This window comes from Magnolia sinica, chromosome 8 (genome assembly GCF_029962835.1).
Source record: "Magnolia sinica isolate HGM2019 chromosome 8, MsV1, whole genome shotgun sequence".
NCBI classification, from domain to species: domain Eukaryota; kingdom Viridiplantae; phylum Streptophyta; class Magnoliopsida; order Magnoliales; family Magnoliaceae; genus Magnolia; species Magnolia sinica.
In genome coordinates, this window is record NC_080580.1 from 8,015,426 (window position 1) to 8,087,514 (window position 72,089).

General features: G+C 40.0%; 6 protein-coding genes across 23 annotated transcripts; 2 read left to right on the top strand and 4 right to left on the bottom strand.

The window, feature by feature from the left end:
- Positions 1-3,079: 3,079 nt before the first annotated feature.
- LOC131252762 (putative receptor protein kinase ZmPK1) lies at positions 3,080-5,948 on the bottom strand. Its single transcript, XM_058253443.1, has one exon. It carries the CDS (start codon positions 5,711-5,713, stop codon positions 3,224-3,226), a length of 2,490 nt encoding a protein of 829 aa, XP_058109426.1. The 5' UTR covers positions 5,714-5,948; the 3' UTR covers positions 3,080-3,223.
- An 8,311-nt stretch (positions 5,949-14,259) lies between these two features.
- LOC131252764 (putative receptor protein kinase ZmPK1) lies at positions 14,260-17,999 on the bottom strand. The gene has a single exon (XM_058253444.1). The coding sequence runs from the start codon at positions 17,917-17,919 to the stop codon at positions 15,433-15,435; it is 2,487 nt and encodes an 828-aa protein (XP_058109427.1). The 5' UTR covers positions 17,920-17,999; the 3' UTR covers positions 14,260-15,432.
- A 9,128-nt stretch (positions 18,000-27,127) lies between these two features.
- On the bottom strand, positions 27,128-44,827 carry LOC131252765 (serine/threonine-protein kinase ATG1c-like). 3 transcript variants are annotated; one of them, XM_058253447.1, is made up of 13 exons: positions 44,338-44,825; positions 41,993-42,110; positions 41,259-41,317; positions 35,908-35,972; positions 35,070-35,163; positions 34,887-34,967; positions 34,640-34,748; positions 33,334-33,406; positions 32,875-33,236; positions 32,414-32,775; positions 28,485-28,779; positions 27,959-28,029; positions 27,128-27,623 (listed from the first exon to the last, which is right to left on the bottom strand). In XM_058253447.1, the coding sequence occupies exons 1-13, from the start codon at positions 44,581-44,583 to the stop codon at positions 27,387-27,389; spliced, it is 2,172 nt and encodes a 723-aa protein (XP_058109430.1). In that variant the 5' UTR covers positions 44,584-44,825; the 3' UTR covers positions 27,128-27,386. The 3 variants fall into 3 exon arrangements, with proteins under 3 accessions (XP_058109430.1, XP_058109429.1, XP_058109428.1); XM_058253446.1 differs by having other exon boundaries at positions 32,875-33,239; XM_058253445.1 differs by having other exon boundaries at positions 32,414-33,239; positions 44,338-44,827.
- A 14,997-nt stretch (positions 44,828-59,824) lies between these two features.
- On the top strand, positions 59,825-62,402 carry LOC131252767 (calvin cycle protein CP12-3, chloroplastic-like). Its single transcript, XM_058253454.1, has 2 exons — positions 59,825-60,373; positions 61,069-62,402. Exon 1 carries the CDS (start codon positions 59,941-59,943, stop codon positions 60,343-60,345), a length of 405 nt encoding a protein of 134 aa, XP_058109437.1. The 5' UTR covers positions 59,825-59,940; the 3' UTR covers positions 60,346-60,373; positions 61,069-62,402.
- A 1-nt stretch (position 62,403) lies between these two features.
- Positions 62,404-64,335, top strand: LOC131252766 (receptor-like protein 4). Of its 16 annotated transcripts, none has more exons than XR_009174676.1 (5): positions 62,404-62,567; positions 63,065-63,116; positions 63,252-63,366; positions 63,550-63,722; positions 63,818-64,335. XR_009174676.1 is itself a non-coding variant. In XM_058253449.1 (5 exons), exons 1-5 carry the CDS (start codon positions 62,462-62,464, stop codon positions 63,994-63,996), a joined length of 558 nt encoding a protein of 185 aa, XP_058109432.1. In that variant the 5' UTR covers positions 62,404-62,461; the 3' UTR covers positions 63,997-64,335. The 16 variants fall into 16 exon arrangements, 4 of the variants coding, with proteins under 4 accessions (XP_058109432.1, XP_058109433.1, XP_058109434.1 ...); XR_009174684.1 differs by having other exon boundaries at positions 63,323-63,366; positions 63,541-63,722; XR_009174680.1 differs by having other exon boundaries at positions 63,323-63,366.
- Positions 64,336-66,452: 2,117 nt separating this feature from the next.
- LOC131252768 (pentatricopeptide repeat-containing protein At4g19220, mitochondrial-like) lies at positions 66,453-69,950 on the bottom strand. The gene has a single exon (XM_058253455.1). It carries the CDS (start codon positions 69,672-69,674, stop codon positions 66,810-66,812), a length of 2,865 nt encoding a protein of 954 aa, XP_058109438.1. The 5' UTR covers positions 69,675-69,950; the 3' UTR covers positions 66,453-66,809.
- Between the last annotated feature and the right edge of the window lie 2,139 nt (positions 69,951-72,089).

Here is a 72,089-nt window from a genome sequence, read left to right on the forward strand (position 1 = left end):
AACATTGATCAACAATATGATGGGCCATATCTTGCGATCCAACGATTAGATTTAAGTGAAATGTAATCTAAACATCTGAAGTTATATTTACTCTTTAATCTGGACCGACCAGATTGTCCAAAATCAGTCTAGATCTAGACAAAGTAATCATGCCCATTTAAAGAGTGTTTTAGATGGTTCTAATTCGTTTCAGGTCATATTGAGTCGATTTTTGTTCTCTATCCTAATTAGCATGTTCCAAACATATCTGACCGTTCAGATCAACCTTAGGGTGGCCTGACCATAGAATTTAATCAATCTCATCATTATAACTTATTCTTGCAATTACACGTCATTATACTTGGGCTATCATTTTTTCACATTTTTTCACGAGTGAACCTTTTAGTGAATAAACTATTAGAGGTTCAATTAGTAGATATCCCTAGTAATTTAATAAAAAAATCTTAATTTTTTTCACAGAAAAATATCAATTTCTTTTTAAAACTCTTTTTTTTTTTAACTCTTACTTTTTTCGAAACTTTTTACTAAATCTCATTTTTGTTATCAAACTTTTCTCTTTTTTTTTTTCAAAATACAAAGTCTGAATTTTTATTTTCAAAATCTCAATTTTTTCCCAAAATCTATTTTTTGGTCAAACTTAACAATTTATTCAAACTTCTCAAATTTTTCAAGATGTCAACTTTATTTTTTTTTCAAAAGCACCATTTTCTTTTCAACTTTTCAATTTTCTTTTTCAAAATGATAATTTTTTTGTCAAAATCTTAGTGCTTTTTTAAATCACTTTATTTTCAAATGTCAATTTTCTTGAACATTTTCAATTTTTTTTCTTCAAATGCATAATTTTTTTGAACTTCCCAATTTTCCTTTTCAAAATGTAGTTTTTTGTCAAGATCTCAATTTTTCAATCTCATTTTTTATCTTCAAAATTTCAATTCCTTCGACCTTCTCCATTTTCTTTTTAAAAATATTTTTTCCCAATTTCTCAATTTTTTTTTTTTTGAAACAGTGTCAAATTCTTTATCAAAATCGTCAAAATTTTCACAATTTTTTTTATCTTTTCAATTTTACTTTTCAAAATATCATTTTTTTTCTATATTTATTTTTTCTCCAAATTATCAAATTTATTCAATTTTCTTTTTTTTTTTTCAAAATCTAGATTTTTATTAAATCACAGTTTTTTTTTTTCTAAATCTCAATTTTTTTTCTCAAACAGTGTTAATTGTTTTGTTTTTTAATTTCCCAATGATTTTTTTCCAAATCATAATTTTTTCCAAACCTCTCAATTTTCTTTTTCAAAATGTCAATTATATATCAAAATATCGATAATTTTTAATTATAATTTTTTTTCAAACTTCAATTCCCAAAATACAAAGGATGTATGGTGGGATTTTGTGTGATATTGCAAAGCATTTAAATATTAGTTTTAAAGCAAAAAAAATAAAATTTAATAGTAGTTTACACTCATATAAAAAACAAAATAAAAATAATCATTCCATTCAATCAATTGATTCAAAAATAATCTTAGATACAAATGAATACAATTAAAGCACTGAAATTCTATTAAAAAACACTTCTTAGACTACAATAAAATAATTTACCACCATATTCTACAATTTAAATTAACAAAAATAAAGAACAGCGGCAAAAGTCAATTTACGACGGACCGTAAACCGTCGCAAAAGTAATAATCCGTCGGTAAATGTTTTTGGGCGGCACCGCGGACTGTTGCAAAATTTTAACTTGAGACGGGCCAAATTCGTCGCAAATCTCATTTTTGCGAAGGTTTTTGGTCCGTCGCTAAATCTCGCTACTTCACGGAACCGTAAAAAAATTGCGCGACGGACGTTTTCAATTAGAGACGGACTATATCCGTCGTTAAACCGTGCCTTTTTTGCAACGGACCAAATCCATTGCAAAATCGCAATTTTGGCATAGTGATACCCATGTGATAAAATTTCTCATGGAAAGATGGATTTTTACAACAAAATTCCACAATGAAATTCTCTTAGAAAGAAAATTGCTCCAAATTTTTTTAGTTAATTTTACTAAGGTTTTTAATCATTAAAGTTCTATTTCACCAATTAAAACTGCTAAAACCATTAAATGAAATCCTGATTGAATCAGATCTAACCATAATGATGCATGAAAAATTGACACAATCATGATCCAAACCGTTCGTTATGTCCAGATCACCTCTCCTTGATATGCGGTTGCTCCTATTGTGATTGGGACTAAACCACTCGAGGGAAAATCAATGATAGATGGTTAAATGAAAAAAGAGGCCAACTGTCCGAAATCAATGAACAAATGTTTGTTAATCGAAGGTTAGGATTGTCCAATCAATGCCTCTGAAAATCTTTCAGATTAAAGGTCACGGGGACCAATCTTGAGACTTTCTTCAGTTGAATGTAAATTTCTCTACTTAACTGTCCATTTTCTGGGCTACATATCAAAAGTTCCTATATAGTACAGAATTTCGGAGTACTGTCCATACACAGTGAGAGCAACCAATGGACGGTCTAGATCACCGAACAATAGGCCCCAATTGTCATAATCAAAAACCTACAGGTTGTGTATCATATAGCTCAATATATGGAAACACATCATTTCGGGGAATGATTTTCCAGGGAAATTATTTCCTAAATATCAATTTCTGAAAATGGTGCCTAGATCTGTTTATTTCTTTTTCTTTTCTTTCTTAATTATTAAAATAAATAAATAAAATAAAATAAAAATTCCACATTCGATCATATACCTATGGACCTCTTAAAGAGTACAGCAGCCAGTTTTCGAGTAAAGGAAGACTTACAGTACACCCCACCTAACAAATGGTTCAGATCATTACAAGTTTGCCTATTTTGCAGGTGTCCAAGAAGGCATGTCCATAAAAAAATGATTTTCCACCTGAAAAACAGCTTTTGCTCAATTACTGGAAATGCTTTTTTATATGAGGAGAAGGTTGTCAAGAATGGTATCATCCATACACAGTATCAAAATGTTTTCTGACTACATTGCAAATACAAAATCATTTCAAATGATTTTGGCAAAAACATAATCCTTCAACAGAGTATACGAAGAAGATTAGCTATGAGATGTGTCTGTAAATTTCGTTGATCCAGAGCAGAAATACAGAATTTCCAAGAACAAATGCAGATTACCTTCTATAGAAGTATTTGTTTACAAAATATAGGTACCAAGGATTCTCAAAGAAGAGATGTTTGGATTACACAGAAACATAAGAATCAAATACAGTTTTTGCAGAATAGAAATTTTCCATAGTTTGAGGAAACGAGCCATCCGTGCTTCGCTCCTCATCTTGACATTCATGGAGAGCTCGGACAATCATATCCATGGTGGGCCTTTTGCTCCGCTCTTCCTCCACACATGAAAGGCCTATCTCCACCATCACCGCCGCTTGCTTCCAATCAAACTTCCCATCCAATCTTGAATCCACCAAATTCCCAACCCATGATTCTTCTCCACTCTCCATCTTCTCCTTCGCCATCCGGGCATAGCTCTTCAGTCCCACCTCTTCTTCTGCATCTGTCATCCAATTCAAAAACCGACTCCCCTTCACAATCTCTAGAAGCACAATCCCATAACTATAAACATCGACCTTCGCTGTGATGGGAAGATTCAAAGTCCACTCAGGCGCCATGTAGCCCTTTGTTCCTCGGACCCGAGAGAAGTTAGAACCCGGCCCGCCTCTCTGAGATAGTTTCGCTAATCCAAAATCTGCAATCTTGGGCTCGAAATCGCAACCCAATAGTATGTTTTCAGGCTTCACATCACAGTGGATGACCCACTCAAGACACTGGTGGTGAAGATAAGCCAGACCCTTTGCCGTCCCTACCGCGATCTTGAACCGTTCGTTCCATCCAAGTAATCTAGCAGGCTCCTTGCTGCTTCCATCGGAGAACAAGTACTTATCCAATGATCCGTTCTCCACATACTCAGAGACCAGGAGCCTGTGTGCTTTCTCCGAACAGTATCCCCACATTCTCACCAGATTCATGTGGTTGATTCGTCCGATTGTGCTCACCTCAGCCCAAAACTCCTCTTCGCATTGAAATACATCTCGCAATTTCTTCACCGCCACTGCCCTCTTATCAGCCAAAACTCCTTTGTAAACAGACCCAGAGCCTCCTCTGCCGAGCTCATCCTTGAATTGGTCAGTTGCCTTCTTCAATTCCACATAAGTAAATCTCTTAAACTGATTTGAAATCCTTCGGTAGCCTTCCTCCACCAGCATCTGCATCCCATGCTCCTTGAAAATATACCACCAACCTGCTGCAATAAAGAGAATCTCAATCCCACCTACAGACAGAGCAAACCAGAGGAAAAGACGATATTCAGTGCCTGTGCTCTCCTTATAAACATCAGAGGATCCCACGAAAACTTCAGATTCATTCAAACTGCAAACAAGCTCCAATCCTTTGAATTGCGACGAATTTTCAGTTTCTAGACTTTTTGGTAATTTTAGATATATGGTGCCATAGAGATTCGGAGAATTACGCCCATTGAAAAGTGCGCTTTTGGCCCAGCAGCGTCCATCACCTTCTAATCTATACTGGAAAGCCTCACAAGAGCAATCGTCTAAGCAAATCTTCTTGCAAGATTCTAGCGATATTCCTGTACTGTAATTAAGATCGAACCCGAAGAAGTCTGTTTGTGGAAGCTCTACAAATTTCACCATCTGGGTATTGCAGATTTTGCTGAATTTGGGCTTGCAACCTTTGCTCCAATCTCCCAAATCGTTCATTTCATATCCCTGCAGGCACGTGCATTTCGGCATCGGTGTATAGACACAAACACCATATCTGCCACACAGACCATGTATATTGCACTGCTGTGGGAGAGCCACCCATGAAATCAGCCACAACCCGGTTGACTCATTCAAGCTATAGAGTCTGAGATTACCATCATAATCCAATGTCAATCTCCTTCTAATCCCAACACCCAGATCGGAAGCATAAAGTTTCAGCTGATCGCTCGATGAAAACTCACCCTTATTGTCAAGAACAGCCGATCTACTACTGTTGAAGGTTGATCGACCATTGCCCCACGCATCGAAATCAGGATTAGGCCAATATAATCTAGAAATATCGGGCCCATCATACATCAATCTCAGGACATTTTCGCTGTCGAAAAAGAGAATGAAATAACCCGAAGAAAGCTCTCCTTTCCTTATCGCAGAAACGAGTCTCTTGCCTTTGGTTAGTGTTTGTGAAGGCAGAAGAGTGTTAGTGGGAGAGTCGAAGCTCTGCCATAAAATCCTCCCATTTGGATCTTTCAACACGAGGTTTCCACTGTTCAAAAGCTCGGCTCTATCAACGTTGGTGGAGATGGTATTAGCATTCCAAACGGTCGAACCGTCGACATCGGTCAGGACCATGTTACCATCCCAGTGCACAGAGAACCTCGATCCATGGCCGTTCACGAGACGGCCGCCCCAGTTTGCCGTCCACACGATAGTTTTGTTCGCCGAATTTGAAAACCAGATTGAGAAAGAGTAGGCATTTGTGCCGACCTTGTAGAAACCACATGTGAATGATTTGTCTGGGGAGAATAGGAGGTCTGATTCATCTTCTACTGAGAGTGAGGATCCTTTCTTTAAAGAGCTATATTGAGGTGTTGGAGATGCATAAGGAGAGTCGAATGAGATGAGAAGGTAGATAAGAAGAAGGATTGGAGTGGAATGAGATTTTCTCATGATTGCAAAGAGAATTCTAGTTTGTAATTTCTTTCCTTCTACTCACATTTCTTTATAGAGGTTCCCTCAGCTAACACGCCTGTGGGAAGCAGACTACACGCCATTAAATGTGCAAGTGTGGCACATGGATGCAAGATCCAAGCCATCCATCAAGTGGGTCCTGCTGTCTACATATCATGACCAAAATTCAGGCTGGTCCATTCATCAGGAGTACTGACACCTTTTCCTTTGGTGTACCCCATTTGAATGTTAGATCTCCCTCTCTTTTTTTTTTTACTTGGGTCCTTAACATGAACTGGCGCAACTGACGGACGGAGTGGATGTCGCACAGACTTCAAGGTGGGCCCAAGCTTCTTTTAGTCGCTTGGGCTCCCTAGTAGGAAATTAGCATCCCCTCCTTGTCGTGGTGTTTGGGTCAGTCGTTGAAAGTCAGCCCGTGGAGAGGACGCATGGAGGCTTGACTTGGCTGGTACCCTGGAACCAGCCATGTGGTCCACCTCAATCAATGTATGCGTTGGTATATCTATGCCATCCAACCGTTGTGCCAACTCAATTTATAATAGATAAAAATCCTCAAGTGGACCACACCATAGGAAACAGTGGTGAATTGATGTAGAACGGGTCGCAGACACTTTCATGGCAAAGATGGATCAGAGAAGGCTTGATTGGGGTGAAAATAATCCAGACCATCGGGATTTTAAATCATATATATCTCACAAATTAGAATGAGTGTTTTGACATATCATATATGATTTTGGAGTAGGAGAACCTTCTTAAGCCAACCAGCCCAATATGCCAGGTTGCCCAACCAGCCCGATATGCCAGGTTGCCCGATATTCCATTAAATCGACGGTTAAAAGTCTTTGAGTTGTATAAGTCATGTCGAACATAAAAAAAAGGCTTAGAAAAGTCTGAAAAAATGGATGGACCGCATAGATAAAACACACACATCATGGTGGACCCCATAAAGCCCCCAATAGGGCCGGGCAAGACCCATTCTCATTGCTGTTGAGAACGAGGCGGGTTGATCACTAGCACACTGCACACGTTTTGGGTTACGCTAGATATTTTTATTTCAGTTGCGCTGCTAGGAGGGATATCCCAAGTGTCTCCACTTACCAGTATTTGATTGGGCCACTTGTTGCTGTCATAAATTGGTCATGTTGGGTCATGCTTCACTAATACAAACCATTCATCTGTCCTCAATGAGAAATCATGACGCTTATCTAATGGAACAATGTTGATTACCTGCGATCTCGGATCCAATAAAATGGTGCGTCCCTGAACCTGGGCCTACCTCAATGTATGTGTCATATATCCTACTGTCGATCTTTTTTTCCGGCTCATTTTAGGGAATAGTTCTGAAAATGAATGAGATAAAATTTTATGGCAAAAACTATTGTCATCGAACATCATTAAAAACTTTTCAAGGTCCACCGTAATGTTCATTTGACATCCAACCTGTTTATAAGTTCATCCATACTTGGATGAAGTGAAAACGAAAATAGCAGCTTGATACAAAACCTTATATGCCCCCAAGAAGTTTTTAATGGTGGGAATTCATTCCCTACCATGTGGTCCACTTGAGATTTGTATTTGATTCATTTTTGTACCACACCCTAAAATAAGCTTGCAAAACTGATGGACATCGTGGATATAAAACACATGCATCTAAGACGGCCATGGCCGGGTCGCACCCACCTAGCTGGATCCAGAGTGGCACCTAATGGATCGTTGATAGTGTAGTGAGGAGCTCACCAGGCTACAGTGTAGTGTGGGGAAGGGAAGTGGATTGGCTGGTGTACCACACACCAGCTATATAGCTGATGTAGATACGTGTCGTGCAAAGACGAGCGCCGATGCTCGTCGAGCTCCGAGTTGTACTAACGGTTCAAAGGAGATCAAAGTTACATGGGCCCCACAATAATGTATTTATTATATCCACACCGTTCATCTATTTTTTGAGATCATTTTAGAGAATTAAACAAAAAAATTGAATCATATTCAAAGTTCAAATGGACCGCACCAAAAATAGCAGCGAGGATAATGATTTTCACCGTTAAAAAAATTCGTAAGGTCCACCATAATGTTTATTTTCCATCCAATCTGTTGATAAGGTCAAAAATACATGGATGAAGAGGAAAAATAAATTTCATATTGATCTGAAACTTCTATTACCCCAAAAGGGTTTCAATGGTAGACATTCAATCCCCTACTATATTTTTTCAGTGTGGTCCATTTCATTTTTAAATCTGTCTTATTTTTTAGTTCAAGCTTAAGACTAGATCGCCAAATGGATGGACGGTTTGGATATAACACATACCTCATAATAAGACCCACAGGACTTGCTGACGTGGATATCCCAGCTATATAGCTGATGTGTGGTACACCAGTCGATCCACTTCCGCGGGGAAGCGGATTGCGTAGTAACTCAGTGCGTGTTGAGTAAACTCCGTGGGATTATTGTGATTTATGTATTTTATCCACTTCTTTCATTAATTTTATCCTATAATTCTAAGACATATATAAGCCCAAAAGTGAAGCATATCTAAATCTCAAATGGACCACACCAAGGGAAACAGTGTGAATTGAACATTTACTGCTGAAAAATTCTTGAGGGCCACGTAAGTTTTTGATCAAGCTTATAGTTGTGTTTTCCCTTCATTCATGTTTTCATCTATGTTTTTTATGGCCAATAAACATCACTGTAGGGACTAGCAAGGTTTCAACGGTGGAAATCATTATTCTCACAGCTTCATGTGGCATGGTCTACTTGAGCTTTGGATATGATTCAATTTTAATATCAACCACTTAAATGAGTTGGAAACGTGGATGGACGGCGTGGATAAATCACATGCATTCACAGTGGGCCCAATAGAATTTACTCAGTACGCTAAGAGCCTACTGAGTAACTAAATCCACAATCCGATTCCCTACGGGTGGATGCTACATGGGACAAGTGTTGTATGTATTTTATCCACACCATTTGTTATTTTATTTTATTTTATGGCTCGTTTTAGGACACGGATATCCCAAACTCAAGTAAAACACGTAACAGGTAATGATATAATAATAGAGATAATGAATCCACTGGAACCTTCTTAGGTCCCACCATAATGTTTATTTGATAAGTCTACGTAGACTAGATATATAAAAAAAAAAAAAAAAAACAAATATCTGACCGAGACTTCAAGAGAAGAATATTACCGTGGAATTTTATGGCAAATGCCCATTTCTTTCCATGAGAAAAGAACCCACGTTGGACGCGGATTGCGAACCCCCCCCCCGGGGGTAATCGGTCTGGGCAGGTCTCTGTGGGGCCCACTGTGATGGAAGTGTTTTATCCATGCAGTTCATCGCTTTTATCAGACTATTTTAAATTATAATTCTAAAAATAAGATACGTCCACCACTCCATTGGACCACACCAAAGGAAGCTGCAGTAATAATGACACCCACCGTTGAAACCTTTCTAAGGGCCACTGTGATGTTTTTTTACCATCCAACCTATTAATAAGTTCATGTAGACGGCAAATATAAGCTTGATCCGAAACTTCTCCAGCTCCCAAGAACTTTTTAATGGTGGACATTCAATCCCCACTTCGTGGTCCATTGGAAGTGTGGACCTGCATTATTTTTGGAATAATAACTTAAAATAATCTTGTTAAAGAGATGCACAGCGTCCAACCCACGTTAGCGTTGGCAATTACATCATGATGGTCCCCATAGAGCCCTGTCCAGACGGATTACTATGCGGACAGGGGTAGGACGCAATCCGTGTCCAACCCACGTTAACGTTGGTAACAAAAAAGTGAATTACAATCTCAAGCTGCCAGATGAGACAGGCTACTTCGTGGTGCTTTGCGGACCCACTAATATATGTGTTTTATCTGTACCGTTCATCTATTTTTCCATATCATTTTAGCCCATAATGGTCAAAATGAGGCAAAACCAAATCTTAGGTGGACCATATGCCATGGGGAATAGTGGTGATTGAACCTCCACTGTTAAACTTCTTAGGGTCAAAAAAGGCATGGATGAAGCTGACATTTTGTGACCTAATCAACATGTTAGATGGAAAACAAACATTAAAGTTAGCCTCTTTTTTTCTTTTTTTCTTTTTTTTTTGTTAGCTTGTTAGTGCACCACTGGCAATTCACACTTCACTGTTAGCCAGCCCTCAGGAAATCGATGCCAAGACCTCAGTGTTGAAATGAGATATCTTTCATTTAGGGCGTGTTTGATTTTCCAATTCGCAGGAAATGCCTCGTGAATGGTAATAAATATTTCCCTCCTTAATTGCCGCACTCTTCCCTGTAATTGATTTGACGGCTTACTTTTTTGCTGTAAAAATTGCAAATATCGTGAAATATTTGTGGGTCCCACCATGATGCATATCATATATCTACACCGTTCATCCATTATGTCAAATGAATTTATGATATAAGCCCAAAAATGAGGCATATCCAAAGCTCAAGTGGACCATGCCATAGAAAAATGTGAATTAAATACTTACCATTAAAAACTTCCTAGGGCCATTGTTTCTTTTGGTATGGGCCAGTTGAGTGTTGGATCTAACTCATTTTTCTTCTTATATCTCAAAATGTTGTGATAAAATGGATGGACGGAACAGATATATCATATACATTAATATGGGGTCCTAAAATGATCACTACTACTTTTGAACTGGTTTCCAAGAAATAAAATTCCTGTGAATATTCAAACAGGTGAAACGGTAATAATCACCCATTTCCAAGGTATTTACCATTTCCAAGTGAAATGATAAAAATCAAATAGGCCGTTAGTTCAAATGTGTTTGTTTTTTCAATTACATATTACATATGTAAATACTAGTAAATAGTCAATAATTATTTGTGAAGGTTGTTTGTATAAAAGGAAAATCCCTCAGTAATTTCACCTCGAAAATAACACAATGAATAGTAACATTGAAAAGGACTTTGGCACTGTCAAAATTCATGGGCCCAAGTAGTGATGTATATATGTGATCTATACGGGCCATCCATTTTACCGTTTCATTACAGGGATGAGCCAAAAAATGAGGTAGGTTGGAATCCCAAGTGAACCACATCACACGAACCAAGGGAGTCAATGATGTCCATCATTTAAAATTGAAAATATCATCCAACTCGTTCAATGATCGCACTAACATATAAGAAGGGTATACACAAATATCAAGTTGATCTAAAACTTTTGTAGCCCCAAGAAGTTCTCAACATTAGGCGTTCAATTCCCACCATTTCATATGGTGTGGTCCACCTGAGCTTTAGATCTGCCTCAGTTTTGGGCTCATGCCGTAAAATGACTTGTTAGAATAGATGTGCCGCGTGGATATGATACAAACATAGAGGTGGCCACCGCTATTTTTATATGTGAAAACTGTACGAATTCGGTGCTCAGAAATAGGAAGCTTTCAAACAAGCTAGCTGTCAATGTCAACTTCGAAATTGATGCTGGCCTATATGCCTGTAATTATATGTGTAAATAAAAAAACAAACACCCTAAAGTTGGCCTTAGGAAGTTTTTAACGGTGGGAGTTTAATCACCACTGTTTTCCTATAATGTGGTTCACCGGAGATTTGGATCTGCCTGTATTTTGGTTAATGCCTCGGAATAATGATCCAAAATGAATGGACGGGAGGACAGAATAAGTACATCATTGTGGGGTTCACGGAGCGTTGTATAGTAAAAGGGAGTGCGGATTGGACACTGACAAGGTCAGTAGCCAAATCGACACAGAAGTGACGTCACCAAGCTTTGTGGACCCACCATGATGCATTTGTTGTATCCATACCGTCCAACCATTTTTAGAGATGGTTTTATGGCATTACAAAGAGAATGAGATACATGTAAATTTCAAGTGGACCCACCACAGAAAACCGTGGGAGCTGTCACACCCACCGTTGAAACATTTATAGGGCCCACAGTGATGTGTTTTTGAGATTCATCCTATTCATAAGTTAACATAGAGATAGATTGAAGTGAAAACAAAAATATCAGCTTCATCAGAAACTACTTTAGCCCCTAAGAAGTTTTGAACGGTAGATGTCACTGTCCCCTCTATTTTACATGGTGGGGTCCACTTGAACTTTAGATCTATCTCATTTTCTTTGTAATGCCATAAAAAGATCTCTAAAAATAGTTGTACGGTATGGATACAACACATGCATCATGGTGGGGTTCATAAAGCTTGGTGGCGCCACTTCAGTAGCGATTTAGCTATTGACCTTGTCAGCATCCAATCCACGCTCAGTAAAAGGCATTGTCAGTCTGCAATCCACGGCCCATTTCTTCCCAGATAACGTCGACGCACACAACCTTGCGTGTGTAAGGATCCTTACTCTTACTCGGGTGGTAGAACACCCGATCACGGGTTCGAGTATCCATAAGTAGTGAAATTCCACTAGCGTGAGTGTACGGGGTGTGTGTGCGTGTTTATAAAAATAAAATAAAATAAATAAAATAAAATAAAAAACCTCCACCCCACGAATAACCGTAAAACGGTAGAAACATTTACATGCAGAACCTGTGTTAGGGTGATGTATAAATCAGGTCCATTCATATGCAGGCCATTATCACGGATGATTTTTGTCTTTAAAAAAAATTTACTTTACCAGACAATCCTATGCATCCCATGTATAATCATTTAATCAACGGTGGAAAAACATAAACCATTTATGTCAAGTATGCAGTGGAATAAACTGTACACAAAATAAAGGAGCTCTGCTAAGCACACTTGAGTGTATTATAAAACTTATATGCATGCCACACATGCCAACATGGTACATAGTTCTGACTTATGAGATCTAATCCGTCCAACAGGTTGGTCAGACCTCCAGCATGTTTTTTCAAAATTAGATTTGGTCCACTCAATATGTGGACCTCAGTAATGGTAACAGATGGAGGTTAGAAAACTTCTGCCAAGCTTTTCAAATCGTTCGTTTTTTTTAGGCCTACCTGACCAGTGGACCAATCTTCATGGGATATGACATCCATATATTTGGTATCTTTCTGATAGATGGAATGGATCTGGGACCTATTGTGACATTCTGCCACATGCTTGGCGTGTACATCAGCTTTACTGCACGCGTGTGAGCGCATAGCAAAGCTGGAGGATTGTTTCATGGGTCTTACTTTTAAAATTTAAGACATTCGGTACATGGGTGGACTCCATCCAAACATAACCATGCCAAGGTGTCCTTTTTGGCGCACAAGAAGTTTTTAATGGTCAATCACCATTGTTTCCAGTGTAGTCCACCTAAGATTTGGATCTACATCATTTTTTTTATTTTTATTGGATGTGCTTCCTTCTATTGGAAGAGATTACGTATTTGTGATCTCACATAGATTTGGAGATTTTTGAATGGTTGTCCATATAATAATTTATAGGTCTTATTTTTCGGCCATCCCTCATCTTTGGAAGTGAACAATGCAAGACAAACCATTAAATGAAAGGCTATATGGGTCCACCATGATGCCTACGTGAAATCTACTCTGTCTATCAAATGACTCGGCTCATGTTAGGATTTAGAAATTTTTCAAAGTTTGCGAGCCACCGGTGTCCAGCAATACAGATCAGTCGTTGGAAAGCTCTTATCATAAACTTTCAGCAGAAAAAAAATTAAAAAGAAATTTTAAAAAAAAATGCGGGCTATTGGGTTTTTTTTTTTTGTTTTTTTTCAGCAACTGGATTCTGTTCAATCACAGGGGATTAAACCCCATCTTGTTTGAACGAAGGGTCTGTTGAGGCCCTGTCTAAAGGTTTCTTGAGTGGGCCCTTTGACACTTTTGTTTATCAGATGATCCCAATGTTGTCCATGGGCCATGAGTGCGGTCTAGCGGGCCAGGGCCTACTATATTTTTTGTATTGGGCATGTTTATTTTTTGTTCTGACCAGGCATGGACTATTTCATTGGGGTTCAAGCCAAAGTGCCTGCTTGTCGAGTGGGTCTTACTCTTGGACCCGTTTCAGCTCATGTGAAGGGCTATTAAGGTCTGTTTGCTGGTCTTGTTCGGGAGCCCATATCCATATTTTTGTCGTGCCTAATTTGAGGCTCATTTAAGGTTCAAATATAAACCTCCTCTTTGGGTTTGCTTTTGGTCATTAACTTTGAAATATGGTCTGTTTATTTAGCTTCAGTGCACGTTCAATCTAAATTGTTCATTAGGTGGACGAGTAAACATCTGAACCTTCTATCATGTGGACCTTAAGTATCTGAACTAAACCATCCAATTTATAGACCCTAATGTGATTCGACTGTCTATTTAAATCAGGTTAAATGTTCTATATGGGTTGTCCATCTTATTAATGTTAAGAGTCAGGCCTAGAATGCTCATTTATGATGTTTAGATCATATAGAGTCTTGATTTAGTTCAATTGTGGGCCCATCATCCATGCTCCTAAAGCTGACATGAATCATTGGTTTAAAAGTAAAGAGGAGAGAAAAATAATAGTAAACAGGACTTTTGACTGTTGATCCGATAGCATCTCGTAAATCCGGCGTGGGCAACCCATCATAGAATGGTTGGTTGGCTTAAGTAGGTCTTACCCCAAAATCATATAATATGTCGAAAAACTCATCCCAGTTTGTGAGATACAACTAATTTAAAGTTCTGACGGTCCAGATAATTTCCTGCCTCCAATTAGGCCTTCTCTCGTCCATCTTTGCCAAGAATGTGTCTGCGACCCACCCTACATCAGTTGCTACAACAGCTGGGTGGTGTGGGATGATGATGAGAAGCCCAAGGTGCAGCTTCCGTCATGGACAACCACAGTTGCCCCTTGTGGCAGATCGTCTGAATTTCATACTATCACTCTCTCATCATCGGATTGCATTTGCTATCAGAGCCCATGGGTTGGGGCTCGCAAGCTCTTATCAGTGTCAGTCCCTCCTGCAGTTGGGTTTCAGTTGTGTGTCCTATTGAAGGGCATGTTTGGGCGTCCAGAAAGCGCCACCTGCTCAAATTCCTTCTCTGGGTTACCATCGGTAAGGGCAATCCATGGCCTCATCTCCCAGCTGTTCTGTTTCTGAATCAGAGTCACTCGGTCTGATTCAGAGTGGTATGGGTTGTTAGCGAAGGGGGTGTCTGTATGCTGCTACAATTGTCTCCTTGCTCTTCCAAATTGGTTGTTCAACAATACAGTGGTTTTGGCGATCTGCTACGAGCTGATTGCATTATGATGTAGCTGGTATCTCATCAAGATAGCAAGGTTCTTGCTACTGTCGGAGGATGCAGGTTATAGAGCTGAGTGCGAATTCTTTTCCGGGCTACATTGTCTCCAGCTGTGTTTTGATGTTCTACAGATAACTATCCTTTCTAGGCTTGTTTTGTGATGTTTATATGCATGGAAAGGAATTTGGTTTTTAGGGCTTCATTGACAAGTCTCTGTTTTTTTCTTAGCATAAATCCCGTGCAATGGGCTAGGCCTCACCCTCCCCTTTGATGGTGTTGATTTTTCCCTGGCAATAAAATTACATGTGGTGTACTTCCACCTTTTTCAAAAAAAAAAAAGAAAAAGCAGAGAGAGAGAGCATGATGCTTGATATACAAGCATTCAGAAATTGTGCTAGTGGCATACATTAATTCAAGTAAAACTGACTACCTTCTATAGAAGGCTTGAAGAAATGCTGATTACCTGTATAGAAGTATTTGTTTACGAAATTTAGGAACAGAAGGATTCTCAGAGAAGAGAAGTTTGGATTACACAGAAACATAAGAATCAAATTCAATTCTTGCAGAATAGAAATTTTCCTTAGTCTGCAGCAACGAGACATCAGCGCTCCCCTCCTCATCTTCACATGCAAGGAGAGCATGGACAATCATATCCATGGTTGGCCTTTTGCTTCGCTCTTCCTCCACACACAAAAGGCCCATCTCCACCATCACCACCGCTTGCTTCCAATCGAACTTCCCATCCAATCTTGAATCCACCAAATCCCCAACCCATGATTCTTCTCCACTCTCCATCTTCTCCTTCGCCATCCTGGCATAGCTCTTCAGTCCCACCTCTTCTTCTACATCTGTCATCCAATTCAAAAACCGACTCCCCTTCACAATCTCTAGAAGCACAATCCCATAGCTATAAACATCAACCTTCGCTGTAATGGGAAGATTCAAAGTCCACTCAGGTGCCATGTAGCCCTTTGTTCCTCTGACGTGAGAGAAATTAGAACCCAGTCTCCCTCTTTCAGACAGCTTCGCCAATCCAAAATCCGCAATCTTGGGCTCGAAATCTCTTCCCAATAGTATGTTTTCAGGCTTCACATCACAGTGGATAACCCACTCAAGACACTGGTGGTGAAGATAGGCCAGACCCTTCGCCGTCCCTACCGCGATCTTGAACCGTTCGTTCCATCCAAGTAATCTAGCAGGCCCCTTGCTACTTCCATCAGAGAACAAGTACTTGTCCAGTGATCCGTTCTCCACATACTCAGAGACCAAGAGCCTGTGTGCATTCTCCGAACAGTATCCCCACATTCTCACCAGATTCATGTGGTTGATTCGTCCGATCGTGCTAACCTCAGCCCAAAACTCCTCTTCGCATTGAAATACATCTCGCAGTTTCTTCACCGCCACTGCACGCTTATCAGCTAAAACTCCTTTGTAAACAGAGACAGAGCCTCCTCTGCCAAGCTCGTCTTTGAATTGGTGGGTCGCCTGCTTCAATTCCGTATATGTAAATCTCCTGAACTGATTTGAAATCATTCGGTATCCTTCATCCACCAGCGTCCGCATCCCATGATCCTTGAAAAGATACCACCAACCAGCTGCAACAAAGAGAATCTCAATGCCACCTACAGACACAGCAAACCAGATGAAATGACGATATTCAGTGCCTGTGCTCTCCTTATAAATACTAGAGGATCCCATTACAATTTCAGCTTCATTCGAACCACAAACAAGCTCCAATCCTTTGAATTGTGAGGAATTTTCAGTTTCTAGACTTTTTGGTACTTTTAGATATATGGTGCCTATGAGATTCGGAGAAGTACGTCCATTGAAGAGTGCGCTTTTGGCCCAGCAATCTCCATCGCCATCTAATCTATACTGGAAAGCCTCACAAGAGCAATCGTCTAAGCAAATCTTCATGCAAGATTCTAGCGATATTCCTTCACTGTAAGTATGATCGAACCCAAAGAAGTCTGTTTGTGGAAGCTCTACAAATTTCACCATTTGGGTATTGCAGATTTTGCTGAATTTGGGCTTGCAACCTTTGCTCCAATCTCCCGGATCGCTTATTTCATATCCTGGCAGGCACGTGCATTTCGGCATCGGTGTATAAACACAAACACCATATCTGCCACACAGGCCATGTATATCACACTGCTGTGGAAGAGCCACCCACGAAATCAGCCACAACCCGGTCGACTCATTCAAGCTATAGAGTCTGAGATTACCATCATAATCCAATGTCAATCTCCTTCTAATCCCGACACCCAGATCGGAAGCATCAAGTTTCAGCTGATCGCTTGATGAAAACTGGCCAATTTCGTCAAGAACCGCCAATCTACTACTGTTGAAGGTTGATCGACCATTGCCCCATGCATCACGACCAGGATCAGGCCAATAGACTCTAGAAATGTCAGGCCCATCATACATCAATCTCAGAACATTATCGCTGTCGAAAAAGAGATTGAAATAACCCATAGAAAGGTCTCCTTTCCCTCTTTCAGAGATGAGTCTCTTGCCTTTGGTAAGCATTTGTGAAGGCAGAAGAGTGTTAGTGGCAGAGTCGAAGCTCTGCCATAAAATCCTCCCATTTGGATCTTTCAACACGAGATTTCCGCTGTTCAAAAGCTCAGCTCTATCAACGTCGTTGGAGGTGGTATTTGCATTCCAAACGGTAGAATCGTCAATGTCGGTCAGGACCATGTTTCCATCCAAATGCACTGAGAATCTCGATCCACGGCCGTTAACGGGTCGACCCCAGTTTGCTGTCCAAACGATGGTTTTGTTCGCGGAATTGGAAAACCAGATTGAGAAAGAGTAGGCATTTGTGCCGACCTTGTAGAATCCACATGTGAATGATTTGTCTGGGGAGATTAGGAGGTCTGATTCATCTTCTACTGAGAGAGAGGATCCTTTCTTTAAAGAGTTATATTGGGGTGTTTGAGATGCATAAGGAGAGTGGAATGAGATGAGAAGGTAGAGAAGAAGAAGGATTGGATTGGAATGAGATTTTCTCATGCTTGGAAAGAGAATTCTAGCTTGCAATGGCTTTCCTTCCACTCACATCTCTGTTATAGAGCTTATCTCAGCTAACCCGCCTGTAGGAAGCTGACCATCTACATGGGATTACACAAGAAGCAGATTGCGTAGTGAGTAACTCTGTGAGGTACACCGTGATTTATTTATCTAATCTGCTCCGTCCATCCATTTTACCAGATAATTTTAGTATATGATCCCAAAAATGAAGTATATAGAATATTCAAATGGACCACACCACAGGAAATAGTTGAATTGAACGTATACCGTTGAAAAATTATTGGGGCCACATAAGTTTTGGATCAACCTTATATTTGTGTTTTCCCTTCATCCATCTATTTAGAATCTTATGAAAACGTTGGATGACAAATAAACATCACTGTGAGGCCCAGAAAGGTCTCAACGGTGAAAATCATTATCCCCACTGTAATGATCCACTTGATCTTTGATATGCTTCAATTTTGGTCTCAACCCCTTAAATGAGATGGAAAAATGAATGAACAACGTAGATGAACCCCCTACATTCAAGGTGGCCCAACTGAGTTTACTTAGTAAGATAATAGCCTACTGAGTAACTCAGTACACGATCCGAGTTCCATTACATGTGCAAGTGTGGCACATGGATGCAAGATCTAAGCCATCCATCATATGAGCCCCTCTTTCTAAATATCATGAGCAAAATTCCGAGTGTGGCCCATTTGAACGTTAGATCTCACTGATTTTTTGACTCAGGTCCTTACGTGAACTGGTACAACTGATGAGCGGAGTGGATGTCACATAGACGTCAAGGTGGCCTCACATAGCTTTTCTTGTTTGCATGTGCTCTAGGAAATTCGCGAGCGCTGGATTCCCACATACACCATGATCTACCTTATTTTTGGCCGGCGTGGATTAAACACCTGCATTATGGTGGGTCCGCATATCACCGACATTAGTCAACTGGCTGGTGGCGGCGTCACTAGCCAAAGCGTGCAGAAGGAATATTGGTTATTAAACACCCATCGTTGAAAACTTATTGAGCACCGTTCGAATGTTTATTTACAATCCAACCCGTTGATAAGGCCACAAATATATGGATGACGGGACCAGATAAATAACAGATTTATCAAAATTCATTGTTGCTCACAAGTACTTTTTAATGGTCACTTACCACTGTTTCATGTGGTGTGGTCGACCTGATTTCTTGAGTTTACGGCCTAAAAGGAAATCTAAAAACGGATTGACGGCGTAGATTTAAGGCACATACATTACGGTGGACTCCAGAGTCAGGGTTCCACCCACCTCTGTACATCCCAGTATCCACTGTATCCGCGACCGAAATTCGCATCCCGCCCTCGTCATGTATACGTATAGCCGTATAGGCCAGCAGTCGATTGTTGAAGATCAGCCCCGTTGAGAGAACTTGTCTGGGAGTGGCACCACGGAACCAGCGATGCGGGTGGTGTTGTAGCTTAATCGCAGGCTATTCGGAAAAACACGTGTTACCGGGACGCCCGGACGGTTATTCATCCGGGCGGGGCTCTGTGGGGGCCAAAGTGGTGTAAGTATGTTATCCACGCCGTTAATCGCTTTTATTAGACCATTTTAACTCATGATCCAAAGAACGAGGCAGGTCCACAGCTCTAGTGGACCACACCAAAGGAAGCTGTAGTGATAATGACACTCACTAAGTTCTGTGGCCCACCATGGTGTATGTATTGTATCCACACTGTCCATCCATTTGGAGAGATCATTTTAGAACATGAACCAAAGAATTAGTCAGATCCAAAGTTCAAGCAGGCCCCAACATAACAAACGGTGGGGACAGTGATGATCACCGTTGAAATCTTTTTAGGGCTCATCCTGATGTTTATTTGAGATCTAACCTGTTCATGAGTTAACGCAGACATGGAAGAAGGTAAAAAACAAATATCAGCTCGATGGAAAACTTCTATGGTCCTCAAGAAGTTTTTAATGGTAAGCATTCAATCTCCTCATTCTTTGGCTTATTCCTTAAAATAATATTTTAAAACGGATGGAACGTATGAAAACAAAAAATACATCGCGGCAAGCCCACATAACTTGGTGACGTCACTTCAGTAGCTAATCCACGCCCGCGACAGATAAAGGTTATGCTGCGTACGTGTGATCCAACGGTGAGTTACCACTGACATAGATATTTATTTAGTTCTGACTCATGTTTTAACTCTTGCCCTGCAAACAAGGGGATGTTTGTACTTCAGTAGCTGATCCACGCCCGCGACAGATAAAGGTAATGCTGCGTCGTATGGTCCAAAGGTGAGTTACCACTGTATTTATTTAGATCTGACTCATTTTTGAGCTCTTGCCCCTGTAAACAAGGGCATGTTTGGCCGGGCAGAGATCATCTATAGCATCCAGAACCTGAGCAAAAGTAGAGACGCCATGATGTCGTCGGTGAATGGTGGATTGGTTTCTCCTAACATGAGCTCTACCGAGGTTGGCACTCGGGCATGGTAGGCTTGTCTGATGTCGCAGATCTGCCCTTGAATTTTTATGAGCTCTGCCTCCCAAGGGCCCTTGTTTTCAGCCACTGCTTTAGGGCGCGGGTCGGAGTCGAGCGTGGCTGCCCTTGAAGTGTGGGAAAGGCTTGTCCCGGGATATATCAAACCCATGGATCTTAAACCAATCCACTCACATCACCACCGTTACCTTAAAATTGATCCCATCCCTCCTAATCCCCGTTTAATCATCCCTTGGGCGTGTTTGGTTGGACAGATTGGAAGGTAAAATCCCGGGATATGCTGGGCGTGCCAAACAGTGAACTTGTCCTGGGATATAGCAATCTTGTGATCTTAAACCAATCCACTGACACCACCATCATTACCTTAAAATCCATCCCTTCCCTCCTAATCTCATGGGATCCGTCTGGCCAAACAGGCCCTAATATTCCAAAAACAGATGTATGGCCAGGATAAAACACATAAGTGATTGTGGGGTCCACATAGCACCGTCTGACCTTGCAGGATCCATATCAGCGTTTGAAATTGGATTGCAGACTGGGTTACTCAGTATACTCTTATCATACTATAAGTAAATTCTATTGAGCCCATTGGGAATGTATGTGGTTTATCCACGCTGTCCATCCGTTTTTACAGCTCTTTTTTAAAGAGTTGAGACTAAAATTGAAGCATATACAAAGCTAAGAGGACCATAAGGCATGAAACACTAATGGTTTCTACTGTTGAAGCATTGCTAGGCTCCACAGTGATGTTTATTTGTCATCCAACCTGTTCATAAGATCAAAAAAACATGGATGAATGGAAAACACAAATATAAGCTTTATCCAAAACTTCCGTGGCCCTCAAGAATTTTTCAACGGTAGAATTTGAATTCACAATGTTTTCCGTGGTATGGTCCATTTGAGCTTTGGATATGTTTCATTTTTTGGCTCAATTTCTAAAATTATCTGGTAAAATAGATGGAAGGTATGGATAAAATATATAAATCACAGTGGCCCCCACAGAGTTTACTCAGTAGGCTTACTCACTATGCAATCTGCTTCCCCATTTATTCTCAGACATATGCTAACGCAGACATCCTTGCGTATGTTTATTTAAGATCCGGACTGTTCATACGTTAACCCAGACATGAAAGAAGGAAAAACACAAATACCAGGTTGATCGAAAACTTGTGGCCCTTATAACTTTTTATTGGTGGCTGTCAATGTCCCCACTGTTTTCTGTGGTGGGGTCCACTCGAGCTTTGGATCTGACTCATTCTTTGGAGCATGCTCTAACATGATCTCTCCAAGTGGATGAACAGTGTAGATACAAAACATACACCATGTGGGGGCCATGTAACTTGGTGACGTCACTTCAGTAGGGACTCTCGCTGCTCAACCTGTCAGTAGCTAATCCCCGTCCATTACTTTTATTACAAGATCCTATGCATCCAATCTATAATCATTTAAGCAAAGGAGAAAATTAAACTAATGTACATGCCACACATGGGTGTCTGAACCAATCCATCCAACAGGTTGGTCGACCTACTCTGTTGCTATTCAATTTGGTTATGAGACCACACTATAACGAATGATCTGGATTTCAGTTATGTATATGGGAGTATGCATGTGACGAGCATGCTAGAGTCTTCTTCGACTCAAATTAAACGGAACACCTTATGATCCCGAGCATCATTGAATTTGAACTAGACCTATGAAGATTAGTCTAACTACTTAGCCACCTATTGATAAAAATATCTCGTAATTTGTGAGAGAGAATCAGTCCTTTACATGAATTCTTTTTTTCTTTAAAGATAAAGGACTTTGAAAGTCATAGCTTAATCATATTCACCCACAAGAATAACATAAGGAAAATAAAATACGTAATTAAAGTCTGAATGTTGGTTTTATTAATCTAAAGTAAATGCAGTATAATCGACAAAAGAAAAAAAGAAAAAGAAATAGGAAGTAGAATAGATTACTAACGGCAATTCGAGTGAAATGGCTATAGGCTAGATAGTCTTTTGGACATGGGCAATCATAAGACAATCACGGTTTGGTCGGTAGGATGTAACTAACGAATCGCTAAATGAAGATTTAAGAATATATATTTGGAGGATTCATTGATGGGGTCATGGATATATATTTGCCATTTAACTTGTGCTTAAGGTCACACAAACTTGGATGAAGGGTTAAAAACAAAAAAAAAAAAAAACAAAATAAAACAAATATCAGCTTTATCCGAGCCTTATGTGGTACAAAGATGTTTTCAACAGTAGCCATCAATTCCTAATGTTTAGTCTACTTGAGCTTTGAAATCTATCATGTTTTTGGGCTCATATCCTCTAATGATCTTAAAAAACATATGGCCATCGTGGGACTACCCAAATTTCACACATCCAAAAATTCAGTTGCTTAGTGGTGCAGCACATTTCTGCTAGGAAAAAAAACTGTAAGTGTTGACATGTGGAACTTACGTGGCCCCCATCATGATGTATGAGTCGGATCCCAAACATCCATCCAATTTTCCACATTATTTTAGGTTATGAAAGAAAAGGAGAGAGAGAGAGAGAGAGAGAGAGAGAGATCCGATGCTCAAATGGGCCATACTACGGGAAAAGTAGGAATTGGACACCTCTCGTAGAAATTTTTTTGAGGCCACATAAGACTGATAAAGCTAATATTTGTGTTTTCCTTTCATCCAGGTTTGTGACCTTATGATGAGGTTATATGGCAAATAAACCTCACAGTAGAGGTTAGGAAGGTTTCAACAGTAGTTGTTCAATTTCTGCTACTTTCTATGGTGTGGTCCACTTAAGCTATGGATGTGCCTCATTTTTTGGCTCATGCTCTAAAATGACCTGAAAAAGTTGATGGACTATGTGGATCTAAAACATAAATCATGGTGAGTATAAAAGAGTTTCACACGTTAAAAGTTGGGTTATGAATTGAGCCAATCTATTTAAGAGTGAAAATCTCTCCGACAACAAGTCAATTTTAGGTCAAAATTTTTTATTTTTTAAAGAATCGGCAAAGCACAAAAATGAAGTATATGGAATGTTCAAATGGACTACACCACACGAAATAGTTGAATTAAATGTATACAGTTGAAAATTTATTGGGGGCCACAGAAGTTTTGGATCAAGCTTGTATTTGTATTTTCCCTTCATCCATGTATTTATAATCTTATGAAAACGTTGGATGACAAATAAACATCACTGTAGGGCCTAGAAAGGTTTCAACTTTTGAAATCATTATCCCCACTGTTTCCTATGGTATGATTCACTTGATCTTTGGATATGCTTCAATTTTGGTGTCAATCCCTTAAATGAAATGGAAAAACGGATGGACGGTGTAGATGAGCCATGTACATTCAAGGTGGGCCCAACTGAGTTTCCTTAGTACAATAAGAGCGTACTGAGTAACTCAATACCAATCCGATTTCCATTACATGTACAAGTGTGGCACATGGATGCAAGATCCAAGCCATCCATCATATGAGCCCCTCTTTCTAAATATCATGAGTAAAATTCAGAGTGTGGCCCATTTGAATGTTAGATCTCACTGATTTTTAGATTCAGGTGCTTACAGGAACTGGCACAACTGATGGACGGAGTGGATGTCACACGGACGTCAAGGTGGCCTCGCATAGCTTTTCTTATTTGCATGTGCTCTAGGAAATTCGCGAGCGCTGGATTCCCGCATACACCATGATCTACCTTATTTTTGGCCGGCGTGGATTAAACACCAACATTATGGTGGGGTCCACATATCACCAACACTAGCCACCTGGCTGGTGACGGCCTCACTAGCCAAACTGCGGACGTTTAACCCATGGGTTTAAATGAGATTAAGTGGGAGTGGGTTTTAAGATCCTATGGATGGTTGAGATGTCCTGTTTGATTTGGGCTGAGAAGCCCCTTCTTGAATCAGCACCGTCCAAGGGTTTTTACTGTTCTACTTTGGATTTCGTGTGGCTAGTGGTCAGTGATATATAGACCCCCATCATAATGTATGTGTTTTATCCATGCCATCCATCCATTTTGAAATATAATTTTAGCGCTTAATCCCAAGAATGAGGTAGATATAAATCTCAAGTGGACCACACCATGGGAAATCAGTAGTGATTGAATTACACTATTAAAAACCTCCTAAGGCCAACTGTGCAGTCCACTTGAGATTTGGATCAAACTCATTTTTGGGCTCATACCATAAAATGACATGGAAGAATGGGTGAACGGCATGGATAAAATACATACATCATGGTGGGGCCTACAGAGCACGGACCGATAGTGGCAGGATGATTACCTAATCCGCTTCCCAAACATGAAGTGGGATGCCTCTAAGCTGAGGGATAAGACAACTATCCCTGCCAAATATCATTACATTTTGATAATTCCATCCCTCTTAAACCAAACACCCCCTTGCTTCCATGCCTACCGTACATATTTTATAAGCTCATTTGAGAGCATGATTCCTGAAATAAGCATACAGAGGAAATATTGGTTATTAAATACCCATCATTGGGTCCTTACTCTTATCCGGGTGGTAGACTCCCAGGAGTTTCAACACCGGGTCAAGGGTTCGAGTACTCACCTGTGGTGAAATCCCCCGGCGTGCGTGTGTGGGGTGTGTGTGCGTGTGTTAAAAAAAAAAAAAAAAAAAACCATCATTAAAAACTTATTGAGCACCATTCGAATGTTTATTTACAATCCAACCCCTTGATAAGGTCACAAATATCTGGATGAAGGGACCAGATAAATAACAGATTTATCAAAATCCACTGTTGCTCACAAGAACTTTTTAGGTCACAAATATCTGGATGAAGGGACCAGATAAATAACAGATTTATTAAAATCCATTGTTGCTCACAAGAACTTTTTAATGGTCACTTACCACTGTTTCATGTGGTGTGGTCCACCCGAGACGTAGATCTTCTTATTATTTTGAATTCATGGCCTAAAAGAAATCTAAAAACGGATTGGCGGCCTAGATGTAAGGCACATACATCACGGTGGACTCCATAGTCAGGGTTCCACCCACCTCTGTAATGATAGAACGCCCAGTATTAAAAAATTCTCCAATCTCAAATGGACCACACAACAGGAAACAGTGGTGATTGAACGCCCACTATTAAAAAATTCTTGGGGGCACAAAAGTTTTGGATCAAGTTGAAATTTGTGTTTTTGCCTTCATCCAGATCTTTTTGACCTAATCAACAGGTTGAGGTTGAATGGAAAATAAACATTGCAATGGACACTAGAAAGTTTTTAATGGTGGGTGTTCAATCACCACTGTTTTCTGTGGTGTGGTCCACTTGAAATTTGGATCTGCCTCAATTTTGGGCTTATACACTAAAATTAGCTGGAAAAATAGATGGACGGCATGGATAAAACACAAACATCATAGTGGGGGCCACAGCACCAACCAGTAACGAGACCTTGGCAGTGGGAGCCTAGGTCACTACCGAATCTGAGTCCCCGCAATACTCTTGGCAGCACCCCCAGAAATTGTACAGCACAGCATACATAATACATGTGAGTATGTGACTCAAATTAGACCGTTGGAGTCGTGGGCCCCACTTTTGATGGGTCTCAAATCAGGAAAGATGCAAAGCCCATATCAAACCCTTGAAAAGGTCAAGTCTGCGGGCGGCTCAACGGGAACCGACAAGGTTAAAAACCAAAATTCAATGCATTTAATGTTTTGAACGCACCCAAATAACAACGGCCATTGTTAGATAAGACTCCACTTATTAAATAAGACTAGTTGTGGTTGATCCACAGTGGGGCCCACTAGATGGACAGATCTTCTTGACTGTACAACTGCCACGTGGCCTTGAGAGGATGGTTCAGATCCAACGGTGATCTTGGTGACTTCACACGGTGCCACATTGGCTGGACACATTGACCGTTGCCACATTGTCCGGATACATCTGTTGCCGTTCTCTTTCTTATTTTCTTTGGGTAATGAGAATTTCTCGACTGTAATGATAGAACACTCTTTCTTATTTTCATTGGCATATTTCCTAATGAGAATTTCTCAGCTGTAATGATAGAACCATTCTCTTTCTTATTTTCTTTGGCATATTTTCTAATGAGAATTTCTCGGGTGTAATGATAGAACCGTTGGTGGAACTTCGTGAATTCTAACATTCAGAATCAACCAAAGCTGATGAACTATAAATGATCCTAGAAAGTGAACTGGCTGGTTCAACAATTATTTCAACTGGCGATCAGAGCCATTGATCTACTGATCCATCACGTGGATGAGTCGTAGCCTAAAATCACAGGGATATGGACATCCATCGGATGGTTATAAATTGTGCTGAAAAAGAATGAATGCTCCAATTTCAGTGGGTAATTGCACCAATCAACCAGGATCATCTAATCAAATCGCACTAATCAGTGCAATTCTCATCCATTGAATGTAGACCATTGCTCATTCCTTGCTTGACTTTTCCTAACCTTCCATTTGCAGGCCACTAATGCGGTAGCTGACGTAGATAGTTGGGACTCCTGGGCCATAATCTCGTGATGGCCTACCAGATCAACAGTTCCGATTGCACGACAAGTGCACCATGTGGTCGCATGACCCACAAGCCTCTAGTAATCAGCTGCTTGAACACAAGCTCAAAACTATATCAGACAAGCACACTTGCAAATAAAACAATGAAAATAAGACCATGTAGAGCCTCCAAACCATCAAATCAAATGGGGCAGCGACAGATTAATCGGCCAACGGTTGCAAAGTTCTCACTATAAATTATTAAATCATCACCTATCTTCCCATTAACCCAACAGAACATCCACAAGGCAGCACACTGAAACTGCACAAGTTCATTTTGGAAGTTACCCTGAATTACAGAGTGAAAACCCTAAACCATTCCAAATGCAAGCAATTCAATAATCGGGACCCAAAGAATCACTGTACAAAATAAATGGATTTACATATTGAACATGGCCCGCCAGTGTTGGACAAAGCCAGTTCAAGGGCTCTGTTGATCCTCACACTTGAGAAGGGCTAGCCTCTGAGATGCTGAGTGGCTTTGCCTGTTGTTCAGGAAATCAATGTACGAGCGGAGCCTATACCTATCGGAATTTGTGAGGGAGAAAGGAGGATTGAGGATGAGGGACGGTGCTTCTACCACGAGGAAGAACAGCAAACGCACCGCCTTAGAGTACAGGGTTACCGCATTGTCCATATCACCCATCAGCTCATCAACCTGTGCATTAATTAGAGATGGATTCTCAGTAGGAACACTCGACTTGTTCCACATCTGATTGGGGCTTATGTTTGGAACTGTTCACAGAATATATCACGCAAATCTGACCATGGGCCATCCCTAATCACATCAGCATGTGGCTGTCAGTTTGCAACATCGTGAAAATGAGAACTGCATGCTGATGCAGCAAGTGCATAGGGCCCACAGTCAAGGTTAGAACAGCATGGTTTCCAAATTGACCCCATGTTAGAAATGTGAGCAGCTTGGGAAATTTCAAATTTGTATAGGTAGTGACGTTAAAAAGAAGAAAAACTAGTGGAATAAAAAATACTTACGGCAGCATGTCTACCAAACGCTAAAGCGGATTGATATATAGACTCTATTGCATCAGGCATCTCTACATTTCCTGAGATAGAGACAGCTTGATTGTGTTAATACATCATGGAAAACCAAAGTGCTAGAGGAGATGTACAACGTTTGATTTAGCAATTCACTCAAACAAATAAACTGAACATGTACAGCCCATCTTTTCTTGATCCAAACCATTCAAATGGTGCATCACATGATACCCCAAAGCTGCACCCACCAGATGACTCAAACATTCCTATAGCTCCCTCCTTGGAAGGCAACCAATTGGATGGTTTGGGTCGTCTGATTGGGAAAGTATAAGCATGGTAGACCATGATGGAGCCCACCAAATGAATGAGTTGGATTAGCGAATGTTGGGACTCAGGTATATCATTGTTGGGTCAGACAAGATTTTTTCTTTTGATCAAGCATCATATAACACCTCGATCCATTAGCATTGTTAGGATAACAGAACCCTTTTTGTCTGTTTTCTATTGAATTAGGAAACCATACCATCGGTCAGCCCCAAGTCCCTAGCAAGTTCCTCAGCATGCGCAACTTCAACAAGAAACTCCCTTTCGATCTGAGAGCAAATAGCAGCTGTCCCTTCAGAGCCACCGCTATTATGAAATTCTTGGGCATCCGGGTTATGCTTCTTGTTGCTGCTTCCTCGGACAGCAATCTCTTGAGAGGGACTTTCTTCCATAGCTGAGGCAGCCTGTGTATGGCAAATATGGAGTGCTTGCTTCCAGATTGCTAGGATTACTAGCTGAATTGAGAAAGCTTCCAATCGCTTTTCTGATTCAGTCTTTTGCATAAAAAATTCAAGACAATGTAATTATGTAAGTAACATGAATGAAATCATCTCAATGTGCATTTATGGTATTTACTCCAAAAAATCTCGAAAACAGTAGAAGGAACTGGTGATATGAATCCAACAATAAATGCTAAGGAAATACTTGACAAAAAAAAAAAAAAGGATGAAAGAAATACCCATGAGAACTAAAAATTCTGATCAAGTTTATACGTGATTAGCCAGTAGCCACATTTATATTCTTCAACTAATGACTACATGTACTTTGAGGGGGGGGAAGGTAAAATATGAAATACATGGATTATCTTTTTCAATAAAAAAGCAATTTGCAAATAGAAACAAGTAGATGTATCACGGCAACGGGCCAGTACAAAGAGCCAGTCTCAGCACAACTTGACCTATAGAATCAAGACTACATGTGGCAGGAAACTACTAAAAAAAACTGCTCTCAACTGCCAAGAAAAAGAAACCTTCACCGACTATTAAGCAAAAAGGGAAATTTGGGATTACTAGGTAAGAAAGCTATGAAGAAAAGGAAATGAAATTAGCATAACATCAAAATTGCACAAATCAAGGGACAAACAGTTTAAAAACTCATTGATGTAACTCAGTCGGGCTCAGGCATCAGCCAATCCACTCTGTATTGGCCAGATTCCCAGCTGGATTGCCCCATAGCTCACTTAAATTAGATTTTTTATTTTTATTTTTTTAACTCAATGACTCAACTGAGTGACATGTAAAAGTTGACCAACTACCGATGAAGAATGAACGATCTGAACTGCTATTATGGTCTCCACAGATTCTCTCCATAGTATTGTATTTTAATAAAAACAACCATCTACATAATAATCTCTTGCTGGTAGTGATCTAGGAGCCAGAGGAAGCCACAGAAGCAGCCAGTTTGGGCCGGTGTCTGCTATCCATCTCTGAGTGCCCATAAGCAGCAGATGCTCGTGTTTGTTGTCCCTTGCATGCGGCGAGGCCCACAGGAGTACTCCAGCCTGTTCTGTTCTGCTGGGAAGCCTGGTTTGTTCCTGTTTGTATTTCTTTGTCCGGGTTGCCTGGCGGTGAGTGTACAGTTTCTGTTTTGCACAGTTCTCTTGCTCGGCGTGGCCCAGCTCTTTTGCCGGGTCTTCCTCATGAGTGTAAATAAGAGTTTAGGCTGCTTTATTCAATAGGTGGGGCCATTTCTTTTTGTGGCACCCACCTGAAGATTTGTAAAGCCTTTATTCAAGGGGACCCACTGTCGCCTTTCCTTTAATCAAAGGCCAAGAAGAAGGTATTTTAAGCGGTATCAGAATAAAGGGCATGTACACTCCGACATCACATATTCAATTTGCGGATGACATGTTGCTATTCGGTGAAGCGAATCAGGAGAAGGTGTGCAATTTGCGTACAACGATCTGATGATTTGAGGCAGTCTCCAGTCTGAGAGTTGATATGGCTAAAACGAAGATGTATGGGGTGAACATGGAACAGAAAGACATTACGAATTACGTTGATTTTTTTAACTGTTCTATAGGCAGCTTCCCGACCTCTTTCGTTGGTCTCCCGTTGTGCATTGGAAAGCCTCCAAAATCTCTTTGGGACAAAGTCATAGTCAGGTTCGAGAAAATACCTTGCTAGATGGAAATGCAGATACTTATCACTCGGGGGGCGTATCACTCTAATCAAGTTGGCTTTATCAAATCTTCCATTATACTTCATGTCTTTATTCAAATGTCCGGCTTTAGTTCTGGCTATCCTAGAAAAATCTAGACACGATTTTCTATGGCAAGGGAAAGAGGAGAAAAAGAAATTCCACTTGGTAGAATGGAAGGAGGTGTGCAAGCATATTCAAGGAGGTGCTGGGATTAAAGATCTCAAGACAATGAACTGAGCCCTTTTAGGAAAGTGGATGTGGAGATTAGGGACTGAAAGTGGGAGTCTCTAGAACAAGTTAATCAAAAGCAAGTATGGAAGGTTGGTGGACCAAAGACTCTTCATCTTATAGGGTCTCAGCCCTCTGGAGGGGTGTTCTATCCATGAAAAAGGAGGTCCTCAAAGGTATTGGCTTCGATATTGGTAATGGAGAAAACGTTCGATTCTGGGAAGATACATGGGTGGGAGAAGCAGCTTTGAAAGAGGACTTCCCAAACATTTTTTGCATCGCCCCAAACCAAGCCATATCAATAGCTAATTGCTATTCATTACTCGGTGGGAATTTGGTATGGAACCTGGAATGCAAAAGAAATTTACAGGATTGGGAGATCGCAAAGTATGTGGCCCTCCTTGATCGAATCTCCAAAAGTAAGCCAGATCATTTGAGATAAGACAGGTTAGTATGGAGGGCTAACAAATCCAGTATGTTCTCGATTAAGTCACTATACAAAAGTCTAGACGGTAATCCCTCCCCCAAAGAAGAACCTATGACAAACTAGATTTGGAGCTACTCGGTCCCTCTTAAGATAGTGGTTTTTGGATGGCTGGTCGGAAAGAAAAAGATCCTCACGGTCGACAACTTGAGGAAAAGGGGGATGACTCTAGCTAATGTGTGTCTATGTTGCATGGCGGACGAAGAGACGGTCGATCATTTATTTGTCCATTGCTCCTATATAAACCAGATCTGGCCAGAAATCTCAAGTCCTTTCGGAATCAAATGGTCTATTCCTAACACAACAGGTCGGTTGTTAAAGGCGTGGCATGATGTCAGCCTAGGCAAGCAAAGGACACCGATTTGGAGAATAGCTCTCCTGGCTGTTTGGTGGTCTATATGGGAAGAAAGAAACAGAAGATGTTTCAGAAATGACACCTACTCGGTGGAGCTCTTAGTGCGTAGAGCAAAATAGTTGATAATTGAGTGGGCTGCTAATGCAGAAAATCTAATGGGTTGTAACCTTTTTTTCCTTGGAGCTTAGGTGGTTCGCTTCGCCAGCGGCCCGCTCTTCCTTTTTTCCTTCAATATATATTTTATGATCCTTCAAACAAAAAAAAAAAAAAAACAACAAAGTTACCGATGGTGTGCTCCCACCTTTCTCCACACACACACACACACACACACACAAAAAAAAACCATCTCCACAAACTCATAAATGATTGAAGAGAATTTGAAGACAAATGAAGCCTGATGTACTTTCCTGATCAGTATCTTGATTAATAATCAAACAAGCAATCATGTTTCCAGTCACTTCAGTGAGCTTCATGACTTGGAAGTCTTATGAAGAAAATTAACCATGATGATTTAGGGTGTGTTTGAATGTTTGCTGCAATTCATTCATTCATTAGCGTTTTAACTCATGATAACAACCAAACCCCTAATAGCAATTCCATGCATTTCTAGTCAGACATGAAATAGTAGCTGCAATTTGGGAGCAAGTCCCTCACTATGAATGGAGCAGAGCTAGCACTTTGATCTTTTACTGTTTATGGAATTGAATAATTCCAATTCGATTCAACTAAACATCCACATGCAGCCTTAATGTTCTTCAAGATTTATTTATTTTTGAATGATTCATCAAGTTCCACACATGCACACACATGAAGGCCATCCTGCCTTTGTGTTTTTTACATCAATATTAAAGTTTTTAAATGTGAGAACAATGCAATAAAGACATCGGTTCAACTGCAAAGGTTTGAATCAGCATATTACCTTCTCATTCACTAACTCGGTAATGGCAGACGCACACTGCTGCAATGATCTTATCCTTGTCATGCCATCAGTTGATGGCTGCTCAAAAGCATCTCCCATATCTGTTGACCCTTGTGAAGTCCCAGATGGTGCAGAGCTATGACTTCCCAAACTTCCAAAGCCAGAGGTGTTCTTTGCAGCTGCACCAGCTATTGGCATTGGTCTACTTAACATATTGTTATTTATGGATGTCATTGGCGAACCTTCCGATTTGCAAGGTGAGTGGCGCAGACGGGACGCACTTGCTGATGAAGAGGATGCCTCCACAGAAGGCCCAGAGACAATGACATAATCCTGATCAATTAACTCCAATGAATCCACAACTGTAGAATTCATAAAATAAGGAAAAATTAACAACAGATGCATAGAATTTGTAAAAGCATAAAACAGATATAGAGAATCCACCAGGACAAGCTTGATACCTTTGGAAGAAACCTTCATTGGTGCCTTTGCAACCTCTTTTAGATATCCATCTGAAGGTCGTCGGAAACCATGCCTGGAGATGGTCTTGTCCGGTTTATGTGTAAAGCTATTTCTGGAAGTAATATCCATGTTATTGGATGTGTTAGAAGTTCCCTTTCTATAACCATCTTTATCGACAGAAAATCCACAAGTGGGCTTCATAGGGTTCCTCTTCGAAGGCATGGATGGGCTTCCATCAGGCCCACTGGAATCATCATCTAAAAGGAAAGGCAGGCAATCCTCTTGAGAACTCTCTTCTGTCTGCCTTGCAAGATTGCACTCACCCAGAGGAAAGCAGTCTCTTGCCCTTGATGTTGTCCTGCTGCTGCAGCACATAAAAAGGATTTTCGACATGCTAGTAATAAACTATAGTGAGAAAGGAGATAGAGGGAAAAAGTGGCTGGATTTGAGATTTTCACCTCAACGATTGGTCTACAGGGTCTTGAGAAAGAAATCGGTGGTTGAAAAACTCTTCAAATGTCAACCGTTCCACTGGAAAAAAAAAAAAAATGAAATTGTTAGGAAGAATAATTCCATGAGTTGAAAATTGTCAATAGGCATACCAGGAATCAAGGTATTCCGTATCAGTAACGGTGGTTGTAACGGTCACCACCATTACCGATACGGGTTTCGGCCGATACGGGAGTGTAACAACCGTTACAACCCCCATAACGGTTGGAAATTTTCTTTTGCCCAAAAAAATTCTAAAATAATATCTAGAAAATCCAGAATAATATAAATGTTCCAAATATGTATTCATTTTTTGTTTTAAACATGTTCATGTTTGTTTATGTTAGTGTAACGGTGAACTTTTTGGTGAGAGTGTTGTATTGGGCTGTCTAGTGATTTGTGAACATGATTATATGTCTCTAATATTAACACATCACAATCAAACACTAGAACTAGAAATCATAAAAAAGGCATAAATACTACTTTTTCAATATTTTGAAAAAAAATTGGCTCTAAGAGCTTTTATTCGCTCAAATCACTTCAATCTAGGTTTTAATCTTAAAAACTACAGTAAGAATGGTTGAAATCTGCTGTAAAATGATCTAGAAGAGTTTTTGGAATGAGAAACGCGTAATGGTCATGGCCGTTACCTATACGTATCGGCCTTTACAAGCAAATCGTAACGGATACAGAAAACCTTGCCATGAATGCTTAACAAGGATTCTTCGTATGATCAAGAAAATCACATACGAGACGAACCAAACACCAAACCAAAAACTAAATTTTTTTTTTAAAAAATATTTAAAAAAAAAAAAAAAAACCTGAACAATGTATAAGTAGGGGCTGTCAATGGGCCAGACTTGGGCCATGCAGAATCAAAATTTTGAGTAGGCCCGGCCTGAATAGCTCAAAACCCAGGCTACAGCTGACCCTAGGCCTGTCCAGTTGACAGCCCTATGCGGAAGGAGATATAATCTAGATTTTCCAAGTAAAAAAGTTCAATCAGTGATTTTAACTACTCTTTTGATGAAAAGTGAAAGAAATTTCCTCTAGTCGATGATTAAAAAAAAAAAAAACCATAATACCAGCTCTTTGTGCAGGCTGTAAGCTTTTGCGCCATCTCGGCGCTTTTTCAATAAATTACAGTTATCTTTCAAAAAAAAAAAGTAATACCGGCCACACGCTGTAAGCTCTTTTCAAAACAGAAAATCATCAAATCGCCATATATTTGTTAATACACCCACAGTCAGAAGCAGCACTAATAAAATGACATACCTGGATTACGGCGCAACAACTTCTGACATAAATCAAGGCAGTCAGAACTCAAGTTGCTTTTATCTGAAGGGAATTGCAACTCATTTGATTTCACTATGTTTTGCAGCAACTGAAGCAACACAAGGTTCAAAAGTTACTAGGTTATTGGCAATGAAATGAAGTTTACAAAATGGCTGCTGTTGCTAAAGTGAAATTCCATGCAGAAAAAGTGAGTAAAGGCTAAGAATATTGAAAGAAGCACCCAAACCTGGATTTGGTTATTTCCAGAAAATGGGGTTTTCCCTGTTACGAGCTGAAATAGGATGGCGCCAACACTCCAAAGATCTGCCTGAATATTTAAATCAAGGCAAATGAATGACCAGATTGCTAAAGAATGTGGATGGAAACATAGAGAGAGAGAGAGAGAGAGAGAGAGAGAGATGAATGTCACCTTGGCATCATACTTTTGGAGTTGCATTATTTCTGGAGCCATGTAGAGTGGTGAACCACACAATGTCTCTGCCAGGCCTCGAGGTTGTAAAGACCTGCCAGATGAAAGAATATTACTATTTGAACTTCAAATGATAGAATTTTTCTGGAGAAACTTAAACAAGATAAAGATGACTTGGAATAAACAGAACTGATCTTTGACATTGGAATATATGCCTGCAGAAGGTACCAACATTGAAACACCCAAAGCAACCATATGAGGGAGATATTAGTTGCATCTTGCAAGGCTGAAGGCTTTTGAATGGTAGAGGGAAACTAGTTTGGAGAAAATTAGTACAATTTGGACTAGCTTCACTGCAATGTTATAAACTAAGATCCTGAAAAATCACCAGCATTCTTTCTTGGGTTTATTTAGGCAAACATCAAGATGGCAAAGTCTAGCCAAATGTAAGTGGACACAAGAGGCACATACTGCATGCAGGTTTCACAGATTTTCAATTCAATAGAATCTGCTTTTTTATCCCAGCAATCGAGATTATATATATGTAAATATATATAAGGATATAGATCCATCCACTCATTAGGCCATACCTATGAGCACATAAAAATAAACACACTCCCATAGAAATGGACAAAGTAATCAAGTAAAGAACTCTGCAGGACAGTAGTTAGAGAAGCACATTATTCATACAAGAGTTCTAAAACGGCATCCCAGTGGACCTCTAAAAGAGAACATCAGTGGACTGAAATGGTTGCAATATTTTCCCAGCATCAACAGGCTTACACCATTCTAAGTTGACTACCAAATAGTTAATTTCAGGCATCATACTGTAACTGACCTGGCAAAGCCGAAGTCTGCAATCTTCAATAAAGAATGGTCATCATTTGTGGCGAGGAGGAGATTCTGCTCCAGAAATAATGAACTTTAGAACACATTCGATAACAGAAAGACTGCATCCACATAAAATTTCGGTTTGAAACATTGGACCTTTTACATTACTAATGCCCATGACAAACTCCAATCAAGTACATCCAACTGAAATAAAAGCTCCAAAATGCACTCCTAAAAGAGGAAAACACTACGAAACCATGAGAGAGTCGCATGGCTAGAAAGTATATGCAGTTAAACACAGAACGGAAGCATTATAAGTTTTGGTAGTAAAAACAGTTTTATGAGTAACATGACAGCCCGCAACAAGGAGCATAGCATGAGATCTGAATGACAGTGCAAGAGATTTAAAGCTTGATGTGAAAGGAAAAATATGCAAGAAAGTCTAAATTGCCTGGTACCGGTTAAAGAAAAAGAAAACAAAAAAATAAAAAATAAAAAATAAAAATCCAAAAGTATTATCATGAACCAAACTTGATGTGAAGGCTATGGTACCCAGAAACTGTAAAATAGGTATTGTATTTGCATCATGTCTTGTCCAATGCTTTGAATTCTATGTGAATATTGTATCCACGCCACATCCATGGTGTATCCATGACATATCTGGGTACCAAGAAATTTTCTCCTAGGAACCAGTTCTCATGAGAACCAGTGAGAACCCTTTGAGAACTCATCCCACGTGATGTGCAGGACATCCAATCCATCGGCTAGACACATCACCTCATGAAACCCCTAGGGCCGTAAATCAGCCCGATCCAAAATTTAAGTGGGCCACAGCAAAGTGGGAGGGGAGGCCCACCCTTGATTTTCACCAGGGCCCACCTGAGTGGCAAAACAATGTGATTTTTACTTAACCCTTCATCCAAGCCAGATCAAGGGAGTATTACGATACGGGATGTAACGGCTGCTACGGGGGCCGTAATGGCCGTTGCGGTCTCTTTTTTATTGAAAAAAATCCAAAAAACCTACATCGGCCTTGTAATGAACCGTTACGGAGCCCTTTACGGGGGACATAACGGGCCGTTACAGCTTTATGGGTCATTTTTTCCGTAACGGCTGTTACGGCCTCTACGACCCCATAACGTATAACAGTTGCCACCATTACATTTACATAACGGCCTTTACAGCACACCATTGGGTCTATATGGCCTAAATTGCACATACACATCACGTGAGATGAGTTCTCAAAGGGGCCTCACATGATCTCAAGAGAATCAGTTCCTAGGAGAAAATCTCTCTGGATACAATAGCTTAAAAGCATCTTCCAAAGAGCAGAACCGGAAGATGCATCTACATCGAGTTCCCCCATGGACAATCTAGCGAAAGGTTTTGGGAGGCAATCCCAATTTTATATTAAAAAAGCAATGGAATAAAAAAAATTTAAAAACATTATGAAACAGCACCCTCATGGCTTCAATGAAGAGAAGTCATCAATCCCATTACAAATAAATCCCTTCCTCCCCGATGTCTCTTATCTACACCTAGCAAAAGAATATTTCTTGTACATCAAATGAATATTAGCCGACCTTAACTCAAAACAACATCAAATAAAGGAACACAGAAAGTAGACTTTTTTAAATAGAAGTGTTCAACTGGACATCCACTTCCGCCCCTCAAAAGATAAATCCCCAGCGAACATGATAAGGTAGCCCAAGAAAAATAACAGCTAAAGTTTGAGAGGTTAATGAGTCCGAGAATGCAGTTGGCACGAGCAGGATGCATGCCTATCTCTACTTGAAGTACCGACCTCAACAATCCGGCTACTGATTACCATGCATTAGTATGAAGTGTTGGATTCCCTTCTCCATTTATGGCATCAACATAATAAAAGAGATTTTAATTCAGTGAAAATAAAACACCTAAATGCAATTAAACATTATGATATCATAAAATGCTTACAGTAATGGGTTTGGTTACATATTTTAAGCTTTTAACCGAACAGATGGGAAGCACAACAAATCATCCAAAATTAGAATATATGTGATTATAATCACAAATATAACAAATGCAATAATATATATATATATATATATATATATATATATATATATATATATTTATTATTGAAAGATAACATGGCACTCAAACCCATGACATCAATGTTCAAACGCACTCTATCTATACTAAGCCATGGTTGTGTATATACGTGCGTGTGTGTGTACTATAAGGTCGACCTCATGGGAGCTTCCCACAAGGTCGATCTGTGTGGGCCCCACCACGATCTATGTAGGTCATCCACCCCATCAATCAAATGCACCCTTCCATGGTGGACCACAGGCCTAAAAACCAGGCCAATCCATGACTTAGGTGGGCCACAACACAGACAACGGTTGAGTGGATACCCACCCATTGAAACCTTCATGATCGTTTATAGGGCCCACTGAGATGTTGTTCAGACTTCCAGCCCATTCATTGTGTCCCGCTTAGATGAGGGGTCACACCAAGTTTCAGCCGTATCCAAAAATCAGGTGGGCCCCACTAAGTGCTTTAGATGTTCTAGGCATGATTTTACACAGTTTCAGATGGTGTGACCCACTTGACTACCAGATATGGCTGATTTTTTGGGATATCCCATAACCTAGGGGGCCCACCAAATGCACAATGTGGATGTCCAACATATATCACAGTGGAGCCCACAGAGCTCGACTTCATGGGAAGCTCCCATGAGGTCAACCTCATAATACCATTTCCCTATATATAGTAAACAATTGTATGTCTTTTATCCCAAACTTAATCCAAGACCACGAGTGTGGGAGTGGGGAGAGAAGCATATGATATATGCTATTTTACCATGTTAAAATCACAGTTATCCCTTCTTCTTTTTAGAAAGATGATATTTTATTACAGTTATCCATTTAACATGCATAATTCTAATTGGTTGGATATCTGTCCAAATGGTTAAAATCGCGGAAAAAAAAAAAAGGAAAATCAATCAAATAGGCCCTAATCAAACATAAATCAAGCATGACTTTAAGGATTAGGGCCGAAATACAACAAAAAGAAGAAAAAGCAGAAACAAGTGATGGTTTGTCCCTTCTTTTTACTTTCTCCAAATTGGTCAAGTCTACTCGATTCATCGAGTCCCACTCAGATCTTGTGTTTAAGTCCCAAAAAATTGAAAATGTGTTTACAGGGTTTCGGAAAGTTTCCGAGTATAAACAGGTAAGACAAGCGAGGCCAGCACGATTCGAAAATGGAATGGCACCTGGTTAGAAGGATCGTGCAAGCATAATACCCATTCAACATTACTGTTGTTAAAGACTTGATATTCATATCCTCCACTGACTAATTAAAATGGAAATTTAACAGGGTAAGCAACCCTCTAAATGGTAATGGAAGCATTAGTCATCATAGAGGCTCTGGATTCATCAATTTATAACACAAAATTTGTCCATTTGTGCATAAAAATATCAAACAGGACATTGCTATTTGTGGGAATTTTGGGGGCATGGCCATGCACATTGAGGATAATATTATCAACTGATTGGATCGTTGCACAGTGGGCCCCACTTGTACAAACTTAAAACCTGAATCACACTGCTCAACCTTTTGGCCAAGCATTATATAATACGTCTTCAACATTACTGTTGTTAAGGAAGATAAGACTTAACATTCATGCCCTTCACTGATTAACTACATGCTTAAAAGGATCACTATAGATGGTAATAGAGCAACTAAATCATCATAGAAATTCCAGATTTACCAATATATTTTGAGTAAATATGTCCATTTTGAGTATACAAATATCAAAACAGGCAAATATCCAAACAGACATGATTATTTTACAGCCCACGAGGAAGTTTTACTGAGGTAGATGGAATTTGCACTACCAAATAACAACTGGGATGAGAACTAGTCTCATTTGAGATTTGGAATTGAAAGAGTGGGAAAATAGGCGATCACATGTTTCCCATATCTAGAGCTAACCCAACGCAAGGTAAATTAGTTCCACATGAAAAGCAGAAACCAATCTGATTTCAGGGGTACCTTTGTAAATGATTAGCCATCCATCCCTCATGCCTAGCTTGTGTGCTATAGAGAGTAGAGTGGGTTGCACTTTTTCAGGTATAGTTAACTTTCAGCTAGTTACTGAGACATGAGCATGGATACCGTGCCTGAAAAGGGCAAAAGGGACTGAAATATTGAGTCGCTAGGATTGTCAATTGCTTGGGACCTGTTGTAATCATACCTGGACCTGCAGCGCCTAAGGGGATCGGGTTCTGGTCCTGTCGGGGTCAGGTCAGGATACCACATTTGAAGTAACAGACCCAATCGGTTCTGGGTACCCGTCAGGTACCCACCATGTATAAAGGTCCTACCTTTGTGTTGTGCTTGGGGCGGCAAAAAAATGTGGCAGGTCTACATACCAAACTAGGACTGCACATGATCATTCTCCTCAACAAAAATACCCTTCTAAAACACTAAATTACCATCCAAGGGCAATGAAGCAATTTTGTCTAACCATAAACCATCCTTGGAGACTAATTAAAAGGGATTTCTTATCCTTAGGGTGATGACAATACAGAAGAATTCAGAAATTGTGTACATAGATCCAGGTACCCAATGAAAGGCCACAAATCCGGGGCGTGTGTGGTTTGTACTGGTGAGCATATGTGTTTGTATATGTACAGTAATATGCTAACCAGACACTTCATAGCCTACTTGAGTCTAGCATTTCCATGTTGAATGTAAATGTCTCCCCAGGTAACCTACACAAGTATGTAAACTTCTTTTTTTTCTATTCTTTTTCCTTTTTTTTTTGTACATGAATATATCATCAGTTAGACATACACCACATAGTAAATTTACTATCCGAGCTTGGCAACAGACAGGAAATTGTGTGATCATACCTGACACGAAAATGTAAATTTTCCATAAAGCCCATCAAGAAGCATGGATGTGGATTCACGAGATGCATAAAAGAGATGATGCTTCAAGCCTTCAACGAAATGTCTACTTTCAAACAAAAACTACTCTTATGTCATTACATGTTCATCACTACAGGTAATTAATAGTTTAATCCTCAAAATGGCATAGGTTTTCAAACTGTATTACGTGTGTCATCCACCCTCAGGGTTAGAAAGACAACATACATGATCACAAACTAGAATGCAAAACTAGAGCATACAGAGAAACACAAATAAGAAAAGCAAACAGAAAGCACAAATTTCTGTGCAAAAAATTTAAAAAAAAAATTGCTTCTTAACTACAAAGGGACAGGGTAAAACATGGAAGCCCGCCAGTTGTAAGAGTTAAGAATTCCAATAGCAAGAATACAGAGCAGAAAACATTTGGACAAACCTGTGGCTTTAGATCGCGGTGTATAAGATTGTTTTCACGGAGGACTTGTAAACCAGCAGCTGTAGAAGAAACAAGCCTTACAACATATTACAAATATGACTTCACTTAGTGAAACAGGCAATCTAGAAATGTGTGTGCTGTGTCGGTGCAAATGATTTAGTGCAAATGTTTTCACCACAATTGCGGTGAAAACAAATGTTGTGGGCATGACCATGATGTTTTGATGACATCCACACCAACCATCATGCAGCCTCCGATGTCTAGGCATGGACTAAAAAATCAGGTCAATCCATGACTTAAGTGGCCATAATGCAGGGAACACTTGAGAGGGGATGCCCACCCTTATTCCCGTAAAGGGCCCACTGTTGTGTATATGCCATCCAATCCACTGATATGCATCATCTGCATGAGATAATAGCACACTAAAAAATCGGGCCACTTTGAAGCTGAGTGGAGTCCAGCACAAATCAATGGTGGGCATCCCCCTCCCAACTGTCCCTGCTGATGTGGCCCACCTAAGTCATGGACTAGCTGATTTTTACGCCCACAGGCAAACAGAAGGGGGGTGCATGATGGTCATAGTGGATGTCACCAACACATCACAGTGGGTCCTACAGCACTTATTTGCGCCACGATTGTGGTGAAGATGTTCGCACTTGATCATTTCCCGTATGTGTGTGTGCATACATATATCAAGAATATCTTTTAAAATCCAGTTAATTGTACATCTGTACCTAGCTGTTGCATGAAGTACTTGGCAGATACTTCTGGAACGCTTCCACGACGTTGTATATACATAGAAAGATCACCACCTCTGCAGTACTCCAGTACCAGATGGATCTTTCCAGAATTCTAAAATAAATAAATAAAAAATAAATAAAGATAATAATAAATAAAGAACTCGAGGAGAATACTTCCATGAAAACAATATCTTTTTCCATGCAAACCAATGTTTTAGATAGCGAATAGCACGTAGTGTAGCATTCACCCCTCAGAAGCATGAGGTGTAAGCTACATAGCATGTAGCATAAGCTACGCGCTATTTCTAGACTTTTAATCAAGGTTGCGCTTGGTTGCACCAAATTAGATTGATTAATAATAAAATTTAACAAAATCGCATGATATTTGGTACAACCAAATGCAACCTACAGTGATAGGAAAGGGCAATGATTAAGTATAAATGTAAAAAAAGTGTAACGAAACATTAGAAAAATTAGAAAAATGTAGCAAATCATTGAAAAAATTAATTAATTTTAATGTTTTAGTGAAAATTACTTGTAATGTGAGCTACTTACTGTGTAGTGTAATCTAAGTAGCTTATAGTGTATGCAAATTATCATATACCGTAGGCTACACATGACTTAAGCTATTTTCATGAGCTACATAGTGTTTAGGCTAAGCTATGCTATGTAGTGTTAGCTACATGCTACATAGCATAAGCTATTTAAAACACCGATGCAAACTATATCTAAGCGTACTTCATTAGTGGGATGACAAAGAAAATAGTGATAAGCAAAATAAGCACGAGGCATTAGCATCCATGCATTACATTCAATCTTTTGAAAGAGACTCATTGAACATGAGACAGCCCTCAATTGTCACTAGCTATCCTCCATTTAGCCAAATGGCCCATGAGCACATTCTCCTGGGTCAAATGAAATCTAGGAATATCATCCTTTTTTTCGAAAAATAAGAATATTTTTTGAAAGGCAACGATGTTAACTCTCCTACAAATATATATTCATATATGTATATGTATATATTGCAGGATTTTCAAAATCTACAGTAGATATGAAATGTTGAAAGGAATATAGGGGATTTTCTGCGAAGTTTCGCTTGATGGGTTTCATGTATTTTAAGCTTCAGCTAACAAAAGCCTCCAGCAATGTATGGAGATTGTTCCTTTTATAATAGTTTCCTTTTTATTTAGTTATGTTTTGATCTAACTAGATTCAGTAAATCTGATTATGAATTTTAAGTTGGTCAGAGTAACTAAGCAATTAACATTAGAAGAGATATAGCCTTCAAATATACTCATGAACCATAATTCACCAAGAAAGCAACCAATGGTTTGCATAGATTCACCAAATGCCCAAACATGTTTACACTTTCAGGTTTTAGAAAAGCAAACTTCTGCTAATTCACCAAGAAGGAAACCAACGGGTTTGCATAGAAGTCACCCTATGCTCTAACAAAACCCACATGAGCTAATCACTCAACATTAAGATCTTTCTGCTTGGAATTATGCATGTTCATACTCTCACGTGTTAGAACAGCTAACTTCTTCCAGATTGAGGAAAAAACAGAAGATAATCCTTATTTCAATTCTTCAAGGATGTATGATGACAAGAATATAGTTATTAGAAGAATCAGAACTGAAAGTACCCAAAAGCATACATGTGATTACTGCCATCCAATTAGTGTAATATTAGTACCACGCCCTGGTCACAACGGGACCCACAACTCAGATGGACCGATCGCATTTACGCCACGTGTACAGCCGTCATATGCAGCCAGAGCACCACATAAGTCCTCTCAAATTCAGCTCCGTCTTTCGTAGATTTTGCAATGTTTTTTCAGTTTGGGCAAACTTTCCAGAATCTTCAGCAGCAAAGGTCCGGCCGGCGTTGCCAACATCCAAAGGCAACAGCATTTTTATGATTTCAAGTAAAAAAAATGACATTTCTAATTCCCTTTGTTCTCTCGAGTTACATGAAAAATTAAAATTTTCAACAATTCGTGGAAGCTTCCATTATTTAAAAACAGGAAAAAAAACAAAAACAAAAAAACAAAAAAGTTTTTTTTTTTTCTTTGGGGGGGGGGGGGGGGGAATTAGACCAAAAAAAAAAAGAAACGATGTTTACGATTCTGCAATCTTTCAGCTCAGGCGAATTCCCCAGAATATAGGCAATGGCATTTTCGTAATTTCACGAATTAGCTACCCTTTTTCCACTTCATTAATTCTAAATAACTACCCAAAAAGATCGACACGACAACTCGACTCCGCAAATCAAATGTAGAAAAATCATCAGATACATAGAAAAAGTTAAAAGAGGATATTTCGACAATTTCTACCAACCTCGATGATATCATGCAACCGGATGATGTTCGGATGATCGATGTTCTTCAAGATCCTAATCTCCGACAGGAGGCTGTCTCGCAGCTTCGCGTTCAACCTCTCCATCACGATCTCCTTAATGGCCACCTCCGTACCATCGATCCGATGCCGTCCGTGCCAGACAATCGAGAACGATCCGGACCCGATCTGTCGTCCGACGATGTAGTCCCCCAAAACCCTAGATCCGCCCGTCATCGTCGGATACATCAACGAAACCCTAGAAGCCAGTAGAAGAGCCTTAAATGACGAAAATACCCCTCGGAGAGCAGCTCGGGAGGCGATGAGGACGGGAGTCTGACGGAAGATCTGATGGGAACGGAACGGAGTCTTTTATGATAGATTGAAAGGGAAGGAGGATTTATTATTAGAGAGATAATGTGGATTTTTTTGTACGGATTTCTAATTGGTTATTTTTTTATTAGAGAGAAATGAGAGCGCGGAGGAGACAAAAGGAGTCGCGAAACAAGGGAGAAACAGATAACCCGATGGCGAAGAGTTCGGTTTGCTTCTATCGCGATATAGAATACAGCATGTGTCGCTTTTCAATGGGGCCCAGATGTGAGATGGTCCGATTATTTGAACCGTCCATATTCAATTTAATACAATAAATAATATATTATTTCATGATTACTCTTTTTGATCGGATAAATTTTTTATTTGTATAGTTGAATGTGAGCCATTGAAAATTTTCTTTTAATTGTTCTAAATTCATCTAAAGATGGTGATGGTGGAAATCTTCCATTTATCAAAATTTTCTTATAGTGGTCTTTGTGACGTAGGTTTCATAATATGGACGGTTCCGATCATTGGACCGTGATCATGTGGACTCGAGTGGGCGGTGATACACTCCGGACGTCAGTCGCGACAGAGGCAAAACGAAATCACGGGGGAACTTGAAGCTGGAGCTAAGCTGGATATGGCTGCTGTCTGGCGAGTAGCTATCCCAATTCTACTCTCGATAAAAGTTCTAATATGGAATATCTGAGAGTGATCCGCTCCGTTCATTGGATCGGCCCATATGGGTTTCATGCTCTAAATGAATGTTTTGGACGGTCCACTCACCAAATAAGTAATACGTATGTGAGAAATTGCGAGTAATTCAACCAACGATCTGTATTCAACATAAACCTATGGCCCATATGAATATTGGATCTATATGCATAGAATATATTTTATTTAGGATCCATCTAAATGATACCCATGGTTTAAAATGTTTTTATTTTTACGAAATTGTTACATAATTCGTGATATCACCTCAAATCACGCGCGGCCGAATATCCCTTCGGATCCTTCAGAAGAGATCTGATTAACAAAAACAGAGTTTCTGATCATGGCGGCTCATGCACGGCCAAGCAGCGGATGAAGCTCCGAGATTTGATGTTGTTTCATCCACACCGTTTATTTTACAGTACTTAATCAGGATTTACCATAATGACATTTACTTCTCAGTAACTTGCATGGAAAGAGGGTCAAAAATAAGAAGGATCTATTTGAAAGGAAATAGTATACTCAAAGGATAAGATTCTTTTAATGTATTGATTTTTAATCTTACATATATAAGCTCAGATCATTTAATCAATGCATCCACGTGAAATTAGATTTATAAATGAAATTGAAGTGAAACTGGTGAAGGTGTAAGTAAAAAGAGTAAAAACACGTTTTCTTGTGGAGAGTATTTTATGGTTAGAGATAAGAGGCGATGATCTAGCAGCACGCGGGGCTGCGGATTGAGGTAGGTAGGTAGAACCATCTAATGTGCGCCTATTGCGCACGCCAAGTGATTCTGAAAAAAGTGACACTTGGACAACATTTGGGTGATCCGAATCATTCAACATAGGAATGGCACATGGCAGTTGACGGTTTAAAAGAGAGGAATACTTACACTTAACTTAAGAGAGGGAGAGAGATTAATTGCACTTGAGTTTCAATTTATGCAGGTGGGCCCATGGTGAAGTGATCCCGAACGTTGATTAGATTCCATCCCCCTACAAACTGGGTGCAGATTGGGTACTACCGCTCTCAGGATTTAGATAGAGATGGATGGTCCTTGTAAATGCAAAAATCTTGTTCACCCTTGTCAAGCCACTGGACTTTCGCACACTTGCACAGGAAGGAGAATAAGGAGACTTTAGCTGAAGCAAAGACCCTCCGGTGCCAAAGTCAGGTTAAGAATCTGGGTATGAGTAGTGGTGATCGGTTTTGGGTGAGACATTTTGCATACTTTTTCATGTAATGGCCCCTCTTACTTATAGTGTTTGTGGGACGGGATGGCACGCCATCCCGAGCATCATCTTAGCTGTTTAGGCGAGATGTGCGTGAGTGATGAATGTCGACAATTATCATGTAATCATACAACGGACGATTACGTGTGAGCGATGGAAACATATGGTTACGTGTGAGTGATGGACGTTGACGGTTACTCTGAATTCACACTCATTTGAAGAAGATTATTCATTGAATCGAGGAGAGGGGCTCTCGTGCAGCCCGGTATGTGACAAGGAGTTTCTTTGCACTCCCGAACGTCATCCAGCATGCCATTGCTGCTCTCCCTAGCTTTACCATTGAGAGCCCTTAGTGTCGAGCCGAACTGAATCCTCAGTCATCTGCGTTGAGATCAAGCTAAACTAGTCGATTGGTTGACTGATTGTTGTTGCGAAGAACTTGGAATTCTACATTGGTCGGTGGCTACCGAACCCTCATTCGTCTGGGTTGTAGATCTTTCCGAGCAGAGGGGTATATTTATCACCCCAATGGTTTTCTATTCTCAATGAGCCCATCACCTCGCTAAGTTGACTACTCCTCCCTAAATCCATCCTAATTGAAAGTATAAAGCTCTACCTTTCCAAATAGAATGTAGGAATGCGTGCTCCTCAGCCTGATCCAGACCTGAAGGTGGTCGGACTTCATTTTCTATAACAGTCCTGTCAGAGAATATGTAGGATATATCATATTATTTATTCATGTGGCTCATCCATTTTGACTTATCATTTTAGGGTAAGAGCTAAAAAACAAAACATATTCCAAGCTTAAGTGACATGGTAAGTAATGGGAATTGAATTTCAGCCATTCAAAACTTAATGAGTCCTGGTGATATTTGTTTGCCATCCAACCTATGCAGGTCACATGAACATGTACAAATAGAAAAAATTCTCAAAGAAGTTTTCAATCACCGCTGCTTTCTATGGTGTATTCCACTTGTAACCTTCATTCCGCCTCTTTTTTGGGCTCATGCCCTCAGATGATCTTCCAAAATGGATGAACAGTGTGGATAAAACAAATACATCATGGTAGGCCTCACATGGCCGCTGGAAAGACCGTTCGTATTTAGCTAGGTCCCGGTGGGGTAGTACCCAATCTGCACTGTACAAACTGAATATCTAGCATAGGATATCCGCTTGTAGTGGAAGGGTCGGAGGCAATGTAATCCCATTCGGGTCCGGATCCTGGCCCTATTACAATCGGTTCTGGCTGGGATCGAACCGTTCATAAATTAATTTTCGGAGCTGAATGTGAGCTATTCTCTGTCTCGTAATATACATGTAATTACATGTCGTACCTTGCCTGCTTTGCCCCATGCGTCGCCCCTATGATAAGTCTACTTCCCACATTATCCACTGCCACGTGTCATTTTTTACCCGACTATGATCTTGAGTAATTGTAGGGAGGTTGGGCGTATCTTGTAGATTGGCATACAGCACCAGATTGCTATACAAGTATCCTTTATTGGAAGGTGGCTGTCTCCCGCCAACCAGACCGTTCCAACAAGTGGAAGGTCCGCTCAGGTGGGTCTACTCCGGGCATCAATTGCATCATGAAAATTTAGTTGAATGTCACAAAAAAAAAAAGAGAGGAAGATTTGTCATTAAGGTGGGCCACATCAAGGGAAATGGTTGGAGGGATGTCCACCGTTTTTTTTACAGGCCCACTGTGATGTGTGTTCACAATCCACTCTTGCTAACTAGTTGTGTCATACATGGTTAGGTCAAGGCTCAAAATTCAGGCTGACCTATGATCCAGGTGGACCATATCAAAAGAAAAGTTTAACAGAAATGTTTAGAAGTGTACACAAGTTGATCCGAGTCGAGCTTTGCCCAGCTCGGCTCGACTCGGCCAGCAAGATACCCTAGTTTGAACTCGCCTCGGCTCGGTTCGATCGGCAGCTCAGGCCAGTTTGAGCTAAGTTCGAGCCAAGATTAGGCCGAGTTCACATGTGTAGCATTTTCACAAATTAACACATATACTGTCTTCAAAATTTCACTGTATGTAAAACAACAACAATGGTTTCACAAGTATTTCATCAAACACCTTATAAACAACATAAAAATCAAGAAAAAAAAATGATATTTGTTTCATATACATACCTTCCTTGCCACCGGCTACACTTCATTTACTCATTTCATCAAACACTCGGTGAGCAACATTAATATCAAGGTAACCGAGTCACCGAACTAGTTAGATCCGAGTTCGATTCAAGTTGGGTTCGATCCAAGTCTAGTCGAGCTCGGGCAAGCTCGAACTCGGTTTGAAATTTTTTTGAGTTAAAAAAATCAGCTCGGCTCGGCTCGAACTCAGTTTCAAACCAAGTCGAATCAAGCTTTTTCGAGTCGAGTCAAGCGAGTTAACCGAGCTAACCTAGTTTATGTACAACCCTATGAATGTCCACCCTTGAATTTTTACGGCCTACGTACCATGGTGATTATTACCTGAAGTCCTTTAATTATCAACTGTCTTGCTAAAATTTATGCCTAGAGCTCTTGTTTGGTGGGTGGGAGTCTCCCAACACGCATTTTTCACTCATGTGGTCCCCCAAAAATCATGGATGTAGCTATTTTTTGGGCCTTTGACCTTTTGGTAATCCATATAATTGTTGAAATGGACCTATAATTTTTTACATGTGGTAATTGTAGGAATGTATTATATCTAAATTCCCTGTCAACTTTAGCTATGGAACTTCCATTCCAATTACATGTGTAAATAATTATTACTCGTGTACTATTACAACTAGGGGTGCACATTGAACCGGTAGAACCGTGGAACCAGACTGAAACCGATTAAACAGTCCGGTTTAGTTCGGTTCTAAAGTGCACTGGTTCTGACTTTGGTTCCAAAAATCAAAGAACCGTTTAGTTTAATTCAATTCCGGTTTAAGGGTATGTAGAACCGAACTGAACCTAGAAGTGAATCATGAACCAAACCTGGAACTATTTTATGAGTTTACAATATATTTTAGTTGTATATTTGACTCATGATTTATGGTTTACAATGCACCATTTGATTATTTTTATAAATGTATTTTTTCACATCATACACAATATCTAAACCATTCATCAAATGGATCACAACACAAATGGACATAAGCTAAATTATATAAATAAATCATGCAACTGGGCTGGATTTTAAAAAGCTCAGAATCGTGGATCCGAACCGGTTTTCATGATCCGATTCCAATTCGGTTCTAGGGTGCTAACGGTTCAGATCTGGTTCCAAAAATCCTAGAACCATATGGAACGGTTGGTTCCAATTTTATCCTAGAACCATACCGAACCGACCCATGTGCACCCCTAATTACAACTGCAAAATGAAAAATTAAACTTCCACACAGACATATCCTTACGTAACTGCCTATCATCACATACCAGAAGTCATGATTGATCATATAAATATTCTATAAAAATAGCAGTGAAAGAACAATTTCAACATTAGATCTATTGCTAAAAATGAACGGTCAAAAAGGCAAAAGTTGCAAAATGATTCACATTCCTTGACCATCTAACTACTTTTCACAGAAGATGACGCTTCTTACTGTATTGTACATTATCCAACGGCTAGAATAATCCCAAGAGCTATTTTTAGTCTATCTACCCGTTGCCCACGGGCACCACAATTTGGACGGTCCCAATCATAATAGCTGAGCGCGTTACCATGTACGTCATAGCCTCGTAGGTGCATGTGCAACAAACCTTGGTACTCCGCATGGTCATGTTATCAGTTCTTTCAAGCATGAGAAAAGTGGGCGGGACGGCACATGTATTAGAGATCCGGGCCATTCATCATGCACGGGCCACTGTGAACATGAGGTGTACCAAAAATTAGGGCACCAAACTTGTTAGCTCCACGTTTGTTTCACGTTACGCGTAACTAACATGTGCGGGCATGCCAAAATTGATATAGCAAATCAATCTAAACCGATCAACCCAAGCACAGAAATAAGAGATTCGTCCATATATGACTAGAATATGAAAAGATCGGCTGCTTACTCAGTCACTTATAGAATCCTATGACTACTAGGTGATAATCAGATAGTAAAGTTTTTTGATGGGTTTAACTTTGACTTCCATGAGAAAGGATTTTATGTAGATCTATATAAATTAAGTAAAAAGAAAAACTCACAATCAAATACTAAGAGTAAGTACAAGAACATCTCTTAAAAGAATTGTATGATGTCAGATAAAGTATAAATCTAATGTTTGAGCATATATTTGGATTACAACTAAATACTATAAGTAAGAATTATCATTACTTAATTATCATTATTCATAGGATAACTTTGATATAAAAAAGACATAAATTTGATTTGATTGTTGGGTTGTATTGGGTTTGTATATGTTATTAGATTCAATGTCCTTCATCTATTATTTATAGATTTTTATTACAACTTGTTTTTTCTAGATGCTTCTTATATTATTACAGCGGTTACGGTAGTTGAAAAGTCTTTTTTCATATCCTTAGTTTTTGTTCATTTCTTCTCTCTTTTGTCGAGCTTTGTTTCATTTTTTGACCACTTGTTCTATTTTTGTATGCCTCTAAGCTTCCCGTTTCATTTTTAACGTATCTTGACTATTCTTCCCGCTTCAGTTTGCTTCGCGGCTACTTGTTTCACTTCTGTAATCTCTAGACTGCTCATTTCATTTTTAGACACATCTCAGCCACTTGATTTTCTTTTAAACACCTTTCCATTACGCAATCTGCTTTTGAAAACCCATCAATGGTCTAATGGATGTTTCTCGACCACTTGATATACTTATAAATAGATCCCGCTACTACATGTCTTATCATCTTGTAACTGTCATTAGGCAAAAAGCAATCTAGGTATTTTTTAAAATATTTATGGTACTAAATATTTAGCTTGATATAATACATATCATTTCCAATGTCATTTCTAATTAGGTTTGGCAAGAACAGTTAAAAATAGAATACAACAATTATCAAATAATCCACCTAAACTATTGGCCGCTGTGTTTTTTTTTTTTTTGGGTTAGCTTGTTAGTACACACTCATGTCAGAACACACTCCATGTTAGCCACCCCCGCTAGGGATCGATACCAAGGCCCCAAGTGTTGAAACGAGGCATCTCCACTCAGTCTGCCAGTTGAGCTATGGATCTGGGCGTAACTATTGGCCGTTTTTAACCACTCATTTTTAACGTATAAATTTAAACTAACTAATCGACCGATGGACATCATTTTGGTACATGGCATATCTCCGACACGCCTTTCGCATTATCGCATGGAAGCTGTCGTGAATCACCACCATCTACTTAAATGCGTTTGTCTTTATTGTAATCATCATTTTCCTTGTAATTATCTTCAATCAAATCACTTTAATAAAGCAGGGCAGTTTAGTCGGGCGCGACTGAACTAGGACCCGCAACCAGCGATGTGGGTGGTACCCTGGCTGTGGGGCCCACGTCGATGTATGCCTTGTATATCTAAGCCGTCCATACGTTTTTTAAACCCATTTTATGACATGAACCCAAGAACGAAGCAGATACGATCACAGTCGAACCACAGCACAGGAAACGGTGGTTATTGAAAGTTCACCAGTAAAAACTTCCTGCAAATCACTGTAATATTTGTTTGCCATCCAACCTGAAAAACCGAGGTGGGTGAGAACCTGATTGTGGGGATTATGGTGATGTATGTGCCTTAAATCTACACCGTCCAACCCTTTTCAAAGCTCATTTTAGGGTATGACCACAAAAATGAAACAGATCCAAATTTTATGTGGACCATACCGCAGGAAATAGTATTGATTGAATCCCCACCATTAAAATTTTCATGGGGCCACCACAGTGTCTATTTGCCATCCAACCTGTTGATAAAGTCACAAAGATCTAGATGAAGAGACCACACAAATATCAACTTCATCCAAAACTTTTGTGGCCCACGAGAAGTTTTAAATGGTCTATTACTACTATTTCTTGATTATGGTCCACCTGAGATTTACATCTATTCATTTTTTAATCATTTATAAAATGAGCTTTCAATAAAGATGGACGGTGTGGATGTAGTCACATACATCACAGTGTTATCCCAAAAATTAATCAGGTCCAAATCGCAGGTGGACCACACCGCAGAAAACAGTGGTGATTCAATACCTGCCATTAAAAACTTCCTGGAGTCCATTGGAATGTTTATTTTTCATCCAACCCGTCAATAAGCTCAAAAAGATATGGAGGAAGGGCCCACACAAATATCAGTTTGATCTCAAACTTTCTGGTCCACATTAAGTTTTTAATAGTCAGTAACCATTGGTTCCCATGTGATCCACCTGATATTTTTATCTATTTCATTTTTAGTATCAAGCTCCGAAATGAGCTGTAAAAACGGATGGACGGCTCGGATGTTAGGTAAATATTTTAATGTGGCCCCACAGTACGGGATCCACCCACCTTGGTAGATCCGTAATCCACCGAAAGCTACGCCCCCCATTTTCGGTGACATATCTTTCAAGCTTAAACAATCACACGTGTCGCCGTGTGGCGTCTGCTTTTAAAAGCGTTAAAAAAGACTCCACTGAAAACATATACTCGCCGTTTCGTGTCGTTGAAGGGCACGGCACGCTAAGTCGTGACACTACCAAACGCACCTTTACAAGATTCGCACGTGCCAAAATGGCACTTGTGTTAGACATCGGATCCGTCCATAATCTCGGCCTCACCATTATCCGTCGGGCCATAAGCGTACGTTGAATGAACACTGCTGGAAAGCTTACCAGCCGTCTATTATTTTATACAGGGTTTGACCCGCTTGATGAGTGGAACAGATTGATGTATGTTCTACGTGATTCATATGATGAGACCCACTTAGTGCAAGGCTCAGGTTTCTCACATGCGAGATAGGTTGCACGTGTGCCACATATTAATGGGCCATTGTTATTATTGTCAAACGGCATATGTGCTCGGTTGAGAATCCAAAGGAGAGTCCGCTCATGTGATTTTTTATTTTTTATTTTTAAAAAGAACTTTCATTCAGCTGCCTGGCCGGCTCCGAGTTGGACCCGGCTTCGTAGTGGGAAGCCAATTGTAGTGGTGTTTTCGAGTCAAGTTCTCTGGCTGCACCATGATGTATATGTCATATCAACACCGTCTATCTATTCTTTGAGATCATTCTAAGACATGAGTCAAAAACTAAAGTATGTCCAAAGCTTAAGTGGTCCACACCACAAAAAGTAGTAGAAATGAAAAGCTTATCATTAAAAACATCAAGGGCCACGAAGTATTGGATCAACTGATATTTATGTTTTCCCTTCATCCTAGTTTGTGTGACCTTATAGGTTGGATGGCAAATAAACATTATTGAGAATGGTTCGATACTATCGAGCATAAGTCATCAATAATATCGAGAGCAATGATAGATAGTAAGAGTATCGATAATTAAAATCAAGTAATGACTGAATATCTATAAATACGGATTATAACCGTAGCAATACGTAGCGTAGCCAAGACAACCATTAGAGCCACCGCTAGTTCGGCGCGACCACACCAAGGCCTGAGTTCTATGGGGCCCTCTACACACGTGTAGGACCCCCTTTTAGCCCTTTTTTAAGCCCCAAACACCCCCATTTCAAAATTTCCCTAATCCTTCTCCTTGAAAACCTAAAAACCACCCTCTAAGTACATTCCTTACGTCCAATTCTCCCCACCAAATCCCATTTCCCTAAATACTCTTCATCTTTAGGCCCTCTATTTACTAAAATTCTTCCTTTCAAACTCAATTCCCTCAAAACCCCTCATTCCCTAAACCCATCTTCCTCAAGGGGCCATTTGGCGCAGGGTATCAGATGGAAATAAGCGGGATAGAATTGTATTTGGTCCCGTCCAATTCCATCCATCATTTGGAGAGGATGGGATAGGTTGGGATTAGTTGGGATGGAATTACATTTAGTCTCATGGAATTGCATTTGGTCCATGTAGGATTTTCGTAGATTTTGAAATCCATTACACATGTAGGCCCCACATTGATGCGTGCATTTATCTATGTTGTTCATCTATATACAATGTTTACATGTGACATTTTAGTTATATATATGTACAAGTGAACCACATCCTTTGTGAATTTGGTTGGTTGATTACAATTTCATGGCCCACCAAATATGATTTTACTTAATCCGATGTTTTCCAATAGCAAAATTTTTTAGATGGCTACAATACCATAATATTTTTAGACATGCAATCATTGTGTAATAATGGTGTTAATCCCATCTAATACAGTTCAATACCATTCAAATCCATGGACCAAACACGCCCCAAGGGGATAACTACTAATCCATGGAGGTAGAAATTTAACAGAGGCAAACTGAAAATCAAGCGAGGCTAACTTGAAATTGAGCGAGCAAACTGGAAATTAAGCGAGGCAAAGAGGAAATTGAGCGAGTTTGCCCCGCTCAATTTTCAGTTTGCCCCGCTTAAATTTTAGTTTGCCCTCCACAATTTCCTGTTTGCCCCGTATAATTTTTAGTTTGTCCCACTCAATTTCTAGTTTGTCCCGTTCAATTTTCAGTTTACCCCATTCAATTTTCAGTTTGCTCCGCTTAATTTTTAGTTTGCCTCGCTCAAATTCCTGTTTGCCCCGCTCAATTTCTAATTTGCCCCGCTCAATTTACAGTTTGTCCTGCTCAATTTGCGGTTTGCCTCGCTCAATTTTAAGTTTGCCCCCGCTTAATTTCAAGTTTGCTCCGCTCAATTTTCAGTTTGCCCCGCTCAATTTCTAGTTTGCCCCGTTCAATTTTCAATTTGCTCTGCTCAATTTCTAGTTTACCCTGCTCAATTTCTAGTTTGCCTTGATCAATTTCCAATTAGCTTTACTCAATTTCCAGTTTGCCGTACTCAATTTCTAGTTTGCCTCGCTCAATTTTCAACTTACCTCGCTTAATTTCCAGTTCGCCCGCTCAATTTATAACCATAGCCATTGCTTCAATAGGTTTGTAGCCATATATATCCGAAAATACCCTTGCATACACGGTGGCACTATGGAACTTTGTCTTGTCCATGGTTGTACCGTCCAATACCAGAAAAAGGGATCTATGGCTACATATTATAATCGCCTTATGTACCATAACCATTGCTTAATAGATTCGTACAACTTAGAAAAGTAGGGGTATTTTTGTCTTCAATTTTCTGTCCGTATAGCTTTGGTTTAGATTTAGAAAGCAAGTTTTAGAGGGTTTAGAAAAGATGCTGGGTAAAAGGTTGCGTTTACAGGGGCCAATTTCTCGAAAGTCATTGTTTCCACTGCTTTTCTGTGGTGCGTTCCACTTGGGCTTTGGATCTACTTTATTTTTGAAGAAAATAACTAAAATGATCCAAAAATGGATGAACAGTGTGGATATACACAACATGGTGGTGCCTAAAGAACTTCATTACACCAACAGGTCATGAAACAACAGTGATTTAACTCCCACCGGTAAAAACTTACTAAGCCCCAATATAATGTTCATTTGCCATCTTATCTATGATTAGGCCGCACATGCCTAGATGAACGTAAAACACAAATATCATCTTAATCCAGGACTTGTGGCATGTAAAAAGTTTTTAATGATGTACATTCAATAATCATTGTTTCCTGTTTATGTGGTCCACTTAATATTTGGATCTATCTCAAAATTTTTTTAGCTCATGAAATAGAATGATATGACTGTTAGCCACCCCCACTAGCGATCGATACTAATACCTCAGTGTTTAAACGAGGTATCTTTCGCTGGGTCTACCACTTGAACTATGGATCAGGGTGTAGGAACTGGATTGCCTGGTGTACCTCGCACCAGCTATATAGGTGTAGGTATATGCCGTGGGATGACTGAGAGCTGACACTCCCTGAGCTCTGAGTTGTACAAATGGTTCATCCATGTCGTTCATCCATTTTTTCGTATCATTTTAGGATATCCTCCGGAAAATGAGACATCTAAATCTCATGTGACCACAATGCAAAAACCAATGGTTGATTGAATATCCACCACTTAAAAATTCTCAGTGGCTGCAAAAGTTTTGAATGAAATTGAACTGTTCAACCTAATTAAAAGGTTGGATTGCAAATAAACATTACATTAGGCCCGAGGAAGTTTTTAATGGTGTCCGTTTAATCACCACTATTTTCTTGTATTGTGGTTTACTTGAGATTTGATTCTGCCTCATTTTTAATATCTTGCACTAAAACGTTATTGAAAAATAAATGAACCACATGGATAAAATACATTTATCATATGTTGTAACCACGGATCACTTTCCATTAACCAACCTTGTCTTTGCGTAGCCAAATGCACAGTTAACTTTTAAAAAGTCATTTTACGGCTGCTTTGTCTTATTTTCTACGGTTGTATCCTATTTCTTCACGTCGCTGGAGATTCTTCAGCAGGATGGGAGAGGTCCGACAATTTTGTTGACATCATGTTGTTCATTATTTTCGGTAGTCCACGGTAAATGAAGAAAACAGTAGTTTTGAATAACAATTACCATGTCTGCTGCCCACTTTCTTGATGTAATCAATTGTTAAAAGAAAAGGAGCAAGAAAATGTAAAACACATGAAAAGCCCAACCATGCATGCCCTGATTGGAATAAACAAAACAGATAATGGGCTTACATAAATGATATGATCTGCCCAATAATGAATTAATATTGGATGAATTTGACCCATCATCCATAACTGATCTATAGTAGATGTCAAATCCTATCTCTCCAACTAGCTAGGAACCGAGTGATTTAGATAGGTTGTTCAAATGAATGACCATGATTAAGGGAAAGATATTCGAGAAGAATATAATATTAGAGCATCTACGCGTAGGAGAGAAAATACGAGATTTGATGCTTTCAAACTTTTTCAAGAACTTCCTGATCAAGAGTTTCTAGCTCTTCCCATGGAGACTGTCTTATTCGAAAAGCTAGCAACATGAGTGTGAAAGAAGTAATATAAAAACTGCCTCGACGATCTATAAAATATGCAATTGAAGAAAAACTTTATGCCCTACCCCAAACACATATATCTAATGGGAGAATAATATTTTAGAGAGACATATTTTTACTGTTCTCGAGATTTGAATATAGGATCTTCCGCTCTGATACGATGTTAAACAACCATTCACTCAAAAGGCTTAAGTTGCCAAAGTGTGGTGTATCAATGTATATTAAGGAACTATATTACTCTTTTTTTTTTTTTTTTCTTTTTCTTAGCATAGCATAGCTTAGTTTAGTTACCGCCTAGCTGCTCTCACTACAATATCTTAAGAGTAGAGTTAGTCTTTCTACAACCTTAAGTTGTAGATCGTGATCTTTTAAGTTATGATTTTGTTGATCACATCTACCTCGATTGATTTGTTTCGATAAGCGTTTCAGGTATTTATCTCTTTTTCACTATTGTTTATTTATTTGGTTGTTCATGAGTACTTGTTGGTTGTAAATAAATATCATTTTATAACACTCGACAAAATTAGCAATGTTTCGCCTTATTTAATTTGAATGTATATCTTCATTCATTTAATAATTATTTTGAACATAAAGTGTAGGGGAAAGGACAAGTTTTTGAGGCTGTAGACTCAAATATATTCTCATATGGTAAAGAGAAATCATCCGAAAGGATTATCCTCATTTCCTTTTATTAGTCATCTGATTGGAGCGTAATACCGATGGCCAGGATGACTTTGGATCATTGATCTCATTCTCCAATATATTCATCTTAGGTGAAGGGGACACCAACAATTCAATCAACTCTTAAGTCAGGCAAACTCTAGCTAGCCCAAACATTCTACTCACACATATGTATTCAATCTACGCCCCCATCACATAAGTGATCTTTCCCATTGAATTAGAGTGCAAACACCAACACATCACATGGACTGCACACGTGCCCACTCCCTTATCCCACTACCTTACAATAACCATAAAACCGCCTAAAAATTAAAAACACCCAATTAGGTGGGCTGCTCCGGAAGTTTTGCGCAATGTACAATATTTGAGGGTGAGACCTAGTTGATTATTAGATCAACCGATACTTGGAGTCTCTAATAATCATGGTGGGTGCTTGGAAGCATATTGCCTGTGACCCTCACCACAAAGCTATTCCTAAGCAGGAGCTGCGTGGGGCCCACCTGTAACAAATCCACTCTGTCCATCTTTTTATAAAGACTGTGACAGGACAGAAGTCTTAAACTCAGAAAGATCCAACTCAGAAATATCCAATACTCAGGTGGGCCACACCAAGTGAAACAGTGGAAACGAAAACAGCCACTGTTGAAACCAAAATGAATGGAATATCGATCCTCTGTTTGAAGCAGGAAAATCGTAGTTGTTGCAATCCAAGATCCTCCATCAAGCATTCCCAACCATCCGATTTGGCCCCTTGCAGATGGCTAGGATCAACAGAGGTCCTCGCTCTTGCTCCGGTGGTAGACTCTCGGGAGTTTCAACACCTGGTCCAGGGTTCGAGTACCCATAGGTGGTAAAATCCCACTAGAGTGTAGAGCTGGGCAATCCTAACCTGATCAGGTGGATCTGACCCGTTCTGACCCGATCCAACGGTCTGGATCAGTACGAATGGGGTTGATTAGGTTAGATCCGAAATCTTTTCGGGTCGAAATCGGATCCACGCCTACCCGACCGACCCGGCCCATAAACCGATCCGATTGGATCCGAACCGACCGTCCGGTCCACCTCGATTTATGCATCGTATATCCAAACCGTCCATCCGTTTTTGAAAGCTTATTATAGGGGATGGTTCCAAAAAATTAAGTAGACACAAATTTCAGGTGGATCCTGACATGGGAAACAGTGGTCATTGAATGCCCACCATTAAAAACTTCCTACAGCCCATGGTAATATTTATTTTCCGTCCAAGCCATTGGTAAAGTCACACAGACATGTATGAAGGGAAAACACAAATATAAGTTTTGATCCAAAACTTTGGTGGCTCATGAAAGGTTTTTAATGGTCAATGACCACTGTTTTCTCTAGTATAGTCCAACCGAAATTTATTTCTATTTTATTTTTGGGACCATGGCTAAGATAAGTTGTAAAAACCGATGGACGGTGTGGATGCACAATATATTTATTAATGTGGACCACATACGTTCATGGTACAATTAAGGTCGGGTTGTTGAGCTCGCACGTGTAGTGACGAGATGGGCCGAGTGCAAACTCTGCTGAAGACCTTGAGAAATGAGAGACTACCCAATCCGCGGCGGGTAGTCTTCTGTCCCTTTTCCTCTCTCTCCCTCCTCTTTCAGCTCGGAAAAGCCACCATTTTCATATCCCTTTCTCAGATCGTCGATTTCTTCCTTCTCATCTCTCTTTTCTAATGGCGTCTTTCACGTCCTTAAACCCTCATTCGTCTCTATCTGGAGATCCGAAGCTTTCGTCTGCTTTTTCCCGAAGATCTGCTCTTTATTTTGAGACCTCAGCCGTTCGTCTTCCGACCGGCAAGAAAAGGGCCCCTTTGAGGACGATGGCCGTGGCGAAATTCAAAGGGACGCAGATGAGGGAGAAGCATCTGACGGAGATGATAGAGAAGAAGATTCTGGAAGCGAAGGAGGTCTGCGAAGGGAACCAGGGCTCCGATGAGTGCAAGGTCGCTTGGGACGAGGGCAAGGAAGTCAGCTGTGCAAAAGCTGATCTTCGAAAGAAGATGGAGAAGAAAGATCCGCTGGAGTCGTTATGCGAGGAGAATCGGGAGACGGACGAGTGTCGGATCTACGAGGATTAATACATCTCAGCCGTTGATTCTCCCCAAGGTCCGGTTCTTTCTTTTTTCTTTTTCCCTAACGGGCTGTAAATCTGTGCGTTGGTTTGTGCTTGCTGCTATGTGTGTTGGCTGTTTTCTTATTACCCCAGACGTTTAGTAGGAATCCTGAAATGGGCCACGGAAGATGGAGAGATCTTGGCCATTGATTTCTCGTGTAAACAACCAAATATTGTATTAAAAAAAAATCCTCATCAATTTCAATGCTCCAAATAATGTGAAGATTGTAAGTTCAACCGAGGTGGATACCGCAACTAACAGCGGACCCGACAGACCTCACCATGATGGATTGTTATAAGCAATCCGTCCATTCCCTCCATGCAAGCATCGTTCTAATGGGCCTGCATACCTGTTTCAGTCTCCATGTCCATGGTGCCACAAGGCCCAGGCCCAATCCCAGCAAGGGAAGGCTGCATGTGTGGGAGCTCTCGGGCTCGATTTTGGACACTTAAGATCTTCCATATACTTTGACGGTTTGATGAGTGGCCCAAACAATGGTGGTGATCCTCCAAGCTTATGAAAAATCAGATTTTCCGTATGCCTGTGTAAATGTGTGAGATGCACTTTTCGGCTGTGATTTTCTCCCATTTCCACTGCTATTTTCCTCACAAATCTTTATGTTGTGTTTAGGCTTCATTTCAATCTGTTTAGAGGTGGAAAGTTCCAAAGTTTGTGTTTTCTCCACAGATTGTACAAGGATTCCAAAGTTCAGCCCAATCAAGATTATGAAGAAGCTTTAAGGTGATTCAAACATTTCCTCTCATATCTTCTCTCATGCAACAAGTTCGGAAAAGGTTCCATCATTTTTCAGTCCATGTCGCATGAAAATTTTGTTAAGAAAGGCATGTGGACCATGCACTATAGAATATTAAGAGACGGTTGAGAAATGTCTAGCTCTTTTATAAGCATGAGCCAAGAGAGGCGTGTACATTTTTATTTCTTTTAGAGTTTGTAAGATTGTATAAAAGATTTATATGGCTTAGGAAACTACCTAAAGTAGTTAGGTGTAGTTAGAAAATTAACTGAGGCATGATTACACCACTTGGTTAGGAAAGTACATAAGGTAGTTACATGCAGTTAGGAAGTTACACGATTGAATGTGGCATGTGGAATCCTAGCTAGCATCTTATGCAAAGATAGGGGTTATGACCACTTTGATAAATGTCTTATATTACTCGCCCTCAAACATGGCTAGGTGAAAAGGTCAATTTTAATAAGAATACAGCAAAACATATGCGAATTAAAGATGTTTTAATAAAGCAATTCATTGAGCCAAGTTGTTTTTATATTCAATGATAAATTTTTGTTCAGCAAAGTCATTAGCATATCTTTCTTATGGATCGAGTCTTCACAATAGCACTGAAAGCCATTATTGGAAAATCAACTGTCCAACTCATCCAACAGGGACCAGTATTAGAAATGGACAGTCACCAAAATAACTGGGATCGAACCCACCATTACAGCCACCTTTGCTAACCTTTTTCATTTGTGTCAGTTGCTATCAGTTAAGGAGAAGCAGATGGTTTGGTTTAAGTCATTTGGTGTTCGTTAGCTACTTAGTTGACACAAATTCAGAACCGAGCCCAAACCATGCCAGTCACCCCAAGCATGCATATAGGCTCAAAGCCTACAGTCAGACCCAATCCGAGCATGAACCCAACAGGCCCAAACTAGAGAACAATTTAGTCAGCCCAAATTCAATGGACCACTTGAATCAACCGTCCCAACTAACAAACAGAACAATCCCACAATCATTAATTAAGAGGTCTATACTTGTTTAATTATCAGGGACACACTTGTAAGCCTACTTCCAAGGCATGTTTTGTATATGTCTTATCTTTGTGGATGGAGGAAATGGAGATACAACAGACGACCATTACCATCGTTACATGGTAAACATCTCCCTTCCTTTTCTATATGAGGATTTCCTCATCAATTAAACTCGAGATGTATTTTTCGATGTAGGAAGACATAGAGTTTGATGCATTCTCTTGGTATAAATGCTTACTGTTTCTCGATTACCTGGGAAGAACCATGAGCAGCCAATGTGACATGTCATCAAATTTGAACATGTCCATTCATGCCGAAGGTTCGCCTCTACCCACTCAGCCGATGTTGCAAGAGATCATTGGAGAAGGACTGTTGTGATCAACTTCTAAGCTGTCCATGCATGCACAAATACATACGTACGTGCATACATTAGTGCGTAAATACATACTGTGATGGATACATGTTTATGGACGATATATATATATATATATATATATGTATGTATTTGGAGGTCTCAATGGTATGCATTTGGGATACTATTTAGGGAGTCATTTGATACCTCTGCCACATGCTACGCTTGACACACAAACACTCAGAAATTGTACAAGCAGTGTAAATTAAGTCAAATTAAACTGACAAGATTGTGGAAGTATATGTTGTTGAGGCAAAGCCCTAAAATTCGATTCATTGAACAATCCAAACTTTTGATTTGCGGACATGTGGTTGATGAAATAGGACCATTATATATTTTTCATTTTTAACCGTCCAGTACTTGTCTGCTGGTTGTGTTTTTCTTGCTTTATTACATGCACGATCCATGCCCTCACTAGCTTTTGGATTTTGCATACAGGATGACATGCTCGTTGAGATTGTAATAACTATTGGCACGCTTTTTTCTTCTTCTTTTTTGCAGGGAATGGCAGTGGTTGCTCTTTTAAGGCATTTTGGATGCCCTTGCTGGTAAGGTTGGAGGCTTACATTGATTAAATGGTTATTTTTTTTTCATGAGGATTTGCTATTCATTTTGAAAAGCAGGATATATTTCTGACATGTCTTCCTTCAACCATTTTATTTTTATATTATTATTATTATTTTTGAAGCTGGGAACTTGCTTCAACACTGAAGAAAATATAACCAACATTTGATTCTGCTGGCGTGAAATTAATTGCAGTCGGTGTCGGCACTCCTGATAAAGCTCGTATTCTTGCCGAGCGGGTATTTAGCTTTGTTTTCTTTTCATTGTATGTTCAATAAGTTGTAGTTGTGTGGTTTATTTCTCTTGTATATGTAGAACTTGATTTTTCATGCTCCATTTGTTTGCATTCTTGTTTCTGAATATTCTTTGAGCTCATGCTGTATATTATTAAAATCACTGTTTGACATGTACAGTTTTACCAGCAATGCAGGCCTTTGTGGTATACCGGGGCTACCTACATGTGGGGCTCACCTCTCCACTGGCTCTAAGGCTGGCATTGCGTTGGGGGCATTTATAGCACTTGCACTTATTTTCATCTGTTCCATATGCTGGTGGAAAAGACGACAGAATATTCTTCGAGCTCAGAAGCTTGCTGGTATGTCATGCATGTGCATATGGATGTGTCCATGAATGGAGTTTGTTTTCTTTCTTTTATGATGTTGATGTGGCACGTTGTCATTCTTTTTGCAGCAAGGGATGCTCCGTATGCAAAAGCGAGGACTCACTTCGTGCGTGACATGCAAATGACCAGGCCCTGCATTCAGGGCCAAGCTCGAGTGGCTGCTGAGATCGGGCCCCACTTACTCTTAGTTGAACTGCCATTTGCTTTTGGTTCCACCAATGTCAATCCCAATTCCGTTCGTTTATAACCCGTCGATTGAGGTTTTGCAAGTCACATTCCACTGGTTCTGTCTCTATGCAGAGCTTCCTCCTTTGAAGGGAAAATAGTTCTGAAAATCCCCCTGGCAGAATTGATTTCTTCCTCTGTCATGTATGCTGTTCTCATGTAGTTTTTGTGGTTGTAAGGTGTATATCAGGAGTTAATGTATATTCTGCATTCTTTCAAGGATTCCTTGGAAAATCATGTTTTCATGTGTGCTGGGAACTAAAGCCTTCTTGCCTCTTTGTAAGTCAAACGGAAATCACCACGAGGGTGTCTGCACATGATTTGATTGCTATTTGTAATATGAATGCATTGTTTTCTTTCCTGATTGCATTTTATGTACTATTCCTAGCAGCATTAACTCTATAAGCTTAGATGAGCTCATCAATCACAATAGGTACTTGCAATCGTAACGGACACCATTAAAATAAATTTTTTTTTAAAAAATAGAAATTAGCTACGGCTAATAGCCGTAGCTATGGTTCTAAAACTGTAGCTATTACTAACTTCAGCAATAAGTACGAATGTCGCCTTACTATTAGCTACAGATATTATTCGTAGCCGTTTCTACATTTTGCTACAGAAAGTATAGCTACGGACCAAGCGGATTTAATCGGCAGCCATAGCCTTTTGACCTTTATCTACATCACTAATTGCTACGGTTACACTACGGATTATAACCGCAGTAATGTTTTCAGTGACGGTTTCATCCGTAGCTTTTTCCCCTTTTTTCTGGTAGTGTATCAATCCGCTTCCGACAAAAGCACGACGATGTGCTCTCCCGATGTGCCAGTATGTACAGGTGGGGCCATGGTTTTATCATCCCAATCACTATGTGATGGGCGCCACAATTCCTAATGAATGCTCATTGTTCAATAAACAGATAGTTGAGCAGTGATCTAAGGAAAAATACTTGGATTGGATCTTCATTCATATTTGGAGGAATTCTGGTTCATTTCCACACCCATTGTTTGGCGTATCATAGGAATGTCATGGGGCCATTCGGATTGTATAGCTGCTTCACCCTACTATTTACAACCGCAGGCATCTGAGGACTATAATTCCTCAAACATACCATTCATCATTCAAATTCTACAACCATCAGCAACATTTCCGTGAATTCTAATAAGATTGAAAATCTTCAAAATTCTGGCAACCCTTGTTCCTTGTAGCAATTCCATACGATAAAACAATGCCTTCTTATTACTCGCCATCCAGTCTTTCCCTAGGGCAGTCTGCACCTCTGCATTCCACTCTACACAACACATGTTCGATAAAATGTTGAATCGAGATTCATCTTCTCAAAGGCCCTCCATCTCTCAGGCTCTCTATCTCACTAAACACTCCTCCTAAAAACTCGGCATTTCCATTGTCAGCGCCCTTCATTGTCTAGCCCTGAAAACATGGTTTATAGATGATACCCCCACTTCCACATTGCTCCTAATTGTCTATTCAAGAACCAGCGATTTGGGTTCTGCTCAGGCACTTTTTAATGACATTGTTACTAAAGACATGGTTTCATGGAACGCGATAATCAGTTCCTATGTTTATAATCATCGTGTCCAAGCTGCATTGGCTCTGTTTGGAGAAATGATGAAAGATATAGGGGAATTCGATTCCACGACTCTTCTAGTTGTTCTATTGGCTTTATCTCGATCGAATAGCTTTAAACAATGCCGTGTTCTGCATGGTATAAGCTTAAAGTTGTGTTTGGATTCAGATTCCTTTTTAGCTAATGCTCTTACTGACATGTACGGGAAGTTGAGTGATTTGAACTCTGCTGAATCAATGTTTCTGAGGATTGAATATAGAGATACCACATCTTGGAATTCAATAATGGGTGTGTATCTTTATAATGGGTATCCTAGAAAAACACTAAGTTGTTTTAGGGAAATGAGTTCTTCAGGCATACAAGCCGATGCAGTGAGTCTATCTTGCTTTATCTCAGCTTGTTCTTGTTTGGAAGAGGTGGGTGCTAGAAAATCTGTTCATGGTTGGGGGATCAAATCTAGCTATGATGAGATTTCTCATCTTTCAGTTGCCAACGCACTTATTTCGTTCTACTTGAAATTCAATGATGCCAATGCTGCTGAGAAAGTGTTCTACAGACTGATTGTAAGAGATGTGGTCTCATGGAATGTGATGATTGATGGGTTCGCAGAGAAAGGAAGAGTTTCAGAAGCCTTGGGTCTTCTACGGAAAATGCAGTTAGATGGGATGGTTCAATCTGATTTGGTCACAGCGGTTACAATTCTTCCACTCTATGCCGAATTGAATCTCCCATAGCAAGGAAGGTCGATTCATGGGTTCACAATGCAGATAGGATTGTGGTTGGATTTAGTGGTGATGAACAACCTCATGAACATGTACTCTTAGTTGAGGAACTAAGAACTCCTATTTATAGTTGAGGAACTCTAACTTTCGCACTGACTTGGAATAATCCAAAAATCGCCTCAAATTTACGCAGTCCGCGCATAATTTGTGTAACATCCGACGAGTCGAACCAGAGCTCGGGCTAGTTGAAGGACACTTCGACTAGTCGAACTTGTCTTTCGACTGGTCAAATTTCTTGGAAGTTTCAAAATAAATTGTTGCTGGATTTTCACCTGAACTTTCTTGGGCCAGTCGAATTTCCTCAGATTTAAGACATCTGTTAACAACACAAATTACCAACTGAATCGAACTTTAACCAGGCAATTGAGATACGTATCGCCTATCTTAATGCCAATTCATAATGTGTAACAAAAGCAATTGACATTTTTCCATATCATAGATCATCATATAGAGAAAAAGGGTTTTTCACCCTAAGCAAACATCGATCAGACTGCAACCGGGTGGTTTCTTCAATCCCTTATCTTCAGCCATTCTCCTTACCTCGACTGCATTGGGCCACCTTCCAACAGCTGCATACATATGCGACAGTGAAACATAATAACCAGCATTCTCAGGTTCCAAGCAAAAGAGATGTTTGGCGATGGATTTCCCCATTTCGAGATTGCCATGATCCTTGCAAGCACTTAGAAGAGCCCCCCAAACGCCTGCAGCCGGTTCAGTAGGTATCTGTTTGATAAACTCGTAAGCCTTGGCAAGCCTACCTGCTCGACCAAGCATATCAACCATGCAAACATGATGCTCGGTTGTCGGATTAATGCCAAATTCCTCTGTCATGAGATTGTAATAAAGCTGTCCCTCATCAACCAGCCCAGAGTGGCTGCAAGCTGATAACAAACTAATGAATGTGCTCCTAGTCCCCCTGATGCCTGATTCACACATCTCCAAAAACAGTTCAATCGCTTTTTTGCCGTGCCCATGAAACCCATACGCGGAAATCATTGAATTCCAAGATGCAACAGATTTCTCCATGGAATTCCTGAACACCCGGACAGAAATTTCCAATCTTCCACATTTACTATACATGTCTACAAGGGCTGCCGATATAAAAGCATTCTGATGCAGCCCAAACCGGAATGCATAACCATTGATTTCCATGCCATGTCTCAAAGCTCCTAATTGTGTACACGCAGATAGAATACTAACAATGGTGATTTCATTTGGATCAAATTCCATGTGACGAAAGAGTTTTAAGGCTCTTTTACCATCCTTGTTCTGTGCCAAGCCAGAAATCATACAATTCCATGAGCAAAGGTTCCTACTACAATGACTTCTACAGAATATTGATTCTGCACTTTTAATATCATCACATCTGCAATACATAGTTATCAATGCGTTTCTCACACGAAGATCTGGCTCCATTAATGTTTTAAGTATGAAACCATGGATAAACTTTCCATAGAACACCAATCCAAGATTGCCACATACTGATAGAATGCTTACCATTGTGATAGGATCCGGGTTTACACGTGAAAGCTGACGCATTAAATTGAAAGCTTCTAGTGCTTCCCCTGGATAACCATTTCGCACACAGCCTACTATGACAGTGTTCCAAGAATCCACATCTGCTATGACCGAAATGCTCTGAAACAATGAGAAACAAGCTACCATGTCTCCACAGTTCATGTACATGAACATAAGTGCATTAACAGTAAAAACATTGTTCGAAAATCCAGATTTCAGAATCCAGCAGTGAACTAATTCACCAAAATCAAGCGCTTCTTGGCAATCGCAAGAGGGCAGAATGGCCAAGACTGTAGACATACTGCATTGCATACCTGAACCAAGCAATTCTCGGAACAAAACCCAGGCTTCTTTTGAGCACCCATTCTGCGTGTACCCAGCAATCATCGTATTCCATGAAATCAAATCTCTATTGGGCATGGCCTTAAATAGAATCTCTGAAGATCTCAATATGTTGCATTTCGAGTACATGTTCATGAGGCTGTTCGTCACCACCAAATCCAACCACAATCCTCTCCGCATTGTGAACCCATGAATTGACCTTCCTTGCTGTGGGAGATTCAATTCGGCACAGAGTGGAAGAATTGTTACTGCTGTGACCAAATTAGGTTGAACCATCTCATCTAACTGCATTTTCCGCAGAAGACCCAAGGCTTCTGAAACTCTTCCTTTCTCTGCAAACCCACCAATCATTGCATTCCATGAGACCACATCTCTTACAATCAGTTTGCAGAACACCTTCTCAGCAGCATTGACATCATTGAATTTCAAGTAGAACGAAATAAGTGCATTGGCAACTGAAAGATGAGAAATCTCATCATAGCTAGATTTGATCCCCCAACCATGAACAGATTTGCCAGCACCCACCTCTTCTAGACAAGAACAAGCTGAGATAAAGCAAGATAGACTCACTGCATCGGCTTGTATGCCCGAAAAACTCATTTCCCTAAAACAACTTAGTGTTTTTCTAGGATACCCATTATAAAGATACACACCCATTATTGAATTCCAAGATGTGGTATCTCTATATTTAATCCTCAGAAACATTGATTCAGCAGAGTTCAAATCACCCAACTTCCCATACATGTTAGTAAGAGCATTAGCTAAAAAGGAATCTGAATCCAAACACAGCTTTAAGCTTATACCATGCAGAACACGGCATTGTTTAAAGCTATTCGATCGAGATAAAGCCGATAGAACAACTAGAAGAGTCGTGGAATCGAATTCCCCTATATCTTTCATCATTTCTCCAAACAGAGCCAATGCAGCTTGGACACGATGATTATAAACATAGGAACTGATTATCGCGTTCCATGAAACCACATCTTTAGTAACAATGTCATTAAAAAGTGCCTGAGCAGAACCCAAATCGCCGGCTCTTGAATAGACAGTTAGGAGCGATGTGGAAGTGAGGGTATCATCTACAGACCCTGTTTTCAGGGCTAGACAATGAAGGGCGCTGACAATGGAAATGCCGGGTTTTTGGGAGGAGTGTTTAGCGAGATAGAGAGCCTGAGAGAGGGAGGGCTTTTGAGAAGATGAATCTCGATTCAGCATTTTATCGAACATGTGTTGTGCAGAGTGGAATGCGGAGGTGCAGACTGCCCTAGGGAAAGACTGGATGGCGAGTAATAAGAAGGCATTGTTGTATCGTATGGAATTGCTGCAAGGAACAAGGGCTGCCATGTTGATGACGGTTGTAGAATTTGAATAATTGAATGGTATGTTTGAGGAATTATAGTCCTCAGATGCCTGCGGTTGTAAATAGTAGGGTGAAGCAGCTATACAATCCGAATGGCCCCATGTCATTCCTATGATAAGCCAAACAGTGGGTGGGGAGACGAACCAGAATTCCTCCAGATATGAATGAAGATCCAATCCAAGTATTTTTCCTTGGATCACTGCTCGACTATCTGTTTATTGAACAGTGAGCATTGATTAGGAATTGTGGCGCCCATCACATAGTGATCGGGATGAGAAAACCATGGCCCCACCTGTACATACTTGCACATCGGGAGAGCACGTCGTCGTGCTTTTGACGGAAGCGGATTGACACCACCGACCTTGGTGTTGTCCTGATGTCTTCCGACCATGATATATGGAAACGGATTGGCTACTCCCCCTGCCACCAGCCCCGTGGCTGATGGTCGGTGCTCTGTGGGCCCTACCATGATGTATGTGTTTCATCCATTCCGTTCATCCATTTTTAAAGATCATTTTAGGTGTTGAGCCAAAAAATTAGAGGTATATAAATCTCAGGTGGTCCACACCACATGAAAACAATAGTGATTAGATCTCTACCATTAAAATCCTCCTAAGGCCCAGTGTAATGTTTATTTGATATCCAATCTGTTGACTAGGTCATACAGGCCCAGATGAAGGGAAAAAACAAAAATCAGCTTGATCCAAAGCTTTTATGCCCCCAAAATGTTTTTAATGGTTGACGCTCATTTAACTATGTTTCCTGTAATGTGGTCTCATACTGTAAAGTGATCTGAAAAAATAGATGGACAGCATGGATGAAACACATACATCATGGTGGGGCCCACAGAGCACCGACCACTAGCCATTGGCCGGTGTCTTGGGGGGAGTAGCCAATCCGTTCCCATGATATATGTTATATCTACACTGTCCAAACATTCTGTGAGGTCATTTTTGGACATGAGCCGCATCCAAAACTCAAGTGGGCTACACCACATGAAGCAGTAGCGACAATGATTCCTATCATTGAAACCCTCCCAGGGCCTACCATGATATTTATTTGCCATTTGACCTGTTCATCGTGTCACAGAGACCTAAATGAACGGAAAATAACAAATATCCAATCAATCAAAAACTTCTGTGACCCTAAAAGAAGTTTTCAAGGGTAGAGGCTCACACTCCACTGCTTTATGTGATGTGGCTCACTATACCTTTGGATCTATCTTATTTTTTGTCTCAATCCCTAAAATGATATATTTAAATGGAAAAACAGTTTGGATATAACACATGCATCATGATGGGTCATAAAACTTTTTTTATTTGTTAGCTTGTTAGTACTAAGGTTGGGTCGGGTTAGTGCTCGACCCTAACCCAACCCAAGGTTCCCATACCTCAACCCTAACCCAACCTAACCCAATCTCGAGTTGGGAATTCTCAACCCATGCCCAACCCAAGCAGGCTCGGTCGGGTTGATCAGGTGTATACGTGCTAATATTTTCATTATTATATTAGTTCATTATATTTTAATATAGAATTTATTTTTTGTATCTATGATTTTATTAATTATATATGTGATTATTCATCATAAAGAACTTCATTTTTTTCTTTAAAAAAAAAAGAAGCTAAAATACAGGACAATTACTTTAAAAGTCATGTAGCATAGCATGCAATCTATTTGGGAGAGAGAAATCCAGCTTATCTTGTTAGCTTGAGTACTTGGAAATGACGTGGACAAATGAGACCCGACATCACTAGTGTGCCTTCGACACAAAAGATCCACACTCAATTACAATTTATAAGTAACTAATATATTGATTGGGTTCGGGTTGGGTCGGGCAACCCGAGACCTCAACCTGAGCCCAACCCAAGTTTTACCGGGTTGGTATTTGTATAGCCCAAGCTTGAGATCGAACCTGATATATCTTGCCCAAGCCCAACCCAATGTCGGGTTGGTCACGGGCCAGTCGGGTTGAACCCACCCAACTTTCAGCCCTAGTTAGTACACCCCACTGTCAGTTCACACTTCACTCTTAGCCACCCCCACTAGGAATCGATACCAAGACCTCAGTGTTGAAACCAGGTATCTTTCACTCAGTCTACCACTTTAGCTATGGATGGGGCCATAGAACTCGGTGATATCGGTACCCCCACCATTGTGGGTGGTGTGTGGCATACCAGGCAATCCGCTTTTACCGTTGACCACCCCGATTCATCTCTCGCCTAAAGCTGTCGGAGCATTAAAAAAAACTGTGCGGCACATCGGGGATGGTGCATATCTCCGTATTAGTATTTGTGGGCCCATTCTTTATTGGGCTTTTCATATGTTTTACATTGTGTGAAATCAATGGACGGAATTGATGTAAGAAAAGATACTTAGTGGGCACAAAAAAGTTTCAACAATGGAATTGAATGCCCACCGTTTAAACATTTAAGTCCATCATATTTTTTTAAAGAAATCTACCCACCACTGGTTTTGCCAGGTCATGGTGGGCTGAAAAATGAGTCAGATCCAAAACTTTATGC

Coding starts and splice junctions, on each gene's coding strand:
- LOC131252762 (XM_058253443.1), bottom strand. CDS start 5,713: ATGAGAAAATCTCATTCCACTCCAATCCTTCTTCTTATCTACCTTCTC.
- LOC131252764 (XM_058253444.1), bottom strand. CDS start 17,919: ATGAGAAAATCTCATTCCAATCCAATCCTTCTTCTTCTCTACCTTCTC.
- LOC131252765 (XM_058253445.1), bottom strand. CDS start 44,583: ATGTATCCGACGATGACGGGCGGATCTAGGGTTTTGGGGGACTACATC. Junction 35,164..35,907: donor GCAGACTTCGGCTTTGCCAG/GTCAGTTACAGT, acceptor TTCATCTGGCAG/GTCTTTACAACCTCGAGGCC. Junction 34,749..34,886: donor CTGGAAATAACCAAATCCAG/GTTTGGGTGCTT, acceptor GTGTTGCTTCAG/TTGCTGCAAAACATAGTGAA.
- LOC131252767 (XM_058253454.1), top strand. CDS start 59,941: ATGGCGTCTTTCACGTCCTTAAACCCTCATTCGTCTCTATCTGGAGAT.
- LOC131252766 (XM_058253449.1), top strand. CDS start 62,462: ATGCCGAAGGTTCGCCTCTACCCACTCAGCCGATGTTGCAAGAGATCA. Junction 63,367..63,540: donor CTCGTATTCTTGCCGAGCGG/GTATTTAGCTTT, acceptor TGACATGTACAG/TTTTACCAGCAATGCAGGCC. Junction 63,723..63,817: donor TCGAGCTCAGAAGCTTGCTG/GTATGTCATGCA, acceptor TTCTTTTTGCAG/CAAGGGATGCTCCGTATGCA.
- LOC131252768 (XM_058253455.1), bottom strand. CDS start 69,674: ATGACATGGGGCCATTCGGATTGTATAGCTGCTTCACCCTACTATTTA.